Here is a 71,894-nt window from a genome sequence, read left to right on the forward strand (position 1 = left end):
AAATTATCAAAGAATTTTTAAAAACATTTTAGAGATATTTGGGTTTTAAGTATTTTAATTTCTGACTATTGCGAACAAGCCATGGCTGTTCCAAACTAGACTGGTGGTCACACATGATGATGCTAGCATGGAGATTCATTTTTAAAATTTGTTTGAACAGATTTCCTCAGTCAGCTGTTCTTGTATAGGTCAGAGATTTGAGGCCAGGACTCAGCACCTGAGGAACTATGTGAGTGGTTCCATCAATGTCACACATGAATGCCTGGGGTCTTTCTAAAGTTTTATCAGCTAGAGAGCTCAATTTTACATGCTTTGTGGTGCCTTTGTCATTCACCTCAACTTCGTGAGAAATATTCTCTCTCTCTCCCTCTCTGCCTGATTTGAACGTGTATAAATCACTGCCATTACCTGTCACCCTGGGTCGGCTTTTCCGGGTACCCCTGGACAGTTTTCAGTGAAACAGTTCTCCTCATCAGGGGTGAGTAGAGGCTATATAAACCTTGGGGAGTGGGTAGGGTTTGGGGGCCTAAGTGTACATCATTGGCTGGGGCCAAGGTGCTGGCAATGCTTCATTTGCATGAAAAGGAATTCCAGGTGCTTGCTGGACATGACCTTATCAGGAGAGAGGAAGTTTAACCTGAAACCTGGCCACCTGGCTACATGCCCTCCTCAAGAGTGGCGGAGGCTTATGTGCGCAGGCCCAGAACACAGAGTAAGCAGTCACACTTCTGCAGGTCTCAGGATGAGATTTTCAGGCTTTGGGCACGTCTGGACCTCCTCTTGCTCCGGACTGGCTTCCCTGGCTGCATGGCTTACTGGTCCCACCATTGCCCTCTTGGATCTTCTTACTCCTTCCACATGGCTATAACTCTAAAGTCATTTTAATGTTACCTCATTGGCTTTGGTATTTTCAGTTATTCTGTATTTATTGTTGATTTTCTGGCTTCAAACTTTTCTTTTTCTTATCCCAAGGATAAAAGTGCCTGTCTACAGAGAACAGAGCTGGACCAAGATGCAAGAATCTACTGACTTCCTGAAGTCTCCAATGCAAGAACTCCAAATGCTCGCCTGTGCCCCTGCCCACTCTCCCATGCAGCCAGGCCTCCAGATGAAGGTTCCACAGTACCTCTACGCTCCCAAGATTACCCATAGCCCCCAGGTTTGCCATGCCTCCCAAAGCCCCCAGTCTTTCCAGGATCCCCTCAGCCCTCCAACACTCAGAGGTGGCAGGAGCAGGAGCAAAACCTGGGTAGTAAGGGGCAGCACCAGCTTAAAGAAGAAGAAGGAGGAGGAGGAGGAGGAGGAGGAGGAGGAGGAGGAGGAGGAGGAGGAGAAAAGAAAAGAAGAAAGAAAGAAAAAAAGAAAAAGAAAGGCAACATTTGAAGATCAAGTACCTGGCCTATGGTTTCTCCTGACACTAGCAGTTAGGGTTAACAAGAACAAGCACCAAGCCCAGGACCGCTTCAAGAACCACCATGCTAAATACAGTATCTCCAACATCTAGAGCTGCCTGCAGCAACATCAGACCAGCTCTGCGCTCAAGGACTCTAAGCCCTGTTTTCCAAAAGTATATTGCTGACAGTGTTTGGCTTTGTCTAGAGTGGCTGCTTGCTGATGGAATCTTAGCTTTTCGCTGAATTTTCAGTGTGAGACCCTAATTCACTGGCAAAACAAATGTACCCTCAGAGTGATGTACAGCATGTCCTTCAATACATGTACTGTAAAAAGATCCAGGCTAAATGGTGACCAGAAATCCTAGCACTTAGGGCATGGAGACAGGAAGACCAGGAGGTCAAGACTGCCTTCTATATTGCAATGAAGGCCAGCTTGTACAACATGAGAGTCTGTCTCAAAATGCCAAAAAAAAAATTAATTTTAAAATAGAGAGATGCTATAGAAAGATCAGTCACATGGAATTAGGACTCTTCTAGTGACGTCCACATCATTGGAATTGTTATTTTGGCCCAGATAACTATGAGGCTGTGAGTTGCTTCAGGTGGGACAACCCATAGCTTTAACACTTGCCAGAGGTGGAGGCTACGTGCCAGCTGAACCATCTAGCACCTACACACTGATCAGACACTAAGGTTCACAATTCAGTGGCAAGGCTGAGGTAGTTGACTGAGGAGACACATCTCACGCATTTTATGAATACTCTCTCCCCACTATTTGATAGTCCCAGATTGACTTGAGATCATCAAAAATAATATGTGACTTAAGTTTCATGTTTAAAGAAATAGTGTGCGTAGCATCTCCCCTACAAGGGGCTGTGGGACATTGAAAGACTATTGCTTCAGACCTGAGGTGACAGCTACTCCTAACAAGACCCCAGTACCTTGTTGCCTAGCAGCTGGAAGCTGGGGAGGCATGTATAAAATAGTAAAAGCAAATTATGTAAGTCAGGGTTCTGGGATGGCAAAATGGGTTAGGAGCACCTGATATGTCAGCATTAGGACCTGGGTTTGAATCCCCAACACACACTTTATATGACTGCATGTACTTGTAATCCTGGCATTACCAGGTGGAGACAGGTAGATCCTGGGAGCCCTCTGACCAGCCAGTCTAGCCTAGCCCAAATGGCAAGCTTTCAACTCAGTGACAGACCCTGGATCAGGCAACAAGGCAGGAAGTAGTAGGATGAGAGCTAGCCCCCTCCTCTGGCCTCCTCACATATGTGCACAGGCACACAGGCACACTGGCACACTCACGTGCATGTGCCACATACACAGCACATAAAAAAGCATGAGTCACTGAATATCCGTGTAGTTTCATAAGCCAGACTCGTTGGCTGGGTGTAATGGCGCACGTTTTTAATCCCAGCACTCAGGAAGCAGAGGCAAGTGGCTCTCTGTGCGTTAGAGGCCAGACTGGTCTATTTTGTGACTTCCAGGACCACCAAAGCTACATAACAGACAGACTCAGTCTTAAAAGAAAAAAACGGCATTGTTTTTGGGTGGCTTGTGTACTTGTTTAGAAAATCTTCATAAAAATAACTTTGTAGGTTTATGGAGGGGAAATGCAACAAGAACAAACTAAGAAAAGGTAGAGCAGATATCAATTATTTTCCAAGATTTATCCTTGGAATTTCTTGTTTCATAGTATCCCTATAATAACCCATAGCAGGAACCACTTACTATTTAATTTTTCCTTTCCTTTTTTAAAATTTAAATCATAGTATCCCTATAATATATAATAATATAATATCCTTCTAATCCCTATTTAAGTTTTGTCTTTTTTTTTATTTAAATCATAGTATCCCTATAATAACCCATAGCAGAAACCACTTACTATTTAATTTTTGTCTTTTTTTTTAATTTAAATCATAGTATCCCTATAATAACCCATAGCAGAAACCACTTACTATTTAATTTTTGTCTTTCTTTTTTGCTAAAAGGAAAATAATATTTAAAAAAAAATACTTAAAAATAGGACAAAGCTGTTAGCACCAACTTTTTCACGTCACCACACTGAAGCATGGACAGTGTTCCTAAGGGCAATCCGTCCACACACTGAGTAGGAAGAAGTAACCCAGTCCTCCATATGTTTTCTATGTATCTTCAAGTGACAAATATATTGTATAATCTTAAGTGCCTGTAAAACTCGCCACATGTGATACTTGAGTGTTAGTGTCCATAAGTTCACAATTACATGGGAACACGGCTGTAGTTGTTCCTTCCTTAATTGTTTGCACCTTTGAGTTTCACAAGCTGCTCAGTTTTTTGCCTCTTAACAGGCAAGGTTTGCCAACCCCTTCCCCAAGTGATAAATCTTGCTCTATTGTCTCTTCCTGGTGACAGTCCAGCGGCTAAGATTCTGGCCAATGCTTTGCAGATTATCGGTGGTACAGGGTAGTGAGAAGCTCAGTGGCTAAGGGAGCGAGTGGGCCACAAGAGCTTGATGACCTAACCTCAACTCCTGGATCCCCATGAAAGTAGGAGAGAAATGACTTCACCTAGTTGCTCTCCAACCCCCTCCCTCACACGTGTGTGTATAAATAATAACCTAAATACTAGGCCCTCTTTTCACTTTTGAGATTGCTCAGGGTGGCCTTGAACTCACTATGTAGCCAAGCCTGGCCCTGAAGTTACCATACTTCTGCTTCCAGTCATGAGTGACTGGGATTACAAATCTGCACCGTTAGGCATTATATGAAGAATTTAAAAATGCCTCTTGCCTGGGTGTTGGACTAGGTCGTGTCTCCTTTAAAAGCCTCCCTCCAACCGCCAAACTGTAGGCGAATAAACTAGTTTGTAAATCAGAACTCTGCCTTACACACACACACACACACACACACACACACACACACACACACACACACACACACACGCACGCGCGCGCCCCGAATCTCAGCTAGCAACCTTCAGCCTCCCTTCACTCTCCCAAAAGTCCAGCCTGATTTTACAGCCCAGGCCACCGGGGCAGCCAATACAGAGCAGAGCTGCGCCACCACGGGAAGTTTTTGTTTAAGAGTTAAAAGACAAAGTGCCAAAGCAGGTCCTACGTGGCTTCATGTCTACATTGATCATGGACACGCCATCACAAGGGATGATAACAGAACCCACACGCCCCCTCCCCACCCCCTATCCCCCACCCCCAAAGAATCTGAAAAGTGTGCAAAAAGGTCGGGAGGCGGGAACCTGATTTGAGGAGGAGGGTGCCAGGAGAGGAGCCAATCCCGTGCTCCCGGGGAGGAAGAGGAGGAGCCAGAGCCCGCAGGCCCCCTGCACCGCTCACTCCCGCGCTGCTTTGCCTCCGCAGTCTTCTCCGGGTCCCGCGCTGCCACCCTCCGTAGCCTTCCGTGGTGCAAACATGGCCTCGGGAGCCGCCTGCCCGGCGGTGAAGGTGAGATCACCCTACAAGCTGCAGATGAGCCCCCAACCCCGCGCCGGGTTCCCTCTCGCCCCTCCGCAGGGGCGGCGCCTAGGGGCTGGATCCCCAGCCAGAGCGCCCCCCAACCCCCTGCCCACCGCACGGCCGAGAGGGACAGGGGCGCTGCACTAGCCGCCAGCACACCCCCATGTCCTCAGTCTTTGGACTCCTCTGCACCCCGGGCACGAATGGTGGTAACCAGTGCTCTGATGGGGTAGAGGAGCGGAGCGATGGGCGGGCTGCCACCCTTTCTTAATACCACTCCCTTCTGGAGATGCTCCTGGCGGGAGCTGACGCGTGGCCCAGCTCCTGCGGCTGCTGAGCCTGTCCCTCTTGCCTTACGGGATTCGCGCTTCCGCTCCCTTGACTCGGCCCACGTGGGAGAGCTGTGTGCACTTGCTCTTTTGCAAGCCTCTGGCTTCCACCCTCCACCCTCCCCCATCCCTCCCAACACCACCAAACTTAGATTTCCTTTTGCTTTGTTTTACCCCGGTAGCGCAGAGCTGTGGGGGCTCTGAGACTTTTAAATACTGAAACCGAGTGCAGACCGCTCGCTCGCATCGGTTAGGGCCTCTCCCAGCCTGGAGGCCTCTGTCTTTAAACTGTTTTTGTAACCTTGAAAGTTGGAGCTATTTTCTTGAGCCTCGGGTCCCCAGAGATCTCGACACAAGGGATTCTTGTGCGCTGGGAACCGCTGCCCAGAGGAAAGCATGAGTTCTGAGAGTTGGAGTGAGCCGCCCTCCCCCCACCCCCCGCCCGCCTTTTATACTCATCCTGATTGAGGGTAGAGAGTGAAGTTACAGAGCACAGGGAAACTGGTAGAAAAGGCTGAGTCCTTTCTAGGCTGTTTATTCTAAGCCAAGAGCGCAGTTAACTTGAATCGCTTTAAGACTTTCTAGCCCGTGCTACTGAAAGCAAGCTGTTTTCTTCAGGCATCCTTTTGGATCCCCTTGGAAGAGACCAATCTCTGCAGTTGGCCTGCAGCCTGCCTTGGGCTACTTGGGCCTTGAAGGCTTCATGAACCACTCAGGAGGAGGGGAGGAGGATGCTGCCCCCGACTAGCGGCCAACTCTCCCCCACCCCTTACATTTGAAAAGGATTATTTACATTTATAGAAAGCCCCGGTTCCAGTCAGCAGGAACCCAGGAACCGGGCAGAAAGAGTCTTAATGTGCAAGGATTTTACCACAGTGTTGGCTGGAATGGCTAGAATTATGATGTGTGTACTGGGTATACTTGAATTTTTAGGAGTAGAGATAATTCCAAATTATGTCCATCGGTATCATTAGGCCAGAGTGTCACACCTTTCCCTTAACAGCATATTAGGTGGGGCCAGATTAATAAATCGTCCTTAACTGCAAAAGGGGGTGTCTTGGCATGTACAACCCAAAAGCTCTCACTGAAGTAGAAGCCTATGACTTGAAGATAGATCTATTTTTCATCCCTGACCCACAATAGGAGTGAAACCAAAATGGCTGGTACTCTTTGCTCAGCCCGGTCAGGAGACTACACACAGGGGCCAGCATATCTCAACAGAAAGAATTGGCCGTAATCTGGTTAGCATTGTGCCTGACACACAGTTTCCCTGTAAAATGAATGTGGTGTGCTTAAGAGCAGAAAGAGCTATGTAAATATTGAATGATATGTACTTTTTTTTTTTAATCTTGGCAAGCTTTTGAAATAAAACTTGAGATACAAGTGGTGCTAGAAATGTCCGCTGGTTTCTCTCCTTGAGACTGGAGCAGGTGAGAGAGCATCGCTAATGAGAATTCATGATGCCAGCACTGCATGTAGTCCACAAACTGCTAAGGCAGCATTCTGAGTAGAAAATATGCAGGGTTCATCTCCAGACCAGAATAACCTATTAAACAGTCCATCTTAGGGCGACAGAGTGAAGTGGCTTGGTCTCTGCAGTGCTTGCTGCCCAAGTGTGAGACCACGGATTTGGACCCTCAGCACCCATGGGGCCAGGGGAGCAAGCGGGGAGCTGGTTGCAGAGGCCAGCATCTATTAGTCCTGGCCAGTTTGGTGAGCTCCTGATTTGATGAGAGTACCTTTGTCCTTTTTCATGAAAAGACAGGCTAAGGTTAACTGAGGAAGACTACTGAAGTCTACCTCTGGCCTTCACACACACACACACACACACACACACACACACACACACACGTAAACACTGCACAAACCATATCTTATCTGTATATCATATGGTAATAGAGTTGGTTTGTTCATTTGAGACCATAAGACCCTGTATATTCTTTCTTACAGATAACAAAGCTGGGGTCCTAAAGGGCAGCTAAAGTGTTGGGCCTAGATAGTTGTGTTCCCAGCAAGTGGGTGTGAGATATTTCTCAGACCTGAAACATGGTCTCCGTGTTGCTTTACTGTGTGAGTGAAGAGGTCACCCTGCCTTTGGAAGAGCACTCAAGCTGCATGCATGCACAGGCCACCTCTGTGAAAACCACTGGGCATTCTGCAAGTATGGGTGTAGGAGGCACATTTGTGTCTGGCAGGTGCCCTGTGGCCTGGCTCACTGCACCATTTCTTCTGTTAACTGAGAAGCGACAGTTTGGTTAAGTACCTCAATGGAAATATTCCCACATTGGTATTGAGGGCCCCAAAACTGGCCTTCTTTCTGTTCCAGTGCTACCTACCTTCTGTCAGCAGAGTGTGACCTTCCTCTGATGGAAGGCCAGTGCTAGTCACACCTACTTTGAGATGTTGTTGGATTTAAGTACAGTAACATGTTACACAGACCCAGTGCAGCTCTTGTTCCATTACTGCCAACCCTGGTACCTTACTTCATAAGATGGAAATATTCCCGGGGGTTCAGGTTTAAATGTGACACACCCCTGGTTTAAGAGAGACAATAGACCATTCAGCTGAAAAGCCTTCGGCTTGGTATAGGCAGTATAATAGTCTGTATCTCAATGAAATCTAGCTGTCTCCTGGCGGAGTCCTACCCAAAAATACTCAGGGAAACCTGCCAGGCTCTGAGAATACATATTTGAGTGAAACAATGTCCCTTTTTTAAAAAGTTTATCTTGTCCTGGGGCTGGAGGTCTATGAAGCGTGGCCTAGTGAGAGTCGTAGAAGTGGACAGAATAGGCTGTTAGGTGGCTGTTTTTAAGCTCTGCTGCCCATGTGGCTGTAAGGCATCGGGGCTTGAGAGCGGCGTGGCTGCCACATAAGAGACCATCTATGAACCAAAGCGCAGGCTCTCTCAGATACCCAATTGGCCTTGGTCTTGGTCTTTCTAAGGGCCTGTAAATTGTGAGAAATACATTTGTAAATCTGATGTTACTGTAGCCACTTGAGCACAGGAAGACAAGCTGATGGCAGAAATGGTGATGAGCAGCCTTAAGATTACAGCAGGCTGCTAGGACTCATTTGCACATGACAGCCTTGAAACAGAAACCTCTGTGCCTGTGTTGATGAGAGTTAGCTGGGTGTAGGCCTCCAGGGTATAAGCCACTGATAAACAGTTCAATTTGCATACACCCAGCACCCTGGAGGCAGAAGCAGGCACAGGCAGATGTCCAAGTTTGAAGCCAGCCTGGTCTGATTTCCCAGTTCTGGGTCATCTGTGGCTGCACAGAAAGTCCCTATCTCAGTAAGTAAGTAAGTAGGTAAATAAATAAATAAATAAAATGAAAATGAAAAAATAAAAAGACAAGCCAACAAAAAAAAAAAATTGAATTTGATTCTAAATGCTTTGGAAGCCATTTAAGGATCCTGAATAGAGAGGTAGTGCCTGATTTATATTTTTAAGTGTTTGCTTGGCTGCCCTGTATGGAATTGTCTGTACTGGATGGAGGAGAACATCGGGCCAGAAGCCATGGTGCTTGTGCCAGTCTGGGATGGCAGCCATAGAAGTAGTGAGGATGTGCAGGCGGATTAGAGGAAAAAGGTGCTTTCTGTGTCTGCTTCCAACCCCAAAGGTGCTGAGGAATCCTCTCCAGACAGAAGCAGGGAGGTAAATACAGGATTCTTTCTGCTAGCACATTTCTGATTGGAAGCATCATGTGGGATGAGGAGCCTTTCTATGACAGTAGTGGAACAGCTGCAGAGTTGGTCCAGGTTCCAGTGGCGGGGGGGGGGGGGGGGGGGGGGCGGGGAGGAGATGATGGAGACAGAGGCCATGGATTAATAACAGCTAGCGTGGCTCAGGGGACTTCAGGAAAACATTGTCCTGCTTTAGCTATGGGCCAAGCAAATCTTTGGCATCCAGAGAGGAAGAGGGTATTTGGGGAGTTGCTTCCTTGATCTGTAATGCCTCTGGCCAGTCTCTGCTTGGGACATAAGGGAATGATGTTAACCATGTTTTAAGTGATAGAGGGAATATGGACCTTTGGTAAGTCCATGACTTCAAACGCTGGTGTTAAGGGAGACAGCAAGTCAGGGTGTCCTGGTTTAGAAGATCGCTTTTAAAACTCTGGTGCACGCCTTTAATCCCAGCACTTGGGAGGTAGAAGCAGGCAGATCTCTGAGTTGGAAGGCAGCCTGGTCTACAAAGTGAGTGCAGGACAACCAGGGCTCTGTTACACAGGGAAACCCTGTCTCAATATAAAAACAACAAAAAGCTCTCCAATGGGCCATCTTGAGCATGGTTGGCACTGTTCTTCCATAGGTTTGTTCTGAGCTTTGCAGCGCACAGAATATATCCGTACGCTGTCCCCCAACAAAGTCCTCCTCCTCCCCACTATGACTGCAGGACCTGTTGTATACTCTCAGACGCCTCCTGGGAAGCTGTTTCATATTTCATTAAAGCCCCCTGGGCCATTGCCTGAGAGAGACTGCCTGGTGAGAAGTGGGTAGCCATCTTCTGCCTGCTGTGTATCTACCTGCAGAGAAAAGCAGGGAAATAATGGGCCAGAGTTGCCTTGAGGAAGTTACCTTTTGTTCTGTGTGTATTTTGCTAGAGGTGATAAGGTATGGAACAGACATTGATAACATGCAGCAGTTCATTTGATTCTCTCCAAGCTAATTTAGAATCTGGCCCACAGAGAAAAAAGGTGAGAAAACAGATTAACATACATATTTGTATGTGATGGTCCCTAGATCTTTAACTGTGATTATAAGTGTATTCTAATCAGTACCACGATGGTTTTCAGAGCATGCAATAGATCTGCCTCATCTGGTACCTTATTAGGTATGCTAAGTCCTGGGCTTCAGCCCACTTCTGCTGGGCCAAAAATTTGTGGTGTATGGCGCAGCAATCTGGGTGCTAACTAGCAAGGATTTTAGATGTCCACTGCCTTATACAACACTGGCATTTGGGAGCTTTGACAAGTATGGACATGATTTGTTCTCACTGTTTGTACCCAGTGGCTGCAAAAACAATTAACTGATTGTTTTAATTAAGCTGGTTGTCTTCAAACTTCAATGTATTCTCTCAGTTCCAGGAGCTATAAGTCCAAAGTGAGCCTTAGATCAAGAAGTCAGTAGGGCTGGTTCCTCTTTTTTTTTTTTAATTAATTAATTAATTTAATCACTTCATAGCCTGATCACAGCCACCTCCCTCCTCCCCTCTCTCACACCCACTTACCCCTCCCCCATCTCCTCAGAGAAAGTGAGTGCCCCCACCATGGGTACCAACCCATTCTGGTCTATCAAGTCACAGCAGGACTAAGCCCATCCTCTCGCTGAAGCCAGACAAGGCAGCCCAACTACGGGAAAGAGATCCAAAGGCAGGCAACAGAGATAGCCCTCGCTCCAAATGTTAGGGGACCCTCATGAAGAGCAATCTGCACATCTGTTACGTATGTGTAGAGGGCCTAGGTCCACCCCATGCATGCTCTTTGGTTGGAGGTTCAGTCTCTGTGAGCCCCTATGGGCCCAGGTTAGTTGACTCTGTACGTCTTCCTGTGGAGTCCTTGAGCCCTGTGGTGTCCTTGACCACTCCATCTCACTCAGTACTTCCTCCCACTCTTCCACAAGACTCCCTAAGTTCTGCCTATTGTTTGCTTGCGGTTCTCTGCATCTGTTTCCATCATCTGTAGAAGAGGCCTCTCAGAAGACAGTTATGTTAGGCTCCTGTCTGCAAGCATGATCATTAAATAGTGCTGCTCTCTCCCATGGGGTGGGTTTCAAGTCGGGCCAGTCATTGGTTGGCCATCCCCTCGAGCTCTCAGCCATCTTTGCCCCTACACTTCTTATAGGCAAGTAAATTTTGGGCCCAAAGTTTTATGGGTGAGTTGGTGTCCCTCTCCCTCCATTGCAAGTCCCACATAGTTACACTAGGTAGGCTCCTCGCTGCTATGAGTTTGGGCTCGGGTCCCCCATGTTCCTCTCCCCACCCCTCTTCCACCCAGTTCCCTTCCTCTATTGACATCAGATGTCTGTTTTATTTAGTCAAACATCCTCCCTTGAGCCCTCCTTGGTACTGGTTCTTTGTGTCTGTGGATTGTAGGACAGCTACTTTCTACATTATGGCTAAAATCCACTTTGAGTGAGTGTCTTTCTGGGTCTGGGTTACCTCACTCAGGGTGATATTTTCCAGTCCTACCCAGTTGCCTGCAAATCGATGTCATTCTTTTTAATAGCTGAGTAGTATTCCATTGTGTAAATGTACCACATTTTCCTTATCCATTCTTCAGTTGAGGGACATTTAGGCTGTTTCCAGATTCTGGCTATTATGAATAAGGCTGCTATGGACATGGTTGAGCAAGTGTCCTTGTGTAGTGGAGCATCTTTGGGGTATGTGTCCAGAAATGGCATAGCTGAGTCTTGAGGTAGATCTATTCCTAATTCTCTGAGAAAGCACTAGATTGATTTCCAAAGCGGTTGTACAAGTTTGCACTCGGGCTGGTTCCTCTTGCAGGATCTCAGGTAGGAAGAATTATTTGGCTTTACTCTGTAGCCTCTAGAGACACCAGTACCTGTTTCCCAGCCCTATAGTCACGTCATCCATCATCACATGGCCTTGGTTTTTATTTGTTTTTTCTTTTCTTTTCTTTTCTTTTTTTTTTTTTTTTTTTTTTTTTTTTGATTTTTTCAAGACATGGCCTTTCTGTGTTAGCCTTGGCTGTCCTGGACTCGCTTTGTAGACCAGGCTGGCCTTAAACTCACAGCGATCTGCCTGCCTCTGCCTCCCGAGTGCTGGGATTAAAGGTGTACGCCACCACGCCCAGTGCCCTTTTCCTCTTAACTTCCTGTTATCTGAATCCAGATAGTCCAGGGTAGTCTCTCACCTTTATTTACATGCAATAACATTTATAGGTTCTGGGGGCTGAGGCATAAGCATCTCTTTGGGGGAGCCTCTTATAGTTTGTATTCTAAATACCCTCTAAGACCTCATATGTTAAAGGCTAACAACCCGTCATGCTGTTGGGAGTCTGGAATGCACAGGAGGTTGGCTTAGTCGACAGGAGTGCATGCTGCTGACGTACATTGGAGCTGCTGCCCTTCCCACTTACCTCCTCACCATGGAGATGTGAGCAGCTTTCCTCAGCTCTGCACCTGGGTGACTTGGCCTTGCCTAGGCTCCGCCATGATGTGACCGTAGACTAAAGCTCAGAGCCGAAGTAGGCCTTTTCTCCTCGTGGTTGGGTTTTGTGTCTCAGGGATAGAAAACCAGCAGACTAGCAAGGGTGTCATCTACAGCCTGCCATAACCGGTTAGCTCACATTTTAGAAATTTGTGTTTTTAGCAGAGCTGTGTGCTAGACCCAGCCAGCAAGCTTTGAATGGAGTGTACGGCTTGACCATTTATCAGATCCTCCACAGTTTGGCATTGAGGGGATGCTGATTTCTGTCAGCTGAATAGGAAGGAATGTGGGCCACCTCCTGCCCTTATTCACAAGCAATGGAGACTTGGAGTGAACATGGTGGGGTTTGAGGAAAATGCACCTCAGAAACCAAGAGTCGATTTCAGCCATGAGCTGTACTGGCTTCAGGGTGTCTTAGAGGTTTGTGACCTCAGCCATGGCTGTTCTGCTCTTTCAGACCTTCCAGCCTTCTCTGACTTCTTTATGCCTGCGTCAGGGTGCTAGGGTGGTCTTCACAGAGCCCTGCGGGCTGGATACCACTTCACAGAGTGGGAGGGAGGCTGCTTGGCCCAGATAACCAGCCAAGAGGATTGGTTACTTCTGTGGGAACCATCCATGGATTTTGGATTTTGGATGGCCATATTTCCATAATTTTGACAACAACAAAAAAAACAAAACCCACAAAGTCCTCAAAGAGTCTAAGATATTTGAGCTAAGATGAGTTGTGTCCCAGGAACATGGATACAAGTTGCCCCAGTGTATAAAGGGTTTCATAAGGCTGCTTTTGTTATAGAATAGAGTGAAGTCATAAATCGGGCCATTTTCAGGGACGTTGGTGGGAACTGAGCTCAGACAGTTTACAGCAGATCAAAAGGTTTCTTGGATTCCATCTGATGGCGTCCTTAGCTTCCAGCTGCTTAGTGGTATGCTAAACTAGTAGATTCCAGGTTCCACATGCTGGTAGCTAGGATGGCAAGGTAAGACATGGGTGCACAAGAGAACCAAAGGGACAGCCTTAAATTTGGCTCTGGAGGCAGAGGCAGGTGGATCACTGTGAGTTCAAGGCCAGCCTGGTCTACAAAGCAAGTTCAAGACAGCCAAGGCTACACAGAGAAACCCTGTCTTGAAAAAACTGGGAGTGGCCTCTGCTTTCTGGCAACTTCAGTTCCTTGCCTTCTGTTGGTCTTCCTTCTGGGTGTGCCTATTGCAATTTCTTGTAAGCACACCAGGAATTGTTTTAGGTTTGACCTTGTCTTCCAATACAGTCACTTAAGAGTACTGAGCATCTGTGTATAAGTTTGGGCCAGGACACAGTTCCACTCTTAGGCATTCCCCGTGGAGGAAGCTGGCTTAGCCGTTATGTTGGCTTGTGACTTAATCCCTTTGGTTCATGTTGCAGGCTTTGGCCAGACCTCCCAGGCTCAAGCATTTGGCCTCTTTGTCCCCAAAAATCTGGACTTCCTGCTTTCAGTGGGATCCTACAAGACCACACACATAGCACCTCAGTATCTGTTGGTGGTAACCGGAGCTGAAGAGCTGGAGTACCAGATGAGGAACTCTGCCAGGTCCTCATCTTGAGCTTGACATACTCAGAAGCCACCCATCCTCCTGGCACGAGTTCACCTCAGCTGTCCTGTCCTTGTGTGTTGAGGGTGCATCTGGAAGGCAAGACATCCGGAGCTCAGGGGGATGGTTCCTGAGACCAAGTGGAGTAGGTGACGCCCTGGTTTTGATGTACCAGGGGAAGTGTGTTGGTGGGGAGGCTAGTAAGCACCCTTTCAACCTTCAGACAGTTGGGTAGGTAGCATCTCCTGTTTCAGGGAAAGTAGCCGCACGTGTGGCATAGCAGGTACCTTTAGCCGTCCTGGATGCGGGCATTCTTTTTGAGGTGACTGGTAGAAAATTGGGGAGAATTATGAGCAATTAAACGTATCCCTGTTTTAAAGCCTTGTTTCGCGTAGAGAAGATGTACAGATGTTCCTGGAGGTACAGAGCTGACCCGTCAGTTCTATCTCAGCCCTTGAGCCCATGTCTTTGGCATTCTAGACTCACCAGCACTTGGCATCTGGCAAGGTGCTGCTGCCTCCTGAGTGTGGATAACGGGTGTGTCAACAGTCTCCTGAGGTCACCAGTTCTTAACCTGTGGGCTGCCACTCCTTTGCAGAGGCGGAGGGAGGTTGCATATCAGATTAGTTCCTTTATGACTCCTGGACACTAGCAAAACTAGTTACGAAGTAACAACGAAATAATTTTATGGTTGGTGGTCACCAAGACATGAGGAACTATATTAAAGGGTCGCAGCATTAGGAAGGTTGAGAACCACCCACCTTAGATGCTCACCTAGCTCCCCAGAGGCTCTGTAGTGTGCCTTGTCACCTTGGGCAAAAGCTTGTCCTGACCCAAGGGTCAGTTTCTTTATATCATAGAGACGATTTTTTTTTTTTTTTTTTTTCTAGTTGACTGAGCTGGAAGACCCAGAGCATGTTGGGAGTTAGCATGCGGAACCTAAGCCGGAAAACAGCGGTGCTTCTCTTTCTTTGTTTGTAAAGTGGAAACACTGTTTTAGGACCAATCTAAGAGGGTGCCTGTGAAACTCAGATAGGGTGAGGCCCTTGTGATGCCTCTGCCTGGGAGCTTCATCCAGCTGCACTTTGCCTGTGCAACCAGCAGGTGGTGACATTGGCCACATATTGGTACTGCAGGCAGCTGCCCTCAAGGTTCCGCTCTGGTCGCTTGTAAGGTGTGGGTTTTCATTAATAAGGTGATCCAGCCGGTGACTGGGAGAGACTGCTGTGGCCTTCCTGGGCAGCTTGCTTTCGTCTCAAGCCCTGTCCACTCCCTTCTGAGGGCTGAGTCACCAGCTACCTAATGCAGGGCCATCATGGAGCTGGGAGGGTTTGGAGTGAAGCTCAGCGGAGTGAGGGAGTATGGGTATCGGGAGCTAGCCTGTTCCGGTTGCTGCCTTCCTACTGTACTAGCCTGTCTGCCTGTTCGGAGAGTGACTGATTCCAAAACACTTGGAGATCTGTTTTGTATTCAAGCCTGAAGGTTCAGTGTTTACTCAAAATCTGAGGTGCTGGGGCCCAGGGAACGTATTGACATGATTGAGCAAAGAGGGCATAGATTAAAAAAAAAAAAAAATTGGATTTTTTTTTTTTTTTTTTTTTTTTTTTTTTTTTTTTTTGTTCTTGGCTATTGTTGTGTAGCTCGGGCTGGCCACAAACTCCATAATCAGAAGACAACCTTGAACTTCTGATCCTCCTGCCTCCAAGCCCAGGAGCTAAATTTCTCAAGATGGCGGTCGCTTCAAGTGCTGTTCTTTCTATTGCCCAGTTTGAGGACGTGGGCCGGACAGCCTGTTAGCCCAGATTTGTGAAAGATAAAACGGAGAAGACACACCAGCAGAAGTGCTAGGATTTTTTTTGTGAAACAGAATGACTTTACATATTTGTTGAACTTAAGTGTATTGAATAAATAACTGTTGATTTGAAAACGCCAATACGATGGTAGGCAGTTAACAAATTTTTTTTGTTGATATGAAACACAAAGTCTGCTGTAATTTCAATAGTGTACCACAAGGTGGCACCAACATCAACCATTTCAGCCACCCGGACATGTATTTCCGCCATTTACAGCAAAATCTCACAAATATATTTACGCCTTTTCATCCTAAAAAGTGCTGGGGTCATTTTCTATGAGGTTTCTCCTAAAGCCCCATGTTGTAGCTTTGAATTGACCTATTGAGTTCTGTTTTGTTTAGGGAATCAACACAGGAAGAATTTCATAATGATGATGCCACTTGTGTTTTAATGTTGGGACTTTAATGTTTGTTTTTGTAATTGCTCTTGATGGCTTCTTAGACTTTGAGTTTGATCAACTCATTTTTATTTTAAAGATTTAGATTTATTTGCTGTGCATTGGTGTTTTGTCTGCATATGTGTCTGTATACCATATGTGTACATTGCCCTCAGGCCAAAAGCATGTGTCAGGTCCTCTGGAAACAGGGTTACAGATAGTTGTGAGCCACCATGTGGGTGCAGGGCGTGCTCTTAACTTTTGAGCCATCTCTCCAACTTCAGATCAACTCTTTTTTTTTTTTAATTTGTTTTTATGTTATGTTCATTGGTGTTTGGCCTGCATGTATGTCTGTGTGAAGGCGGCAGATCTTGGAGTTACAGACAGTTGTAAGCTACCATGGAGGTGCTGGGAACTGAACTCAGGTTCTCTGGAAGAACAGTCAGTGCTCTTAACCGCTGAGCCATCTCTTCAGCCCCGAGATCAACTCTTAAGGAATCAGGTTTCTTTCTCCACTTTTCCCAAGAGCACGGGTTTCTAGAAAGTGAAATAAAAGGCTTGAACTTAAAAATTAAAACTACTAGCCGGGTGTGGTGCCGCACACCCGTAATCCCAGCACTCAGGAGGCAGAGGCAGGCAGGTCTCTATGAGTTCGAGGCCAGCCTGGTCTACAAAGTGAGTCCAGGACAGCCAAGGCTACACAGAGAAACCCTGTCTCGAAAAAACAAAACAACAACAACAAAAATTAAGACTACATCATATGGCTTATTTTTATAAGTAGTATTTGAGTTATGCAGCATATGAAATACTGTCTTCTGTATATGTATGCATATGAATACCATTTTTATTTAGTAAATATGTAAATTAATGTGGGTTTGTTTGTTTGTCACTTCTCTTTTACCTGCATTCGCTTCCAGTTCTGTGATTATAGTGGCATAAAAAGAAACATTCCTTTTCTATATCGTGGTGTAATAAGAAGAAACCATTATTAAGTAAACAGACCTAAGCTTTCATATCAAGCTTTCTTTACACCATAGTAAATGTGGTAGAGAAACAACCTTGGTCAGAAAGATCTTTCTCCAACTTTTGGGCTCAATATCTAACTGAAAAGTAGCTTTACTTGTGTGATTCAGTTGGGAGTACATGTGATGCAATTGAAAACGGTGGCCTATGTTTTGGCTGTTTCAAGAATATAGAAGACCCATCAGCTTTTGTTGCTTTGTTTGTTTTTGGTTTGTTTTGATTCTTTATTTTTCATGAAAGACCTTTAAAGGCTTACTGTTGCTCTTCAGCACTTTGGGGGATCGCCTCCCTTTGGGGGATCGCCTCCCTTTGGGGTTTCATAGGAATGATGTAAATATGGATAAATATACTTGCTTAACAGGAAGCAGGACGAAGATGTGAAAATCTTCTTTCTTCTCTTCTCTCCCTTAGATTGGAATAATCGGTGGGACAGGCCTTGATGATCCAGAAATTCTGGAAGGAAGGACTGAGAAATACGTGGACACTCCGTTTGGCAAGGTTAATGTCGGCTGGCAGCGTTGGCTTCGGCATTGCTTATTACTGGTTGCTTTTTTTTTTTTTTCTGTCTTTCTTTCTTTCTTTCTTTATTTTGAGACAGGGTCTCTCTGGGTAGCCTTGGCTGTCTTGGACTCTCTTTGTAGACCAGGCTGGCCTCGAACTCACAGCCATCCGCCTGCCTCTGCCTCCCGAGTGCTGGGATTAAAGGCGTGCACCACCACGCCCAGCTGTTTTTCTTTTTTTTAAATCACGAGCAACGTTGATTTTGTGTCCTGCCGTTGGGTTTCGTCAGCTGAGGTGTCCATAAAGGCCACAGGAGACTACTTTTTCGACATGGCTTTTGAACACACAAGTAGTGGCTTCTCAGTTTCCATTGCTAGAAGTCGTGATGCTCATTTTCAATTCAAATCTGTTTCTAATTTCGAGCCCAGGTCACACAGCACGGTAACTAAGCAAACAGGGTGCCGAGTGATTGGATGACTAGTCAGTATGCACTGCCATTTTCCGGCCCAGCTGAGCCCCGGGATCAGGACACAATTGTTGGGGTTGTAGGGGAGGCTGCTCCTTGTCCCACCTGGGCCGGGTGAGTTGGGTATCTCCATTCCTAATTCCCCAATCCTTCTTCCCAACACTGGCGTTCCTCTGACCGGCGAGAAGAGCCCGCACCCTGGCCACGACCTCCTTCTCAGCACAGTTCTTCCCTGACATGGGCATCTTGGTGCTCAGGTTTTTCCCTGTGTCCTTCAAGTCATCCCCCGGCCGTTGAAGGCCCAGTCACCACAAGCAGGCAGTTCCACCACTGAGCTCTTGGTGCCTTCACAGAGGTTGCCTAAGTGCTCAGCATTTGATTTTCATGCCGTTTCTTGAACCTTCCCAATGTCATTGGTACATGTAAAGTGGGTTAATCGGCTGTCGGTTTCCTGGAGCACTTGCCACCTCGCCCCTGCCGCCTCCAGAGCCTGCTGAGTCCAAGCTAGCAGGAAGCTCAGTGCTGTTTATGGGTCAGTTGAAACCTAAGATCCTCTCCCTAAGCTGTATCTTTAAGCTCTAGATTCCCCCCGATCTGTTGTGGTTTAACGCTTCAAAACTTTTAAGAACTGTTGATGCATGTTTTTAAAATCACTAAGCTATGACTTTTTTTTTTTTTTTTTAATTGCATGCAGCCATCTGATGCCTTGATTTTGGGGAAGATTAAAAACGTTGATTGTGTACTTCTTGCAAGGTAAAATATTTTAAGTTGGGTTTTTGTTTTTTTTTTGTTTTGCTTTTAAATGTTACTGTTTCACTTCAGGAGAACTTAAATTTAATTTAAAGTCCAGGAACAGGTAATGATGTGGGTATGAGTCATAGGTCTGTAAAATCAGTACACATCAGTCACCAGTTACTGTATTTTTTGGACTATAAGATGCACCTGACCATAAGACGCACCCAGTTTTTAGAGCAGTAAAACAAGAAAAATAGTAAAAACAGCAGCAATCAGACTGTAGGTGCACCCTAACTCTCCCCCCCCTCATACTTTTGCTGGGCTGGGGTGGGGGTGGAGTGTGTTTATGGTCCAAAAAATACTGTAACACTGTGGCTCTGAGATAAGCTCAGATTACAAGTATTTGGGAAACCAAAGATCTCATTGCACACTTTAGTTTGTAAAATAGGTCAGTTTGACTGACATGGAAGCTTCCGTTTCTATCCTAATGAAAAAAATTTTTTTCTAACTGTGGAAAGGAGGGTTCGGGTCACTGAACTAATCTGGGTTGTTAGTGCTTATGCACTCGTTCCCCAAACAGGGCTGTTGGTGTGCCCTGCCACACGGAAAGCAGCAGCATCAGAAATTCCCCTGACCACGTGTGTCGCACAGGAGCGACTTCTAGAACTCTAGTGGTGGGAAGCCAGTCTCAGGCCAGCCCACACTGGAGACCTGTGGACTACTGAGGACACAAAAAGGGGACTTTCCAAAGCTTCGTCCACAGTGAAGTGGATGGTTCTTGGGAGCCAACAAAACTAAAATGCAGTTTTTCATGGTCCCTTTATGTGGATTTCAGACCAGTCTCATTCCTTGGTCTGTAGTTAGCACTCAGGGAAGAAACGGTTGTTTAAATTACACTGATGTTTATTTCTTCTGGAAACCTTTTGAGAGCTTTGGAGGCCAGCCTCAGGAAAATGTATGCATCTGTGGGAAATGGAGGCTCCTACTCTCTTAGAGGCCATCTGCAAACTCAGAGTGCAGTGTGTTAGCTATCAAGAGAAGGTTCTTTCTAAATACAAACAGGGTGATGGTGGGGTATCACTTAACAACTCTATAGAGCAGGTAGCCATCTCATTATGTTTTACTGTTGGGGGAAATTCCTGGCTCTGGGTGGGGCTGGGTGACTGGGGAGGCCATAGGGGAAGTAAATGAAAGAACTTTGAACCAAAACAGTTACCTTCCAAAGCCCAAAGTTCTAACTTAAGTGCTTGACTATATATTTCCACTCTTTTCCAAATGGAATAAATATTAATAATATGCATATAGGTGGGTATTCAAATATAAGATAGATTTTAAGTGTCCTTTCCAAAACTGAGTAAATGTGTAAGTTACAAACCTTTCAAACGTTGAACAAAGTCAGGCTGTGTGTCACTTGCTTCCAGCATTATTTCTGGCTTATCTCAGGTAAGAAATTGAACTGTGGACCAAGCTACCCTGGTAAAACATCACCAGGCAGGTTCTCAAGAGGCCTAGATGGCATAGGCATCTTAATAAGATATTGTTCATAAGAATGTAGGAATTTCATGTAACCAATGTCAATTTTAGAATTAATTCTAAGAACTGGGCCGTTGACAGCTGTTGACTGGAGTTCCCCAAATGGGTTGGGGTTCAGGCCTGTGCTTTTGTGTTTCAGTTGCTCAGATAATTCTAACCAAATGCGTTTGATTGTCCAAGAGAGTGAACTACTTTGATGGATGCTACTGAGGGAGACAGACAAGGGGAGATTGTGGTTGTCAGTGTGAGCACCAAAGAGACATAGGCGGAGTGAACATTAGTGGAGCAGTCGGGTGGGGCGTGGACACAGTGCCTAGAGGACCTACTTCTTGGTCTCGGTGCTGAGATCTAAAGAGGGCCGAGGGTCTGGACAAGAATAAATGTGGAGGCAAACAAGGCGGGTGAGCCTGAGTCAGGAAGGCTAAATAAGTTCTGGCAGCTAAAACTCTGAGGTGGAGGAGTTGGTTCCTCTGGGGGTTGGGAATCTCACAGCCACCCCCCCCACACACACACACACATTTTTTTTAATGTTTAGTAATAAATCTTTTTTGTTTGATTGGTTTTGGTTTTTCTTTTTTGTATGTTTGGTCTAGTTTTTTGAGACAGGATTTCTCTGTGTCCTAGACCTGGCCTCAAACTCAAAGATCCACCCACTTCTGCCTCCTGAGTGCTGAGATTAAAAGTGTGTGCCACCATTGCCAGTAGTAATAATTCTTTATGTTGCTTGTCATGGGTGTGATATGCATAGCATCTTAACGGAATGGCATTTAACCTGTAAACCCTTAGAAAAAAAACAATGCCTACTTGATTTGTGGCTATAAAAAAAAGAATGCCAGGTGTATTTGGAAAACTAATGCACTAACTGAAGGAAATTGGAAATTGAAATGGATAGTCTTAACAGGAAAAATGCTTTATGTTACACTGTAGCTTAGGACCCATCTTCAATTGAGACACAGTTATATATAAACCATGCTTTATATTTCATAGTATATCTGTATAAAATGCTTTTAAATAAACATAATTCTCTTATCTACAGAAAGAATCTAAAAGACATTTAAGTAAAATAATGCTTCCCTTTTCTATAATTATCATTAAAACTTTTTTTGTCTGGTTTATAGAAGAGGCTGGGATATGACTGGCCTGAGCTGAGGTCCTGACCTGTGCCTTTCAGTGACCCAAGCTGATTCCAGAAGAGTCATTGGCCTGTCAAGACTTTCACTGTGTAGTTGGAAGGCAAAGCACTTGGGAGGAGGAGGCAGGCGGATCACTGTGAGTTCGAGGCCAGCCTGACCTACAAAGCGAGTCCAGGACAGCCAAGGCTAACACAGAGAGACCCTGTCTCTGAAGGAAAAAAAAAAAAAAAAAAAAAACTTAAACAATTTTAAAAAAAGAAAGTGTACCTCACTTTGGTGTGTGAACTAGTGTAACCTCATTATAGTTAACAGTCAGTGCAAAATCAGGTAGTTGAGTGGTAAGTGTGTTCTCCTCTGGCACGGAGTCTTAGAGGTACTCCATTTGGTGTCCATGGCTGGTTCCCCATTTCTCACTTTGGTCACCCTCTAGGAAATACTGATGCCATTTTTAATATAAAACTGTGGGCCTCCTCCACCTGTGGCTTAAGTCGCCAGACTTGTAGAAAGCTGTGCTTTCTCCTTCTAGCTGGTCACTACTTCTTGGGGAGAGCCGTCGCTCTCCGTAGCCTTGTCAAGTTTCAGGGGACCAAATTTTTGCCATTAAAAACTTGATATCCTATGAGCATATACAGGGGGAGGAGGTCCCCCTCAGTCACAGTCATAGGGAAGGGGAGTAGGGGGAAAATGGGAGGAATGGGAGGATACAGGGGATGGGATAACCATTTAAATGTAATATGAATAAATTAATAAAATATATTTAAAAAGGAAAAAAACTGACATTATAGTGAACAACACATTAAAAAATTAATCAAACCAAACCCAGCAACAACAAAGAACTCTGTCTCCAAGCACAGTTACAGCCTGTGGTACGGGTCAGAGTTATATCTATAGTTCAGGGCTGGGCTGAGGTGGTGCATACTTTTAATCCCAGCACTCAGGATGCAGGGCCAGGCAGGTCTCTTGAGTTTAAGGCCAGCCTTGTCTACAAAGTAAGTTCCAGGACAACCAGGGATATACAGAGAAACCCTGTCTCAAAAAAAAAAAAAAAAGAACTTGGACTCAGTGAAGCCTATAACATTAGTCATGAAAGAGCTGATCTGTCATCTAAAACCAGCAGGAATTCATAGGTTGAACAATTTCAGAGTTTACTCAATTAGGCAGAAGGAGGAAATCCACCAGGAACTTGGTCTTGCTCTGTTTCTTTGTGACTGTTTATAAGTTGCCCTGCTCTGGCTGATGCCCCACTTCAATCTCCTCCCTTAGACACGGCAGACAGCACACCATCATGCCTTCAAAAGTCAACTACCAGGCGAACATCTGGGCTTTAAAGGAAGAGGGCTGTACACACGTCATCGTGACCACGGCTTGTGGGTCCTTGCGAGAGGAGATCCAGCCTGGTGACATGGTCATCATCGATCAGTTCATTGACAGGTGAGTGCTAAGTGGCCTTGTAGCTCACCATTTCAAACAGGGGAGAGCAAGAGCAAGGTCGCTTTAATCTTTTTGTTGTAGGGGTTTTATTTTTTAACTGAACTAACAAATAGTAGTTAATATATCAAGGGATACAGTTGATAAACATGGGCATTGCACAATAATTTATGTATAAGTTCACATATCACTTCATATAGCCCTCAAATCACTTTGAGTGCAAACACTGGGTGTTTTGGGTTTTGTTTTTTTGTTTTTGTTTTTGTTTTTCCACTATGTAATAAATAATACCACATTACCGTACTTATAGGAAATTTCAAAAACTTACTCTTTCTGCTCAGCTAAAATGTAATGTCCTTTGACCAGTTGTCTTCCAAGCTCTGGCAAACGCCATTTTATCCTCAGCTTCCTGGTCCGTGTTTTAGACCACACGTGAGTCCTTTCATTGTCTTTCAGTGTCTTGCATGCTTCACCTCACACAATTCCCCCAGGTTCGTTCATTCTGCTGTAAATGGCCATTATTTTTTTTTTTACGACTGACTGATGTCTGTTGTCACTATGTTACATTTTCTATCTCTGTGAATAGGCATCAGAGTTGGTTGTGTGGCTTGGCTGGGTGTGCAGGGGTCTCTGTAGTATGCTGGCGTAGATACTTCTGGTGTATGCTGAAGGGTGGCGTAGGTCCTGCTGTCTTCCCTTTCTCTGAGGAACTCTAGGCTGATTCTCATGGTGGCTGGCCTAATTTACCTCCCCACCAACAGCTGATAAGGGCTTGCTGTCTTCTTTCCGCATCTCTACCTGCCTTTGTAGCCTGCTTTTTTGACTAGCTATTCTGAGCAGGCTAAGATGAAATCTCACTATGCATTTGATTGACGTGTCCCTAATGGCTAAAAATGTTGACCATTTGTCATGTGTTTATTAGTTGTTTCTACTTCAGAAGTATCTATGCAGTTCATTTCCCCATTTATCAATTGGTTTGTTTATTGTTTGTTTGTTTGTTTGTTTTTAATTTGGTTCTTTGTATATTTTGGGTTTTAGTCCCTTGCTTGAGGAAAAGCTGGCAAGGATTTTCTCCCAATTTCTGAATACTTTCTGGAAGCGTACTCTGTTGTGCGTGTACTTCTTAGCTGGTGCAGGCCTCTCTGCCCGCTGCTCTTATTTCCTAGAGTTCTCCAGGAAGTGCTTGCCTTGCCCTGGCCCTTATCGCAATGTGTTTTTCCTCTGTTTTCTGCCAGCACTCTCAGGGCTGCAGGTCTGATGCTGAGGTCTTTCTTTGATCCGTTTTGAGTTGGCTTTGAGTGTGTGCAGGATTCGGGTGGGAGGTGGGGGTGGGATCTAGTTTCAGTCGTCTGCATGCCTACGTGCATTTACTAGGAGTTGGCGTTCTTCCGTCATATTTTTGGTACCTTCACCAGGAGTCAGATGGCTGTGTTTCCTCTGATGTTTGTCATTCCTTCTCTGTACTGTTCTCATTTTCCTAAGACAGTGGTATTCAGTTAGGTTATTTACTTGAGATCTTTCCTGACTACAAACCCCTTCTTAGAACTCTGCGGTATCCCACGGGTTCAAGTTAAGTCGTATAGGACGTTGTCAATTCCTTCCGTGGTTACTTGTATTGACCCACTACCTGGCTGCTGAAAAATACCTTGTTCCATCTCTGTGTGTGTAAACATTTCTGGGTTTTATCTTGTTGGTTCTAATATTCGTTCCGTTATAAGCTGATAAGATACAAAGAATTAGTCCACTTTCTTGGTATTGGGCGAACAGTTGCTCTGTGGCTTAAAATGTGGTTTCTTGGGAAGGCGCTTCCGTGAGTCCAGAAGAATTGCGTGTTCCTCAGTCATGGATTAAGATGTCCTGTTGTCCCTATAAAGTCTGTTTGATCTGTATCGTCCTTTACTGGTTATTATTTTTAGGAGCCTGGACTGTGTCTCTTGATGAAACTCTTTACACCCACTGTCTGGCACCCGTGCACCTGTCCTTCATGTCCGACACCCAACACTTGATGCATGTGCGTTCCTGCTCGTGATGTTTTCTTCACAGGTTATTTCTTTTGTCAGTTTATAGTGAGCTTCCGGCAAACATCGTTTTACTCTGCTTCTGAGTGTGTGTTTTAGACTGCACGTGTGAGGTCCTGCCGCTGGCTTTCTGCATCTAGCTTAATTCACTTCACAAAATTCCTCCACGCTTGCTCACCTGTCGCAAATGACTGTTGTCTTTTTCACATAAGTGCTTGTTGTCTGCTGGGAAAGGCATGTTCGCTTGTTAGTGAGAGCTTTCCCTGAGCAGTGCTCGGTTTCTAGTTTGATTCATTGGAGAGAAAACAAATCATTTGAATGAGATAAAAACAAAGATACAGCAAGCCTTTAAACCCAGCACTTCGGAGGCTGAGGCTGGCTAGTCTCTGAGTTCAAGGCCAACTTGGTCTACAGAGTGAGTTCCAGGACAGCCAGGGCTACACACAGAAACCCTGTCACACACACATACACAAAAGCCTCTTACACACACACACACACACACACACACACACACGTATAATAGAATATACTAAGAAAGTAAAATTTAATGTAAGGAAAGGGGGCGAAGGTGGTAGGGCACACCATTAATACAAGTCGTGGGGAGGCTAGCCTGCCTGTCTGCTAGAGAGCTGAGGCCAGCCCATGTGCTACATAGTGAGACTCTGTCTCAAAAAAAGCAGCAAGTGCTTGCGGGGGTGGGGGGGTGGGCAGCACACAGCAGAGTAAATCGAATGAAATAGTCATGTACTTCTTGCTGAGGGCATGTGGAGGGTTTTCTTCCCAGGTTTTGGGTTGAAGGAGGAATGAGTACTCCTTAGATCCAGTCAGGCAAATCAAATTGTGTGTTGTGGGGCGGGTGGTATGGAGGCTGAGCCTGGTCTGCCTTGCCTACCAGCATTGAGCTAAGAGGTGACTGAGAGGATGCAGGGCTCTGTTCATGCCCCTTCCTTCCTTCCTTCCTTCCTTCCTTCCTTCCTTCCTTCCTTCCTTCCTCCTCTTCCCAGCCTCACTGGGCTAGTGGTCTTGTTCTACATACCCACCACGTTATTTTCATTTTCTTCATGATCATTAACAGTCCCTTTGACAAGAAAAGGAATGGGACATTTGACTTGGTCGAAGGGAATCTTGTTTGGCATTTGTTTTAAAGGGTCCTTATAGGGCATCCACGATTTCTAACTTGAGGTTTGTCTCCTGTGCTGCATACCCTCATGTGTGGGTGGATACGCTTACTTCACTGTCATCCTGCCACCTGTGGGGGACTGAAGCAGCCTGCTGTGTAAGTGAGGGTGGGCAGATGTCACACGGGCGTCAGAGAACCTTCACTCCTCCTCAACTCTGGCGGCAGTGTGGATAAAAATGGCCCAGCCGCTCTGGAGGCTCCAATTGGGCTTTCCGATGGTGTTTCTTCTTTGAAGTTTGTGTGTGCTTTCAGCCCAGCATCTTCTGGTCTTCAGTGTCGCTTTGCCATGTACGGTTCAAGCAGCAGTTATATGAACCCCCAGTTACTTGCTGAGGGGGATCTACAGTTACTTCCTCACCAGATGTTAACAGTTCTTCTCACAAGTGTCTTTGAAGGTGCGGTGTCCTCTGAGCCCCACAGGATCTAGGATGAGACTTCTCATGAGGTCAGACACTGGTGATAGAGACCTCCTCCCTGCCTGTGGCTTGGCAAGGGCCTTTTGTAAACAAGCTGGATTCTAAGAAGAGGCTTAGACAAATTTAGAAGCATGGTTGTGCGGGTTGCTTAGCCTTTGTCCTGTTGTTGCTTATCAGCTTTGTAGCTAATAGTTCGCAAGGGTTGGTTTTAGAGTCTTGCATAGGGGTGCCTGCTTCTGAGGGACTCTGCTGGCTTCTGCCCAGTGTTGGGGCACTCAGTTGTTTCTTCCTATGTTACCTGTGGCCTGTGCTCCCTCTGTTTTCTAAGCTAACCACTGTTAGATACTGTCTTTATTAGGGTTCCTGCTGCTGCTGTGATGAAGACATCGTGACCAAAAAGCAAGTTGGGGAGGAAAGGGTTTATTTGGCTTACACTTCTAGGTGATAATTCATCACTGGAGGAAGCCAGGACAGGAACTCAAGCTGGCTGCAACAAGGAGGCAGGAGCTGATACCGAAACCAAGGGGAGTGCTGCTTACTGGCTCGCTTCCCATGGCTCACTCAGCCTGCTTTCTTAAAGAACCCCAGACCACCAGCCCAGGGATAGCACCACCCACCATGGGCTGAGCCCTTCCCCATTGATCACTAATTGAGAAAATGTCCCTTCCTCTTGATGACTCTAACGTGTGTCAAGTTGACACACAGAATCAGCCAGCACAGATACTATTACAGATCCTGTTGTCTGTGTGAAAGAAAAGTAATACAGCTGTGCCATTCAAGAGTTTGGGAGGCCTGGGGACAGGGATTTCCAGAATTTTCCACATGTGTCCTTTCTCGCCTGTGCCATCAGTCTCTGTTATATTACTGAATTCATTGACGGCACAGGGAAGAAAGGGCATATGTAGGAATTGTTGATACAGGTCCTTATTTTAAGGTTAAAACGAAATTCACAGAGGCAGAGCCACTTCTGTGACTCAGAATGCGAGGTGAAACAAGAATGCCAATGAAAAGGAAGGAAAATGAGCTTTTTTCCTCTTTTTTTTTAATACTAGCCTTCATCAGGAAAGTTGCACAGTTTAGGGTTTGGTTTTGTTTTACAATGGAAAAATAATGCAAAAGAAAAACCTTCAAGATCAAAGAAAATAAGGCGTCCCTTGCAATGCTGCATAGTTTCTTTGAAGCCTGGCTAGCCGGTTGCTGATTAGGTAACTGCTTAAAGAAAGCAAAGAGCTGACACTCAGTAAGCAGTGAAGACGCCTAGTTTTTTGCTGGCTCTGCCCTCAAATGCCTTTGTCTTTCAGGGTCCTTATCGGCTAATGTAAGAGTTTTGGGGGTGTCAGGTTCTGGTGTGCTCCTTCTCAAGCTTGCTGTTGGCTTTTTTCTTTTCTTTTCTTTTCTTTTCTTTTCTTTTTTTTTTCAGTTTATCCTCTTGCAGGAAGAATAGGAGAGGCCTGACTATGCTATTGGCTTTGCATTCTGACTCATCAGGAAAGTCCCGCAGTAAACACATGGGCGAATAGATTATGCCTGTTTATTTCACCATCTCAGAGACACAGCCCTGCCTTGGGCTTCCCCTGTGATATCATCGTTTAAGGCCGTGATGATGGGGGGTATGCTTTGGTGTCCGGGCCATATCGGCCTCTTTTCATCTTGAGAGTGTTGAGGGCGGGGTTGTGGTGGGTATGTGTTCTACAAATTCCCAAGTGGAGTGTGATAGCTTGCACCCGTGACCTCAACCCTCAGGAGGCCACAGCAGAAACATTATAAGTTAGAGGACAGATTACATAGTGACACTAGCTCCATCTGAAACAAAAATGGCAGGAATAGTGCTTTGTGATAAAGAGTTTCCCAGGGGCCCTTGCATTGCGCTGCCCGGCTCCTCTCAGAGGCAGGGGCACACAAGACAGGAGCATACTGTTTCTACAGCACCTTGTGTGTCTTCCTCACTCTGTGCTGAGAACATCTTCTTCAGTTTTATAAGGAATCGGGTAGGAACTGTTTGGCGTCCACTCACTGCCCGCCTCTGCACGCCCTTTCATCCGTAACCTGTGTCCGAGTTCTGCTTTTGTATTTATCTAGCAGTGCTTAAAGTGAGGTCGGCAACTCCCAAGAAGTAGGTTGTTCTTACATTCTGCTCTTGATTCTAGATTAGCTGTAGCTCTTCGCAGTATTGCCACGTGTCCCGTTGTAAAAACTGAGCTACGGAGCTGGGTGCCACGGTCTGTTAATTACGGGCATGCAGTGACTGTTCTCCTGGTCATGCTTGACGAGACCTTGGTACAGAGATAACGTTACATGCCAGCAAGTGGGCCCTGGGGGAACTCAAACTCAGGTGACTCTCAAGCCTGTCACCTCAGCTCTGCCCAGCCCCGTGAGATAGATCGGGTTTTATAATTGTCTTCTGGCCGTGTGCTCGCTGATCGTTGCCGGGACCATCTGTCTCTCTTTTGTCACTGAGTCTTGTCTGCGCATGCTCAGGCCCACCTTCTCTCCTGCACGCTTTCTGGATAGTACTCCGGTTTTCCATTTGACCGCCCCGTAGTTGCTTTCCACACACCCTCCTGCACGGTGTACGGACATAAATCAAGAAACCACCCCAGGTGTTTACTCCTTGTGGAGTTTATCACAGGTCAGCAACTCCCATGGGGGTGTTTCTGGGGCTTTGAGAGGCAGAAGCTACTCTCACAGACTGACTCAGTCCTTCCTGTAATTTGGTGTGACTTGTTCCAACGTACGGGCCTATGCTTCGTGGACTCTCGCCACTTTTCTAGAAATGGCTTCTTTAGAAGTTTATATTTAGGAAGCCCTGGACCTTTGCTTGTTTCTCTCTTTTCCACATTTGGTCTTCTGAACAGGAAATCAAGTTACCTGCGAATAATTCCATAGTGAATGAAAATGTCACCTCCTGCCCTTAGGACATTCTGATTTCTTAAATGTAACTGTTGCTGTTAGACGTGGACCTTTTAAAAGGACAATCTGACCCCTTAGTGGAATTTAAGATGCCAAAGCCTGTCCAGCCAGCTTTCTCCCACTTTTACAGTTTGTAAATCTCAAGCATCAGCTCACTGAGTGATACTTCTTTCTGCACCTAGGGCAGTGATTATGCAACCTGATGAAACTATTTACATTGACCTGGAGCAAGTCTGGGACATTAGGAAACAATAATATTATTTAATAAATGCTGTTGTCCACTTTTACAGATGCACAGCTGTGGTCTGAAGTCTTCCATGACCCTCAGATTTTGTGTTGAAATCCTTATAGTTAAGGGAGTGATGTCAGATTTGTTTCTGCTGTGCTACTCCTATCAGAGTTAAGATTTTCGTGATTGTTATTTTCGTGTTTGGGTTTTTTTTTTTTAAATATAATAAAACATTTTTTTTTAATGTTGCTTGAAAATATTAGAAATGAGCTGGGTATATAGGTTGCCCATCTGGAATCTCAGCACTCAGGAGCTGGAAGTCGTAGTGCCACTTGAGAGTTGGAGACAGTATGGGCTCCGTGGCAAGATCCTACTGGTCTCGCTGCAGATCTAGTCCACAGAGGGTCTTCAAGAGCTCTTCTCCATAGGGAGCCGAGAACCCAAGCCAATTCCATGACAGCTACAGCATAGAATGCCACGCTGGAGGCTCAGTGTGTTGGTCAAGGCAAAGGATGCTGCATAAGAAATGGGCCAGGAAGCTGGGTAGCCAGGAACTGGAGCCTGGATAGCCCAGAGGCCCAGAGTAGAGCCAAACATGACAAATAAGAAATACAAATCATCAGTAAACATACGGTATTCATTCCTCCCGAGTGATTGAACGAATTCAAAGTTTAAAATGTAACATGAGCTTTGCTCAGACTTGCAAACCCTGAAAATATATAGGCTGAAAAAAAGCATGTTTTTTAAGGTTTTTTAAAACGGATTGATTTATTTTATTTTCTGTGTATGAATGTTTTGCCTATGTGCATGTGTGTGTGTCTGGTGCCCTCAGTGCTCGGTTTGGTTGTTTCTTTTCTCTCTCTCTCGCTTTTTGTTTTTTGTTTTGTTTTGTTGTTGTTGCTGGTGCTGCTGCTACTTGTTGTTATTGGTGCTGTTGTTACAGTTGTTAATCAGTTAGGAGTACTCCTGAGATTGGAGCAGTGGGGTGGCCCCCTTGAGCTGGGAGAATCCCTTTTCCCAGAAACCATCCTTGTGAAAGCTAACTGACTCATGTGCTGCACTTGTGCTGGGGCTTGCTAGGGCAGAGGCTGCCTTCGGAAAGCACCTCAGGAGGGTGTTATCATAATTAGGAATTAATGTAGGGAGGGCTACTCCGTTGTGGGCAGCACCCGTTCCCTAGGCAGGGGTCCTGACTAATATGAGAGGGGAAAGCCACTTGTAGACACGTGTTCTCTCTCTGCCATGTTATGTGGATGTGATATGCCCAGCTTTCTCAAGCTTCTGTCACTGGCCTCCCCACAAGGATGGACTGTAGCCTGGAACTAGAAGCTAAGCCCTTTCTCTCCTAAGTAGCTTTTTGTAGGGGCACTTTTTCACAGCGACAGACACAAAGCTAGAAAAGCATCTGCCCCTGCTTGGCACCCTCAAGCAGTTTGAGAGGCTTCCTCAGTCGGAGCCCCTTCAAACCGCCAAATTTACATCTTGGCAGAAGAGAGGGCAGAAGCAGATGTTCCGTGTGCAGCAGTGGCCAGTGCTAGACCCTTGGGTTATATTATCTCATTCCACCCTCACATAGCCCATGTTGGATAAGTGACTTTGTCTTCCTTCCCCCACTTTTAAATATAGGAAGATCTGAGGTGTAGAGGTCAGAGTGACTTTCCCAGAAGCAAACAGCCAGTGTGTAGTGAAGCCAGCTTGATAGTAGTTTCCTGAAACTCATGTTTAATTGGACGCAACATTAATCTCTTTACTTTGGGAGAAGGAGCTGACCTTTGGCAGTAGTTCTTTACTGCCATAGAAGCTGTAACTAAGGTTGCTCAGGTATCTCACTATATAGGAACGAGTGTATCTGCTCCCTGAGGCTGCTAAAACAAATTACAAGCAAGCGTAGGGGCTTATTGCAGGTTTATCGTCTTGTTATTATTTAGTTAGTAGTTTAACATAGGTTTCACCGGGCCTTTTAAAAACTAGCTGTTGGCAAGGCCATATTATTCTCTGGGGGTCGCTTAAGATGGAGTCCATTTCCTGACCCTTTGTCCTCTGCGTTCCTTGGCTTATGGCCCGCATCCATCCAGAGCCAGCATTAATGGCATCTACACATCTGCTGCTACCCTCTTGCACACAGTAAGGACTCTCGTAATGATGATGTTGTTCCTTCATAATTAATTAATCCAGAACTATCTTTCTACTTTGATACTCATCTGCTGCAGTTGTTTCCCTCTGCCATAAACGGTAATGCAATCATAGGTTCTCGGGCAAACCTGTGGACATCTTGTGGGATGGGCGTTACCTAAATGTAACGTGGAGGTGGGATTGCATCTGAGTGTATTGATGGGCAGCCACGGAAGCTTTCGACGCTGCTTCCATTTTCAAGCAAGGGTGCAGGTGGGTATTTAGTCTTATTTCAGCTGCTACGGCAAAATACTGTAGATTGCTTGGCTGCTAAACAATAGAAATTTCTCATTTAGAAGCCTGAGAAGATCAAGAAAAGATACCATGGATGTGGTGTCTGAGAAGAGCTGGCTTTCTTAGCATCATCTTGCTGTGTACTTGGATAGTTAAAAGGGACCAGCTTAGTTCCCTGGATCCTCTTTACCAGTCATCAGATGCTGTGCGGATGCTACTCATGACCTGGTCTTAGCCTCCTGATACTATGACCTTAAGGGCTATGATTTCAACATAGAAATCCTGAAGGTTGTACGAGCCTTATATGTCACTGTAAGGGTCTTGCTTTAAACGTATATAGAGTTTGGAGTGTTAAGGAGTTTGTACAAGACACATTTGGGTTAAGAAAAAAAAATCAAACTAAAGGATAAACTATGCCTCCTGTCCCTATCGCTCAGGCAACAATTGAACTACACAGTTCAACTATAATTGTGAATCCAGACAAGCTGGTTTGGTTAGAAATGGAAAAGTGACCTTTCAGGCTTTGTCAGCACGCTCTCCTCGGAGACTGTGTCTGCAAGATTGTTCCAGGCTTTGGGCTGACTTCTAGAAGATGCAGCTGGTTTCTCTGACAGATTCCCAGTGGAGGGCAGGTGCTCCACAGGAGACACACATTTTGGTCTAGGATTTCCTCTGGGGTTGCCTTGCACGTTTCTCAGCTGTGGTTGTTAGCCCCCTGGCTCTCCTGGAATTCATTTTGCAGGGACAGTTCCTCTGTTTATGCAGTGACACTTAAGTTAGTGCTGCAGATGCCACCAGTCTGTATCTTCATTGATTTTAATGTTACTTTCTCTCTCTTCCCTGGGGTCAGGCTCTCTGGGTCCTCGGCCTGCAGCTGACCTTCAGGTGTCTCTACTGAGTTATCGGGGTACCTTGATTGACTTATTCCTCCTGTTGCTTTTATAAATGAAGGGATGAGCACTGTGGGTTATTTTTGTATGTTTGCTGTTTTGTTTTGTTTTTTAGTCTCATTATGTTGATCAGTGTGGCCTTGAACTCAAAGATACCCACCTGCCTCTGTCTCCTGTGTACTGGAGGCATATAGCACCAGGCTCAGCAAATACTATGTTTTATTAGAAAATGGGAGAATGAAAAATATGCAGAATATAACTATGTAACTTGTAATCAGATACCTTCATTTAAAAAGAAAAATGTGAGCAGAGTGGTAGTGGCACACACCCTTAGTCCCAACACTAGGGAGGCAGAGGCAGGCAGATCTCTGAGTTCAAGGATAGCTAGGGCCACAAAAAGAAACCCTCTCTCAAAAACAAAATCAAGAAATAAAAGAAAAACATACGCTGTTGTATTTTAAGGAGTGAATAAAGACCAGTCACCAAGTATCAAGTAACATAGCAAGATGTGTGGAGTCAGAGAAGCAGTGGACATGTTGACGCTATAGGTATTCCTGCCTGGACTCCTGTTGCCATAGCTACTGGAAGCCTGGACTCCTGTTGCCATAGCTACTGGAAGCCTGGACTCCTGTTGCCACAGCTACTGGAAGCCTGGACTCCTGTTGCCACAGCTACTGGAAGCCTGGACTCCTGTTGCCACAGCTACTGGAAGCCTGGACTCCTGTTGCCACAGTTACTGGAAGTTTTAGTGTTCTTGCTTTGTAATCCCAGTTGCAAGTGGGCACATTGCTACAACCTAACTTATCCTACTAAAGCCAGGCAGAGGTGATAGCATGGCATGGTTTTGTTGGTCAGTCTTCCAGAGAAAACCCTGTTCATGTGGGCTAGAGCTCTCCTGTGACCCATTCGTTAACCTCAGCTGGGTTTGCTCAGTGGGACTTCTTCAGGCATGTGAAAGAGAGTTGTAGAGGTGAGGCTTGCTTTCTTCCACAGCAGTAGGGCTTCATCTCCAACAGAGGTGACTTTGATGCCAGCTAGAGTCACTAGGTATGACACAGCCCAAGAAATAGTTAATTTGGGACAATAACTATGCCAACTGTGTAAATACAACAAGCAAAAAGATTTTCCCATTCTGCCCCACTCCACTTCCAGAAAAAGACACCAGATCTCCTGCCTTTGGTTTTCCTATGTGCCACTTCTTCGTCATCTGCCCCTCTGCAGGGAAAGGCATGGGCAGGAGGAGTTTAGGAAAAAAATCAATGCACACATATGAAAAAAAAGTTTGTATTTTTTTCTGAAAGCTTCCAGGAGGAAGTTGAGTGAACTGGCAGTGAGCTCATTTTAACCTGTCTTTTATGGATTTAAAAAAGAAAGAAAAGATTTTAGCCAAAAACTTGAAATAAAAAACTTGAGAACTGGTCACAACAGGTAGAGAAGCAAGCTGAACCAGAGACAGATTCCCTATGGTCCAGGACAGTCTCAGGTTTGTTCTGCAGTAGATCAGTAGCCTGGAAAAATGTGACTAGGGTTAAGGTAGCAATTATTTTTACTTTAAGTACATGACAGGCAAATGTGAGTATGGACCTTGTTTGGCATTGAAACAAAGTGATTTGTTTAGAAAGGTTTTGTTTTGTTTCTGTTTTTCGAGACAGGGTTTCTCTGTCATGGGCTCGCTTTGTAGACCAGGCTGGCTTTGAACTCACAGCGATCTGCCTCTGCCTCCCTGAGTGCTGGGATTACAGGTGGTGCCACTGCACCTGACTTAAAAAGTATTTCTTAGGATTTTAGGGAGATCTGGGTATCATCTCAGTCAGTGCTTACAGTTGACAATTATGAAACAGCTAACAACTAAAATGAGTCTAATACAGTTTCAGGAAATAGTGGGAAGTCTGGGCAACGGTACACTGAGCTCACTCTGCAGTCTTCTGTATACGTTATGATGAGATGTTTCGGGTTGACTTAGATTGGTCTTTCTCTGCCCTCCCCAAGGTCCTGATAAGGGGTACTTAACAATCTCAATGGGTTAGGAGCGTGTTGCAATCAGCCCAGAGCTAGAAGAGTCCAATTCAAACCTGAAGATGCTCTGTGACAATTACCTTCAGTTTTCTACAGCTACTGGATGTGGTGTGACTTAGACACAGCAGGTTTGCTCGCCCTAGAGGACAGAGATAGTGCGTTCTCAGAAGTAAAACCTACTTTCTCTTTCCAGGACATCCCTAAGGCCTCAGACCTTCTATGATGGAAGTCATTGCAGCGCCAGAGGAGTATGCCATATCCCAATGGCTGAACCATTTTGCCCCAAAACGAGAGAGGTTTGTAGTCTCTCTGACAGGTAAACCAGATGAGAGTCTAAGGGCTCGGGGTGGCATCTGCAGGTAGACCAGTTAGCCGAGTCACGATCCCTCTCCATCCTTCAGCTTTAGTTTGGAAAGTAATGAGTTAATATTAGCAATATTTCATTGCCAACGATACCTCCATTCTTAGTTATTTTATGCAGAAACATTTTCCCCTCTGAGCCCTCTCTCCAGCCCCAGAATTGTTTCTGATGAAATTAATGTTTCTAAAAAAAACCCTGAGCATGGCCTTGCAGTAAGGAATGCCCAGATAAGTTGATTTCTTTGGGCGGGGGTGGGGGGGTGTGGGGGTGGAGTCAGGAGAGCCGTTGCTCATTTCACCATATGCCCTTGGAGGGGCAGCAAGCTAAAGGGAAAGGGGAAAAGAAAGTCTGCCAAAGCTTTCCAAACAGTCAGAGAGTCCGTGTAAGAGAACAGTGCCCAGACAGCTGCACCTTGGAGAACAGCGCTTGGCCAGCACTTGCCTCTCTGTGTGGCAAGTGATTCCTTAGCCGAGCCAGTGTAAAAGGTCAAGAGCTAAGGCACAAGTCCAGACTGAAGAAGCCCTGGCTTAGCCTTCCTAAGGCCTTAAAAAGCGAATGAGATTCAAGATCATGAATCAAAGTCTACTTGGTGTGTTTTCTCTAAAACGCTATGAGCTATGTCTGCAGTGGACTTGACTGTGAGTACTGGGCTACCTGGCACCTTCCCAAGGATCTAGGCTCCCTAAGGGCATTATAGCAAAAAGTCTACTGTTGAGGTAATTAGTTTGCTAAAGTAGAAGGAAAACTCCTAGACTGCAGGTGGGTTTGTGTGATCTGTGTTCTCCTTTTTCCAGGTCCTCATAGAAACAGCTAAGAAGCTTGGACTTCGATGCCATTCAAAGGGGACAATAGTCACAATTGAGGGGCCCCGGTTCAGCTCCCGGGCGGAGAGCTTTATATTCCGTACTTGGGGTGCGGACGTCATCAATATGACCACGGTTCCAGAGGTGGTACTTGCTAAGGAGGCAGGGATTTGTTATGCCAGTGTTGCCATGGCAACGGATTACGATTGTTGGAAGGAGCACGAGGAAGCGGTAAGTGGGAGCTGCTTCTGATCACGTGTGGCGTGGCCCTTCTGGGTGTCGTAGGTTTTCTTTGAATCAGTTTCATTAGGCCTTGTTCGCTATTCTCTGTAGTTCCTATTGGAATATAAGCTCTTCCCCTGAGGGTGGGGCAGTACTGAGAATCAGTAGTGAAGTACAGTGTGAGTGCGTTGATGGACTGAGAATCATTGGCACCTGGGCCTTGCTTTGTAGATAACTATGTAATCTGAGTGCAGTTTCCGTCTGCTGCTGTTGCTTCTTATGTTTATTTGCACGGAGAAGGAAACGCTAGTAAGAAAGCCCTGAGTCGCTGTCCTGTTCATCATGCTGTGGCTGGATGCTGTGCTTAGCCCAAAAACATGCCGGCAAATACAAGTCCTTAAGGAGCCGAAGTTCGGTTTGGGGAAGATGGAGTCAGTCTTAGTTTTCTGTTGCTGTGAAGAGACAGCCTGACCAAAACAACTCTTATAAAAGAAAGCACTTACCTGGAGCCCTGTTTACAGTTTCAGAGGTTTAGTCCGTTGTCATCAAGGCAGGAGCATGGCAGCACACAGGCAGCCACGGTGCTGCTGGGAACTCTCTATCCTGATCCCCAGTCAGCAGGGAGAGAGAGCCACTAGGCCTGACTTGGGGCTTCTAAAACCCCCAAAGCCCACCCCCACTGACACGCTTCCTCCGATACAGCCATGCCTCCTAATCCTTCTCAAAGGCCAGTCCCTGGTGACCACGATTCAAACGTGTGAGCCTATGGAGGTCCTTCCTAGTCAGACCACCACAGAGGCTAAGCGAATCAGTACAAAAAAAAAAAGCAAGTAGTGCTAAGTTTTGTGAGTATCGGCCCAGTTGTCTGAACCAAATATTTAAAAGTGTGTGAGTGTGCCCGGGAAATGTAACGAGGAAGGTGGCCAAAGTGAGAGGCACACGGAGGAGGGGGAAGGCAGAATGGGGCGTGGCAGGGCCGTGGTGCACCATGGGAAGGATTGCAGACAGGACAGTGGGGGGTGCTGACAAGGAACACAGTAAAGTCCAGCTGGGACTTGAAGAGCCTGGAACATGGATGCCGGGCCGCCCGGGACAACATTTTCATTAGAGAAAACTTGAACTTCCCAAAGCGGTCTCAAGTTCCACAGCCCAGCCACACCCACATGTGGCTCTTCCCACTCCTCCCTCCCTCCCTGCCCTCTTTTGGGGGGCCCCTAAAAGCCATCTTTAATTCAAAAGCAGAAACAATTTGTACTAAAAAGTGATATGTCTTGTTGAATCTCTAGACTATTGGCATTTCTCTTCTGATCACATAATTTTTTAGCGGTCTGATCATATATCAAGATCTCTTATAAACCCATGCTGTGTGTTAATGATAGGCCTCTTTTTTTAAATTTTTTATTAATTTATTCTTGTTACATCTCAATGGTTATTCCATCCCTTGTATCCTCCCATTCTTCCCTCCCTCCCATTTTCCCCTTATTCCCCTCCCCTATGACTGTTCCTGAGGGGGAAAGACAGAGACTTAAAGGTACAGACTTGGACAAGATGGCTGAACATTGGTCATAGGACCAATGATAGGCCTCTTAATTCTCCTTTATTTATGTATCCTTTCCTCAGCACTGAGAGTCGAGCCCAGGGCCTGGCATATGCTTTATCGCTGAGCCACATTCTCAGTCTCCTTTTGTACTCTGAGTCACGGTTTCAATGACTCTCACGCTGTGGTTTGAGCTCCAGTTCCTCTGCCTCAGCCTCCGAAGGAGCCAAGATGACAGGCTCAGTTGCAGGCCCTGCCGAGTCGCCATTATTTTAAGTTCCTTCCTCCTTTAAAAAAAAAAAATCCTTTCCTTCTACCCAAGGAACAAGGCATCTTCCTGTCACCTGTCGCATTTTAAAATGGAGAAGGGAAGAAAAAAAACATGAAAAAGTTTTTAGAAAGAAATGTGGAGGTCACTGAGGACATTCGTTTGGAGGGCTTGACTCTTGCAGAGGGGCCGCTGGCTCAGAGAGCTCCTGACTCGCCACCCAGTTATACATAACACAGTCGCGTCGTCATGTTGGGCAGCACACAGGAATCCCGAGTCTTTGGTTTGGTGACTGCTTTACTCTCTCACTGCACCTTGTGCTAGAGCGTCACTTTGCATTCGTGGGAGAGCTTTGAGGCTGACTGATCTGGCTGGGCAGCTTTGTGAGCTACTTCCAACTTCATGATCCAGAGAGGCTGCTTTCAATTAATGGGAAACATTAGCTGCCATCACTTCCTGGCAGCAGATTGCTTCCTGTCGGAAATGTTCTACTCAGGCTCTACAGGAGGAGTGTGGGGGCTGGTATGCCATATCAGGGCTGGAAAGCAGAGGGCTGGGCTCTCTGTCCACGGGAAGACATAACGACAAGCTATGTTAAATGCCACAAGAAAGACACGCATAGACATGACATCCACACAAATAGCACTTCCTGTCCGTGTGCTTTACAGACATACAGCACGATGGGACAAGGCTCTGTAGTGGCCTAAAGTCGCCTCAGTTTCCTTGTGACACCCAACAAGTTATTTTAATTTAATTTATTTTCCCTGAAATGAGGCCAGGATATAAAGCAGAGGAAGGAGTGACTTTGCTTTGTGTGTGTGTGAGTGTGTGTGTGTATGTGTGTGTGTGTCACTCTAACCAAAACATCTGGCAGAACAGCTTATGGGAAGGCCACCCTAGCAGCTCCTGTGTCACACCCAGGAAGGAAAGAGAGCTAGACTGAGGAAGGATGGGGCGTAACATTCCAAGGCTGTCACCCCAGTTACTTGCAACAACCTGTCAGGCCCAACCTCCTAGCACTGGTTCTCAACCTGCGGGTCAAACGACCCTTTCCCAGGGGTTGCCCAACGCCATTGGAAAACACAGATTACATTATGATATATGGCAGTAGCAAAATTACAGTTATGCAGTAGCAATGAAGATAATTTTAATGTTGGGGGGGGTCACCATAACATGAGGACTGCATTAAAGGGTCACAGCACTAGGAAGGTTGAGAACCGCTGTCCTCCGCTGGCTGAAGGACAGATTTCAAACACGAGCCTGTGATAGACGCTGCAGATCCAAGCCATGAAAGAGAGGTCAGAACTGTTCGTGTTGTTTAGGAGAAGGAATCAGAGAATGGTCAGATAGATATGATTGTAACCTTCAAAGGCTCACCCCCACTAACTTGCTTTTGTCAGCCACAGCCTGCCTCTTAAAGACTCCACAGTCTCCCAAAATACCACTGCCCAGTGGGGAAGAAGTGTTCAGAACATGAGCCTGTGGGAGAAACAAGCCAGATCACAAGTGGTTAGGAGAGTGCTGACTCACGGGTGTTATCACCGGTAACGCCATGGAGGGTTGCACAAAGGAGCTAACCTTGGAGGTTTGAGCTCGTCCTTGTAGTGAGGGTTGAGTGGTTGCTGTGAGTCACAGGGTCAATAGGAAGAGCATTATGAATGGAACCCAACAGAGAAAGTTCAGAGTCACAAGGAAAATATATGAAAATGAGTAAAAATAAATAATAGGGTGAGTCTCTCGCTGGCATAAGGCCCTGCATTTAATGACTCTGCTAGATTTCACCTTTGCCTGTGTGCCACACTGTGGCAGAACTTCTGGTGCCAGGGCGCTCAGGCTTTATCGCTGCGTCTTGGTGCTGGCTGAGGACATGCAAGGATGTACTCATCGTGTCTTTGGATCTTAACTGTCTTCTGATTGGGGTAAAGCAGAGCAAGGGCTGTAGATAATAACACACTTGCTTATGACCCAACCACACTCTTCAGTCATCATGCCAGTTTATGCCCAGTCATGTCTCCCATAATTTTAATCCAGAAACAGTGCAGGAAGTATTTAAGTAATTAGATTATAATTATGTTATAATCACTTAATATACTCAAGCAAAGTTCTGGTTCCTAGTTAAAGTGTCATAAGTGGCATGAATGTCATAAGTGACGTGCTCAAGTGCATCTCACACACACACCAGTTTCTGCAGACCCAGTTTAGGGCCCATTTTATGCTAGGTAAGCATTCTACTGCTAAGCTGCATCCCCAGTCCTAGAGGTGGGTTGTAAGTGGGTTTTGTAAAGAAGCTAAAATGCCAAGCATGGTTGGCACACACTTAAACAGCAGCTCTTGGGGGCCAGGAGCATGTGCTGGTAAGGGCCTGTCTTTAAAAAAAAAAAAAAAGGAAAAAAAGTGGGGAACAGGGAAAAGGAGGGAAGGAACCAATTAGGTTCTTGGATGTAGTTAGTTTATAGAGTTAACCACAGTTCATTTACTAGGAGTCATAAAATAATGACACTTTGATTCTTTTTGTTTTTCTTTAAAAGTGCTTTCAGAATACTTAGCTCCTGTTTAGTTATCCAATATAGCATGTCTTAGGCTGGAATTCACTTTTCTATGGGCCAGGAAGGTGGTGGTGGTGGTGGTGGTTGCTGCTGCTGCTGCTGGTTGACATCTGTAATATTTTCTCAAGCTTCCCAGAAATAACACTGACCAGCCTTTCCCCTAAGATGCAGAGCAGTATTTGGGCTCAGGGGATTAAACTTGAAATAGACAGACTAAGTTACAATACAGGTTTGTTTTAGTCTACTCAGGCAGCTATAAGAAAATCTCATTAAAAGTAGCATCTAGACAAAAAAAAAAAATTACGATCCTGAATTGAAAAATCTAAGACCAAGACTGACTGGCCATTATGTCTGATGAGAGCCCGTTTCCATTTCGTAGTCACAGTCTCACTAAATCTCACATGACACATAATGTGTGTATTAGTTGCTTTTAAATTGCTATGATAAGAACCATGAGCAAGGCATCTTGTAGAAGTAAAAGTTCACTAAAGTTATAGTTCAGAGGGTGAGGCCCTGTCTGTCCTTCGTGGCAGGGAGCATGGGAGCAGACAGGCAGGCATGGCGCTGGAGCAGCAACTGACAGCTTACATCTTAATCCACAGAGTGAGGTAGAGAGCTACAGGAAATGGTGTGGGCTTTCGTAACCTCAGTACCAGTAACCCTCCTCCTCTTCCTCCTCCTTCTCCTCTTCCTCCTCCTCCTTCTCCTCTTCTTCCTCCTCCTCTGCCTCCTCCTCCTCCTCTTCCTCATCCTCCTCCTCCTCCTTCAGCAGGACTGACCACACCTCCTCATCCTTCCCAAACAGTTCCACCAACTGGGGACCAGACATTCAAATAGATGATGAGCCTATTGGGCTTTTCTCATTCAAACCACAACAGCAAGAGAGCTCAGTGTAAAACTAACCCCCATTTCTAAGAGTGCTGCAAGCCTGACCAGATAACTCCTGATGGACCCCCCCCCCCACTTCATGACACCCTCATAGAGAGGACCAAATTCCTTAAGGTGAATTTGGCAGGGACACAAACAATTTACCCAATAGCAAAACAGGGACTCAAGTAAGTGTTCTGTGAAACATAGTTTATTCTAGTAAAACTCTGTGCTCTTCTTTCTCCAGGTGTCAGTGGATGGTGTTTTAAAGACCATGAAAGAAAATGCCAATAAAGCCAAAAGTTTACTCCTGACTACCATACCTCAAATAGGGTCAATGGAATGGTCGGAAACACTCCGTAACCTAAAGGTAAGTGTCCTGACATCTGCCATGCGGTCAGACACTTCTGTGGCCTTTAACCGTATTTTCTGTTTATTTTCACTTTCAGTTTGGAAGTCAGCATTTCTTTTTTTTTTCAACAAGCCTTTGTGCCCTTACTGCTGTTCCCTGTTCCCTCTATGTGCAGCCAATGACGTCAGAGCCTGAGATGGCAGTTTTGTAACCTTGTGTCCCTGGTTCTTTGCATTGTCCTGACGTTGTCTGGTTCCGAAGGCTGCTGCGTTTCCTGTGTGTATGGTTTCCTGTGTGTGCAGCGCAGCTATTTTTCTCTTTGGTAGATACGTGCACAGTGTAGACAGGCCTTTCCAGCGAATACTCATGATATATCCATGACAAAACGGAGGGAAATGTCTGCTTCAGGCCAATGTTATGTGAAATTCAGAAAAATTTTAATGATAAGCAGGTGACTAGTTGCAGCTTGGTAGATTCTTAACCCTAGTATTTGTTCTAAGGATATAATTTAAACTGACTGGGAAGCTTGGAGGCTACCATTTTTAGGACATTGTGTGACTTGATTAACTAGAGTGGTAAGGAGCCTCATAGTGTTCCACTTCAGCTTTTCCTTGTAGCTCCGCGTCCTTATGCGTACTCCTAGGTCTTTTGACAGTCACTGAGGGAGGATGGAGCAGGCTGGTAGAGGCTTCCCCTAACTGACTGAGTGCGTAGGACAGGAGTTTGTGTAGCGAAGGCATTGTACAGTGGTAAATGATTAATGGTGTTGCCTATCTTGCATGGAATGCCTCAGCAAGCCAACATGAAGCCTCCCTGAAATTGGAAAGTAGCACCCATGAGCTGTTGTATACACCACAGTGACAATAGGGTCTCAGACTTTGGGGCTGGGAAAGCCAGGAATGTTGTAATCCATAGTGTCTTCCCTAAGAGGAGATAACCGCACTGGTTTCAACACTTGATACCTAGGAGATAAATGTTTATTTAATGAATGCATATGTTTCTTCCCGTCAAGTGTTCTGTCACGGCTAAGGTGCAGGAAGACTTTGTGAGTATTCTAATTCTGGGAGGAGTGGTGAAGGGCACGAGATAAAAATAAATCTACCAATTACAAAATGGTGCTTTGAACTAAAAGGACAGATGCACTCACACAAGTCACTCAGAAGTTGGTTGGTTGGAACCATGACTCACTGTGGCCTCTTCCCAGTCAGTGTTGTAAACTTTTGGGTCTCCCCAATAACCTTATACTCACTGGGGTTTCACACTCAAAGTCAGTTCCTTAAAAAAGAAATTCTGGGACATGCTTAGATGATACAAATCAGTCATCTTTTTGAGCCTAGTGTTGTAGGGTCTTGTAAATATTCACTTTAACATGGGTTATTAAGTGCAGCACCCATCAGGTCTCAAATGAAGAATTGCCTGTTAAACGAAATTGAGTGCTGTTAAGGAACACCATGCTAATAATTCTCACTGTATTTTTCAATCATCAAAGCACTGAAATGTGTCCCATTCGTTCACTCGCTAGCCCATTCCAGAAACATCAAACTGCCCACTAAATGTCAAGCTCCAGGTTGGAACAGTACCCAGCTGCAGGGTGCAGTAGTGCACACCTTTAATGCCAGCATCTGGGAGGCAGAGGCAGACAGATCTCGTCAGTTCGAGGCCAGCCTGGTCTACAGAGTGAATTTCAGGTCAGCCAGGGTGACATAGTGAAAACTTGTATTTTAAAAGAAAAAAAAAAAAGGAATGATGCCCAGAGACAACCTGTGGTGAAGATCCCACTGTGTGGCTGATGGAGACGCATGAAAGCTGCAATGACTATACACTGATACAAGGATAAGGGGAGGAAGTCACGGGGCTGATAAGTAAGCTGGGAGAGGGTGTGTACAGTGTGCCCTTTTGACAGTGAAAGTGGTCCTTTTATGAGAATGTGTGAGTCTCAGAACTCAGATGCTCACTTGTCATGGAAGGGAAGGAAAATACAAGAATTTAAAGTGGTCCTAAAGTCCCATGTCTGGCTAGTAGTTTTTCTTACCTACATCTTAAATTCTCCTATTTATGTGTGTGTGCGTGTGTAAGCGTGCCGCGGTGAATGTGGGAAAGTTAGAGGGCAGCTTGTAGGATTGGTTCTCCTTACGCCTATGAGTCCCAGTAATTGAGCTCAGGCTGTCAGGCTTGGTAGCAAGTACCTTTCCCCCATGAGCCATCTCAGCTGCTCTAATTAGTATTTTTACTTTTTTTTTTTTTGGCTAACATAGGGATTATCTGAAGAATTTTGATAAGTATATGTCCCAGAAGTCCTTACTATATAACCCACAAACTCTCAAGGCTCTTTTGGTGTGTGTGTGTGTGTGTGTGTGTGTGTGTGTGTGTGTGTGTGTGTGTGTGTGTGTTTACTTTTTAAGGCTGTCGTTGCTGCTTTTGAAGACGTGTTGGGGTGGATAGCATGTTCTCTGCTGCCTGTAGCTGTGGTCATCTGCTTACGTTCTTCCTTTCAGAACATGGCCCAGTTTTCCGTTTTACCACCAAGGCATTAAAACAGCATGGCTGCCGTAAGAAGACCTTCTACTTCCAGTCTTTGGGGGATTTTGCTTAAACAAAAACGAGAAAGATGCAGCCTTCATGCCTTTGCCTGGAGAGAACATGTGGTAAGAAACAGCGCACTGTTAGAGACTCCGCAAGATCCCGACTCCTCCGTGACGCAGGAGGAGAGCCAACAGCCTGCAGAAATGGAAGGGAACAAAGCCCAAGATCCCATCAGTCTCATTTCTCCCTATTAATGAAGAGCGGTGAGAACATCCACTTCCCTACGCTGCTAACGAATGAATGTGAGCTTGAAACTGGACTGTATGATGGCAAATTGGCTCCATCTTCCTGGAGGGCAGTTTGGTACAATGCATCTGTGGCTTACAAGTACTCAATGCACTTTGGTAATCTAGGAATTTCTCTTTAAGAAATTGTGGGAGATTCATTCAAAGAATCATCTGTAAAGAAGGATATTACCTGTCATAGCAAAATATCTGGATATCAAATAAGTTAGTCATACCATGTTTCTGTTATAGTTAGGCTATGGAGCAACCAAGTATAGGTCATGTTTTGTTTTGTTGTTGTTGTTGTTGTTGTTGTTGTTTTAAGTGAGTATACTCAAATAATAAAGTTGTAAAAATTAAACTGGACTTAGAGAACTTCGAAACTCTCCTGGTGGCGAAACAAAGATGGCAATATAAATGTACTGTGAATGTGATTCAAGATATATATGCCAAATAACCCCCCCAAATAAATAATAAATAAATAAAGTGCTTTGTGAGGGACTTACATCTTAGCTTAAGAAAGATCTTGGGTCACCATAGAGCTACAATAACTTGGGATTGTAACTGAGAAGGCGAGTATTGGATGTTAAAGTGTCTAAAAGTCAGACTACTTCAAGGGTTAAGCTGGTGTGACTCTTAATTACTATTTGTTTTTTCTCCCTTTTAAGAGTTGCCCCATTATAATGGCTGACAATGTTTTATTTTTAAAAAAAAAGAAAGAAAGAAACCAGAAGCCTAACTTTTTGTTAATTCAGTAGGATGCTTTTTTGTTGTCTGTCATGGGGAAATTGTAGTGTTTTCCTCAGATTGCTGCAATTACAGGTGCCCTGCAGCTCTTGTAAAGAGTCTGAATGTGACTGTGTCTTTGAAATTGGCTTCAAGAAACTAAGCTGCTGGTTGTAAGCAATAAGAGAACCAGTTGCTGTAGCATTGATGTTGACTCCTGGGTAAGCGCCATTTTAACATCTGGTCCATGTTGCCCTGCTTCCAGCTCCGGCTGTGAGCATCATGGAGGCTCCCTGAGTCCTGACCAGGGCTCTTGGTGGTTTTTATTTCACTGCAGCAAACACAGTTCTTTCCCTCACTCTTAGTAGCTGTCCGGGAATGTAAAGTGGGGAGTGGACAGTTGTCTTGTTGCCTTTAGAAAATGCGGTTCTCTCCAGCAACATGGAGCAGTGGCTTTCTTCAGTGGCCTTTTCTAATGTCATCATGTGCAGGCTTTTTTTTTTCCTTCTTCGTAATGATAAAATATGCATATAATAACTTATAAGATCTACCACCTTAGCTATTTTAATTGGCATTAAAATACATTTGTATTGATCTTTCTTAGTGTGTATTTACTCAAAAGCAGTGGGTTTTCTGTCAGTTCCATATCGTGGTGGTTGTCATTCATCCCACGTTATATTTTCTTGTGTTCCCGTCCTTTTCCTTCTCCCAAATAATGATCCTGATGCTTCACTGTCATTTAATCCACATCCTGTATACGAGAGAAATGTGTTTGCCGTTGGGTCTGGCTTAACATGATGCTGTCCAGTTCCATCCATTTTCCTACAGATGGCATAATTCCACTCTTTTTTTTTTTTTCCTGACTAAATAAAATCCCATTATGTATCAATACCACATTCTTTATCCATTCATTTGTTAGTACACATGTTGGCTGATTCTGAAATGTGCCTGTTCTGAGTACTGTTGAAATAAACATGCATTTGCGGACTTCTCAAGTGGCCAGTTCATGCTTCTGCTTTTGGGTCGGGTCTTGGCTGTTGCTGTGAGTAGAGAGGCTCCCCTGTGAGAACCACTGTCTACACCATTTCTGTCTATGTGTTCTTGAGACATATTCTGGACCCCAGATCTAGTCAAGGACATCATTCGCTCCACTGTACTTTTTTTTTTTTAAGATTTATTTATTTATTATTATTATACAGTGTTCTGCCTCCATGTACACCTGCACACTAGAAGATGATATCAGATCACGTTATAGGTGGTTGTGAGCCACCAGGTGGTTGCTGGGAATTGAACTCAGGACCTTTGGAAGAGCAGGCGGTGCTCCTAGCCTCCTCTGAGCCATCTCTCCAGACCCTGTACTTAAAAAAACAAAAACAAAAATAAAACCTTTTTATTGGTTCTTTGTGAATTTCACATCATGCACCCCAACCCCACTCATCTTCGCTTTCCCTCATACCTACCCTCCACCCTTGCAGATCCCCTACCCCTCAACAAAGGGAAAAAATCTCATTGTGGAAGCTGTGGCGTGTCACAGTGTATCCCACAGTACACCCTTTTGTCCTCATCTTTGGTTTTGCAAGTGTTCATTGCAGTGAGTGTGGTTCGAGGCCTCTGGCTTCTGCTACACTATCAGTTCTGGAACCTCACTAGACTCCTCTTGAATATCCTGTTGTTACCCTGTGTCGTGGAGATCCTGTAGGAGAGAACCCTTCATGTACTTCAGCAATTCATAAATAGGGTTGATGTTGGGATGGGCCTGAGAGGCATCTGAGTTGATAAGCCTGCCAGTGCTCCCGCACTCACACCACCAGGGTAAGCTCTCCTAGCGTTGCGGCCAGCTCTCCCACTCTCATGCCCGTGGGGCTGGGATGGGTCGCCTGTCCTTACACCCTTGGGGCCTACTTACCCACAGCCCCCTGCAACCTGGGCCAGCTCTACGCTACTGCCAGGCAAGGTGCAGTGTTGGCATAATGCTATTCTACACCGTGTAAATATCATCCTTACGTTATTCAGATGCTGATTTCTCTGCCCCAGTATCTGGTTGCAGTCCAGACATTCCATTGTAATGCTTTCTCCCAGAATCTCCTGTCTCAAGTTTGTGTAAGCATCGCTCCCCATTTATTCTCTGATTAGTCAATAAAAGCTAAAGAGCTAATGACTGAACAGAGGGAAGCAAAGGGGCTGGACTTCCAATTCCAGTGAGGGAAGGAGAAGAGAGGATTCAGACACGAGGAGAGATCATGAGAAAACAACTGGAGCAGAAAAAAAAAACATAAAATGCAAGTATTACAGGGATTTTGGCTAGAAGGTAGTCAGATTAGCTTAGAGGATTAAAATAGATTAATACTGCTTAGTTGTGTCATCAATCTTGTTGAATAAAACTATAGTCTCCATCTTGATTATTCGAAAGCTAGCCAGGTTAGAAAAAACTGCCACTTTTAATTTCCTACAACAGTGCAGGGTCCATTCTCTGAGTGTTGCAGCTGGTAAGGGACAGGGCCAATCCCACTGTCATGACCTCAAGGCCTGCCTAGGTGGCTAGGGACAAGGGAGGGAAAGAGGGTGGCTCTCCCTTATCCATTGCCCCACTGCACAGCAGACAAGAGGCAATGCTTACTCTCCCAACACTCAAGTCCTCAGAGCTGCCTCAGCCACAGTCCCCATATCCAGGGCTGTCTCTACTATGCTGCTTAGTTGAGGGGCAGGGCCAGCTCTCCCACTCTGACGACCCTTGGGGTCAGCTCTTCTGCCTGCCCTAGGTGGCAAGGGGCAAGAGTAGGGGCCCATCTCTCCCTTGCCCGTGTCACCACACAGTAGACAAGTTGCAGGGCCAGCTCTCTCACACTCATGTCCTTGAGCTGGCTTGCCTCCCCACCACCACCACCTCCACCCCCAATCCACCACCAAGGTCAGCTCTAAGACCATGGATGTCAGACCCCTGCTGCTGCAGAGCCAAGGATACAGACATGGCCCCAAGTGGCAGCACAAGCCAGGATCTAGGTGGCATCACTGGCTACTCACATTAGGTGGTTCCTCACTACCCTCAATTCTCTAGTCTGGCCTCTCTTCATTGTGCCCACATTCTTGTTTCTCTTTCTCTTCCATTTCTTCACCACTTACTCATTCCTCTTAGTGGCAGCAAAGGCCTCTGACAGCAAAGGACTCCAGACAGGTTTTCTTGGGCATGGTCTACCCCCATCCCAGGCGTACATAGCACTGGACTGGTGGTCATCTCAGGCTAGCTCCCTGCCAAGCCCTATGGCACCAGACGACAGTCATCTAAGGCTTGCTTCTTGCCCAGGCTACCATGTGGCCCCATGTGAAGATCATCTGTTCTGGACTCATTCCCACTTTAGGGTTGGGGCCTTTATAGTCTTCAGCTAGCTCCCCACCCTGGGAGCCTGTCAGGGCATGCTGGTTGCCAGAATGGTGTTCATCTTGGGCTAGCTCTCTGTCTGGGGTGGGGGTGGAGGCGGGGGTAGGGTGTGGAGTGTCTGGGGCCAGCCTGGTGGTAGACTCAGGCTGGGGAATATTACACTGCTAGTCATTCAGAAGGTCACAGTTGGGTGTAGACATGGCCTTTCTCCTCCCTGCCATCTACTGGCACACATGTAACAGCAGCCACACATGCAATGCCTCTAGGGGCAGAGCCATTGTACTTTTGTTTCAACTATTTCTCACTTGTTATTAGGTCATTTCAGCACACAAATATGCTTCATTTCTCTCTTCCAATGTGTGTATGCATGGTGCTGTGAGTCAAGCCCAGGGCTGTGTGCATGCCAGACTAGACTAGCACTGTACCATGGAGCTAATACTTCTTAGCTTCCATTAATTTTTTTTTTTTTCTGTCTGATTTCTTTATCTCACTTTGGAATGAAATTCTGTCTTGGTTTGGTGTGGTTTGGTTTTGCCTTAGTGTGTATAAAAATCCCTTTGTTGCTGTGACAAAAATACCTTGACAAAAGCAACTTAAGAAGTGTGAGGTTTTTCCAGCACTCAGGGAGGCAGAGGCAGGCAGATCACTGTGAGTTCAAGGCCAGCCTGATCTGCTAAGCAAGTCTAGGACAGCCAAGGCTACACAGAGAAACCCAGCTTCAAACAAACAAACAGAAAGTATGGGTTTATTTTGCTTCAAGGTTCAAGAACAGCCCAGAACTTGAGGCAGTTGTTCGCACTGCATCTACAATGAAGATGTCAAGGAAGGCTGGTGCTCAGCTCACTTTATTATTTGACACAGTCCAGGATCCCAGCACGGGCAGCAGTGCCATCCACACTGGGTTGACTCATATTGGGTCTTCCCACTTTAGTGAGCCTAATATAATCTTTAATGGATGTGCCCAGAGTTCATCTCCTGGGTGACTCCAGATCTCATACGGAGTTGACGACGGACATTAAACACCACATCCTTTATTCTCTAGCTCAGTTGAGCTCAGATTTTGACACCATCCCTTTGTCTAATCTACTCACTGACATCTCTGTATCTCTAAACACCTTGTTCGATTGTCACAATTGTTATAATTGCCTATTTCATTATCCATTTGGTTGTATTCACTTCAGGATCCCCAGATTCTTGACACAGTGACTAACACAAAAGAAGTACTGTTTGTATTTCTTAAGTAAGTGTGCAAATCTATGAAATGTCAGCCTATTCATATTTCGTCCATCTCTATCCAGCTGGAATTACATTTCATAGACCTGCTAGGCAAGCCTAGAGTAAAAAGTACTGTGTATTTTCAGACCCCCTAGAGTCTGTGTTACCCAAGGACCATTTGTCATAATGTACAACATAAAGCTATGTACATGTTCTGCCTCTTAACTAGATAATAAAAAACTGCAAAAATAGGAATTCTGAAGAAAATCGCTTATGTTTTAGGAATTCAATAAAAAACACCAATGAGTTATTTAATGTATTGCCTGATTTTTGAGTTTTGTGCCTAATAATATTGTTCCCACAATAAATGAATGAAGCAGTCCCTTCCTCTTTAAACTATGTTTTAAAAACTATCTGTTCTTAATCCTTTGATTATATTTTAAAATCATTTTTTAAACCTACTTCCTGGAGACCTTACTTGCCTTGTGTCCTCATAGTTGATCATGAGGATGTCATCTGTGTGTATACACACACACACACACACACACACTTGCATATATACACTTTACATCAGTGTGTGTGCAAGTATGCACATGCCACTGCAAGTGTGTGAAGGGCAGAGAACAAGTATATGAGTCAGCTCTCTCCTACCATGTGGATGCTGGGGATCAGACATGGCAGCGAGAGCTCTTTATCCGCAGAATCATCTCACTAGCCCTTTTTCTGTCCCTTTGGTACAGGGAATGTCTTCATCTTCAAACTCTCACCAAATGTAATTTACAAAACATACTCCTGTCTTTTTTTTTTTTTTTTTAATCTATGAGACAGATCTTGGGTAATTATTTAAGAAAAATTCTTGATTTTTTTTTGTTGGGGGGGGGGTTGTTTGGTATCCTTTGGTCATCAAGCTAAAGAAAAAGGCAGACTGAATCAAACTGCTATCAAAAGCTGTACTGTGCAGTATACAATGAACATCAAGGACCTTTTTTTTTTAAATCACTCTTGCACATTTGAAGACTAGGAGTCATTGCTATAGATCAGAGCTTTTCAGTGGGTTGTAAGTCTGATGGCCAGAGTCCTAACAATAACCTCATAGGTAGTATGGGATCTGCCTGCCTCTAAATCACAAGTTCATGACAAAAGATTATGGTGGATACTTCAGTGGGTGCTCTACCCCAGAGTCCATCTGTAAACTATTTCAATGGGAAGGCATAGAGCCCTGCTAGACCTCTCACCAATTCATGATTGACTGTTGATGGGCCAGTCTTGTGTAGGGCCATTGCAGGCAGCAGCAGCTACTGTCCCATGACTGCCATGACTGTGCCATGCCTAGAAAACAGCATTTCACAGACTTTCTCCCTGTCTCCCCGCCCTTACATTTTTCTGACCCCCCCTCTTCTACAATGATACCTGAGCCTTAGAGATAGTGATGTGTGATATAAGTGTTCTGTTTAGAACTAAGCACTCAACTGTCAATTATTTTCAGTACCTTGAGCCTGGCTTCAGTGGACAGTTCCAAGCTCATGGTCATACAGATGATCCTGTGTAAATTCAGTTCCTCTCAAAGCAAAAAGAAGACCACTGTGTTTGAAAAGAAATTACAGGGATGGAGCTAAAGGTGGTGAGAGGCAAAGTGGAGAAGGATGGGGGGGGGAGGGGATTGGAGAGATTGGGGATTAGGGATTACAGAATATTTGTGTATGAAATTGCCAACGAATTCAATAAAGGTTATATACTTTTTAAAGATAACTGTGCCCTAGTATGGCAGAAACCAAACATCCATGTGTCCCAATAAGAAAATAAATTGGTTCCTTAATCAATTGAGTGAGTTGGTAGCTTAGTGTTGCTAGAGCCCTGTTACTATTTTTTCAATTTGTATCTTGTCACCTTAGGCAAACTAAAAGGCGGTAAGGGTATACTTGTGCTCATAAAGTACCCAGGATAGAGTGAACTGGAGCTTCTGCTTATTAGATTTTGAGTTGACCAAAGAAATCATCATAAAATTATTCAATTGTCTTGACGACTACTCACTTTCTGCTATTTGCGGTGTCATAATTGGAGAAACTGGGTTCTGTGGCATTTTGGCCACTCTAGACATCACTCCCAACAGTGTGCAAGTGCCTTGGTCTTAAGATCAGCTGTTACAGTTTGAATATAAGTCCTCCCAAACTTCACATGTAGAAAACTAATTCCTTGTACAATAGTATTGAGGATGGGGATTATTAGGTGATGAAGGTCCTTAAACACCCCAAAGGACCTTATATGTTCCTTCAACCATGTTAGGACACAGTGGGAAAAAAACAAAACAAGCAAGCAAACAAACAAAAAACTGTTCATTTTATGAATCAGAAGTAGCCTTAAATATGGACTTCCATCTCCAGAACAATGAGCAATACATTTTTGTTTCTGTTTTACCATGTAAGGTATTTTTGTTATAACAGCCCAAACGGTTGAATTCTATAGTCACACTGCCAGTCAACAGTCTAAGCTGAACAGCCATGGAAACGGAACCGCAGTTATATTTTCATATTTCACCGAATTCCACAAGGAACTGAAAAGGGGACTAAGTGGTTTCTGAACACCAGCCCCTCGAAATTAAAAAACAAAAAGAAAAACAAGACAAAACAAAAATTTGATTTAATTCTATCTGTAGAAATTTAAGAGAAAAATGTGTCAGTGTTTCCAAACTGGCGTCAGGTTTCGGAATGGTTCTGTCTGTGGGTCCTCCCATCAGAAGGTCACGATGTATTTCGGAATGGTTCTGTCTGTGGGTCCTCCCATCAGAAGGTCACGGTGTATTTCGGAATGGTTCTGTCTGTGGGTCCTCCCATCAGAAGGTCATGGTGTATTTCAGAATGGTTCTGTCTGTGGGTCCTCCCATCAGAAGGTCATGGTGTATTTCGGAATGGTTCTGTCTGTGGGTCCTCCCATCAGAAGGTCATGATGTATTTCGGAATGGTTCTGTCTTTGGGTCCTCCCATCAGAAGGTCACGATGTATTTGCTGTTGTTCTCTTTGTAACTCACACCATATGAACATCAGGGTTCCAGACGCTGAAGCAGTAACAGAAAAGTCAATTTCAGAGAGTTATAAAAATGTAAAGAGGGCTGCAGAGATGGCTCAGCGGTTAAGAGCACTGCCTGCTCTCCCAAAGGACCCGGGTTCAATTCCCAGCCACCACATGGCAGCTCACCCCTGTCTGTAACTTCAAGATCTGGCATTCTCACACCAATACACATAAATTAAAATTAAATAAAAAATATTTTTTTAAAAAATGTAAAGAATCCCATGTCAAATCGCAACTGTGCCGGTCAGCGTGGCCTAAACCTGGACATCTGGGAAGAGAAGGCTCGACAGAGAATCAGGCCTGTAGGCAAGTGTGCAGGGCATGCTCTTGATTGCTGACTGATGTGGGAAGGCCCAGCCCACAGTGCATGCTACCATCCATCCCCGGTGAATTGTCCAAGGTGGAGAAGCAAGCCAGCATGTAGCACTGTCCTCGCCTTCTGTTTCAGGTCCTGCCTTGACTTCTCTCGCTGACGGTATTGTAACACGAAACAAATCCTTTCCTCCCCACGTCTTTGTGGTCATGGTGTTTTGTCACAGCAATGGAAGAGTGACTGAGACACCAACCCATTACCCAGTTAGTAGCATTTATTTATTTGCTTGGAGGGGGGCGGAGCATGTGCCATGGAGCACATGTGAAAGCCAGGACAACTTTCGGAAATGGATTTTCCCTTTGTACCACGTGGGTACCAAGGACTGAACTCAGGCTGCCAGGCTGAGGCATCTTGCCAGCTGTCATCACCCTATTTCAAAAAGTATCACTTCATACTCTGTGTCTTCTATATTCCCATCTACTACCCACTTCCCATATTAATTTAAGGAATGTTATATGTTGCATCTCTGAGGATTTCAGTGCTACTTTTTAAAAGATTTATTTATTTATTATTTATAGAGTATTCTGCCTGCATGTGTGCCTGCATGCCAGAAGAAGGCACCAGATCTCATTATAGATGGTTGTGAGCCACCATGTAGATGCTGGGAATTGAACTCAGGACCTTTAGAAGAACAGACAGTGTTCTCAACTATCTGTTAAGTAAATTTAAATGCCTTAGGCTCAGCAATTCATAACTATTCAAAACCCCAATTTTCTTATAAATGCTACTTTTGCACATTATTTTAAACCTGATCCACTGAAGAGCACATTTCTGTAATAACAGCAATGAGAAAGCTGAAGCAGGACTTGAGTTCAAAGCCAGCTTGAACTACATGGAGAGACGCTGTCTCAAAATAACAACAGAAAGACCCAAGTAAGGACTGGGCATGTAGGTCCATGATAATATTGCTTGTGTAGCATTCCCAACCCCCTGAATTCAATACCCAGCACCCTCTAAATCTAATTAAATCTCAATTGGCTGACATTACTTCATGATTCTTTCAATCTAGACTCTCTCTTCCTTTATATCCTTGAAGTTTATTTCTTGAAAAAAAAAAAACACGTTTTCATAAAGTCTGCATTTTTACTACATCCTTAAAATATATTTTAAATCTTCCTTTGTTATCTTTTAATGTTTAATAAATGCATTATCACCCTGATATAGGGTAACTCCATTTAAACTTTTGGGTTGGGTTTGTCTTTGTTGTTGTTGTTGTTAGTCATTTTTTTATTTTTTTGAGACAGGATCTCTTTATATATCCCTGGTTGGTCTGGAACTTGGTGTATAGACCAAGCTGGCCTCAAACTCAGAGATCAGCCTACTGCTGTCTCTCTAGTGATGGGAGTAAAGACCTGCTCCACCACAGCCATTTTATATATATATATATACATATATATACATATATATATATATGGAAGCATCTACAGTAGTAAGTTTCCATGTGATTTTTTCAAAAGATCTTTATGTTAATTATCTCTCCTAATATGACTGAAGTTGTTGGCCAGTAAGGTACCAAAAAGGGTATTTTAGGCACACCCCCAAACATTGCAGATTATTTCCTATGCTCTTGTTTACCTCCAGAACTGGATGCTAAAATTCTCTTGTTAAAGATACTACACAGGTGGCACTCAGAGGAAGGATAGCAGGCTACCAAGATGAGACGTGATCATATAGAGGAGGAGGAGGAGGAGGAGGTCCTCCTCAGTCACAGACATCGGGGAGGAGAATAGGGAGAAAGTGGGAGGGAGGGAGGAATGGGAGGATAGAAGGGATGGGATAACAATTGAGATGTAATATGATTAAATATATATATATATACATATATATACACACACACGCCTTTAATCCCAGCACTCAAAAGGCAGAGGCAAGTGGATCGATGTGATCTGGAGGCCAGCCTGGTCTACAAAGTGAGTCCAGGACAGCCAAAGCTACACTGAGAAAGCCTCTCTTGGAAAACCAAAAAAGGAAAAAAGAAAGTGGAAAAATCAATCCGGTACTGATTGACTTAGAAGCTTCTTCTGTAATGACTAGCTTTCCAAATTCAAGAAGGGCTATGCACACTACCAGAGGAGAAAAGTATCATCACCTTATCCAGCCATTAACAATGCCAGCTGTGATAGTGTCTGGCCTGGCAAGACACGCCCACTGATGCAATAGTGGCACCAACATCATAGGAGTAAGTAACCACCCACATTGTTACTGGGTTTAATTCCTGGTACCATTATCTGGGCCATGACTGTGTGGATAGTCAATTTCTAGGCCCCAGATGAGAACTCATTATTCTGTTTAGTGGACATATTAACTAATCTTATTACTATGCTCATAGCTTAGTGTATCTCTCAGCCCTCATCAGAGAAGCTCCTTACAGTAGGTGGCAGTTAACAAGGCTCAACACAGGCCAAGGTGTAGAGAATAAGAGACTGGAGAGTCAAGGTGTGCACACCGGAACACCAAGAACTGATGTCCATTGAGGCTCTTATTAAGGTGTACACAACCACTGCATTTGGTCCAGGACTATGTGAGCTTCAGACCAAAAACTACCTTCCTGGGACAACTAAGGAAGAAATGAACTGTTTTCTAGTACTGCAGACTTCAGCTTTGCAGACAGACAGATATAGTTCTAAACTCAGGATGGATGCTTGAGATAAAAGAGAGGAAGCCAGGCCGTGGGAATACGGTGCAGCAGCTGAAGGACGTTAGATGATGGGAATCGGGATTCCTTGAAACGTGTGTGTGTGTGTGTGTGTGTGTGTGTGTGTGTGTGTGTGTGTGTGTATGTGTGATGTAAGGTAGCATATACATATATATAACCCATATATATATATATTAAGGTGGCCATAGTAGCCTGTGATTCTAGCCTGGAAAGGCAGGGAAAAGGGGTGGTCCCTGAAAGCTGGCTAGTAAAACTAACCATCTCAGAGAGGTCTTGGTTTTACTGAACGACCCTGACTTAATTAATCAGGTGACTGTGCCATTGAGAATGATTTTGTACTTCATGCCTGGCCTCTGCATACCAAAACATGTATATACACAAAATGTATGGAAAAAGCAAAATATGATAGCTAACTACATTTATACCAGGAGTTTACCTTTTAGATATTAGGACTTTGGACCTAGAAGGAGTAGCTAGTTCTATGTGCTGCCATTCGCTTACCCTCTGGCTTTATGGTCAGGTGAAAGCCCCTGGTCTTGGTCCATCTTTACCATAACTCTGAGCTGCCCTCCTGGTCTTTTGTGTTGTTGTTGTTGTTTTCTAAGAAGTGAAAAGCAGTTTAAGAGTTGCCAGTTAAAAGTTTATTTGGAAGTTTTAAGTTTATCCTTCAAGAATCTGCCTCACATTCCAGTTCCCTAACCTCTTGCGTATCTCAAAATTATGGTTTGTACCTGAAGTGTCCCTTACAGGGCAGTGTTTTGATCTCCTGCTCCAGTCTGCGGTGTTGTTTGAAGGCCGTGGAGCCAGGCTGGTGGAAGTCACCCTTGGAATACCTACCCTTGCTTTAAGGCTGCGCTGTATTTCGTGGTCCAATACACACTCATTGCCCCAGATGGAGGTCCTTTACCCTGCCCACACCTTCACTCCTAAACCAACACGAACCTTTCCTCTCTTAGTTATTTCTATCAGGCATTTAGCCAGAGCAATTCAAAATTAATACAAGTTATCTACAGGAAATATGCTTTAGGTTAAAAATACAAGTAGATTTAAAGTGTGTGTATATAAAGATATATTGTACAATTATATAGCATACAAATATCACTTCCCAGAAAACTGGAGTGGCTGCACTGTCTGGGGTAGGGAACACTGAAAAATGTAACTAGAAACAATAACATTTTGCTTTATTTTTTATTTTATGTGCATGACTATTTTGCCTGAATGTATGTATGTTAACAATGTACATATCCATAGAAGAGGATGTAGGGTGCCCTGGAAATGGAATTAAGGATAGTTGTAAATCTCTCCTGGGCACTGGGAACCAAATCTGGGTCTTCTAAAAGAGCAGCAAGTGCTCTTTATTACTGAGCCATCTCTCTAGTCCCTAGAAACATCTTATAACAATAAAAGTTTCAAACTAAGAGGAATAGCTAACAACTGTAAATATTTATGTACCCAACAAGAAAACATAAAAATACCTGGTAAAAACTGATAGAAGGGATAGGAGAATTAAGTAAAGCATACTAGTTGGAAATTGCAATATCCCAGTTTCAATAATGAATACAATGAACAATTAGAATATAAGTAATGAAGTAAAAATAATTTAGAAGTATAAACCAACAATATATAATTGGTTTAATAGAGCATTATATGGATTAAGGTCAGAATGCACATTCTCAAAGACACAAAGACCAGAGACTATATAATAAAGTTTACTAAATTTAAAATATGAAGGAAAGAAATAACAAAAGCATTAAGGGGATAAAAGTGGTATTAAGAACATATGGGCAAATTAGAAATCGTTAACAGAGGGAAAAGTTTTAACTTATTTAACCTAATTTAACTTAACAAATTAACACACTCTTAAACAACCATTGAGTCAAAGAGGAAATCAAGTGGAAAATATGTGGTTGAATGAGGAATGTCCCTATAGGTATTTGAACTCTTGGTCCCCATTTGGTGGTGCTGTTTTGGGAGAGTGACAGCATGCTTTCCCTCCAAGGTCAAGTAAAAGATAATGATATCTGCTTGCATCATTTCTGTCCAACACAACACTGAATAGTAATTACAAGAGCAATTGGGCAAGAAAACGCACAAAAGAGTAGAAAGAACGTAGGAGCCAGAGGATGAGGAGGAGTGCTGTGAAATGCTGTGTTCCAGACATGATGTGGCTGTTGCGTGCATGAACTCACTACCTGGACTTATCTACACAAGACCAAGTGAGTTAAAAGTTGCAGCTTGAAGGAGAGGCTACTGAGACCTCAACCCTATCTGAGGAGATACTGGCAGCTGAATGCTATTGGGGTACGAGATTCACTTTTCTTTCATGGATAGCTACTGGTAGGTTGTCCAGTGGATGACCCTGTACCCATGTATGTGTGGGCAGCACTAATTGGACTCAGGATTATGAAAAAAAAGGAAAGAGACCATGAGCAAGAGAGTATAATATATGATTATATAAATGTGTAAATTTTTTTTTCTTTTTTTGAGACAAGGTTTCTCTATGTAGCCTTGTCTGTCCTGGAAGTTACTCTGTAGACTTGGATGGCCCTGAACTCAGAGATCTGCCTGCCTCTGTATCCCAAGAGCTAAGATTAAAGGTATGTGCCACCACCACCCAGCTTATCTATGATATTTTCAAACATATATATGTATATATGTGTGTGTATGTATATATGTAAACATATACATTATATGTTTGTGTATATATGTTTACTTCTGAACATAAAAAAACATAATCAGCAGAGTGTAAAAGCAACCTCTGAATGACAGAAACATTTGCAAACCATATATTTAACAAGGGGTTATATTGTACTAGCTTTCCTTTCTGTTTCCATGATAAAACAATGACTAAATGCAACGGGAAGGGAAGGGTTTACTTGGCTTCTACTTTCACATCACAGTCCTCATTGAGGGAAGTCAGGGTAGGAATTCAAACAGGAACTGAAGCAGAGACCATGGCAAAACAAGACTTGCTGCCTTGTTCCCTCATGAGGGCCCTCTTAGTAGAGTTGTGTCTGTAACCACCTTCACAGTCACACCCAGAAGTGTGATTAACTAATATCCTAGAAAATTAGTTAACTCAACCAAGATTAATTATCACACCATGTTTTCAAAAAAAGATGTATTTTTATTTATGTCTGTGCCAGTGTATGCCACATGTGGGTAGGTGTCCGTAAAGGTCAGAAAAGGGTGCCAGATCCCTTGGAGGTAGAGTTATGGGAGGCTGTGGGCCACCTGATGTGGGTGCTGAGAATCAGTCTTAACTACTGAGGCAGATCTCCAGCCCCATTTTCCATTTTATGACCATTATTGGTTTCTATTTTTATTTTTTCCCCTCTGTCTACATTCTCCCCTCCCCCTGCACTCCTGCCTTGGAGCTGAAAACTAAACCCAGGGGCTTGTGGGCACTAGGCAAGCACTCTACCACTGAGCTAAATCGCCACTTGCTATGACTTTGGACTAATCAACTGGATTGATTCCTGATGGATTAATAATATGGTGGCATTATCTGAGAGAAGAAGAAAAAAAAATACTCTGTGAGCTCAGTTATATGAGGTAGCTGAAGTATCATGTCCAGATTTTCAGACACAGAAACAGAATGGTGGTTGCCAAAGCTTCGAGGAGACAGAAATGGGGCTTTGCTAGTCAGTGAGCACGGGGTCTTCACGCCTCAAAACGAAGACATTTTGGAGAAAGGGCTCCAGCACAGTGTGTTGGCTACACTTCTCACTGATGTGGCCAGATATTGACAAGAAACAGCTAAGGGAGGGTTCACTTCAGTTCATGGCTTAAGAAGACGGTTTATGGAGATAGGGAAAACCTGTCAGTGGGAGGATGAGGCTGCTTCCTCACAGCTGGGGGATCAGGAAGCAGAAAGAGCAGACGGTTGATCATCAGATGGCCTTTCCTCTTCCTCTTCTTATCCAACTAAGAAACCCTGCCCATAGGATGGGGCAGGCCACCTTCAGGATGTGTCTTCCCCTCTCAGTCAATATCTATGGAAATATCATCACAGACACACCAAAAGTTTTGTCTCACTAATTTTCTAGTTATCCTCTAATGCAATTGAGATGGTAACCTAAATTAACCATCTCAAGGTGACCTTTGTCCTGTTTCCTCCTCAACACAGCCCTTTCAAGCAATAGCACACAGCAATGTACAGTAAGTGTGTAACAGGGCCCAAGACCTTAGTTGGCCTAGAGACCTTAGCACAGCTGACTCCATGATGGAAGCACCATTCAGGCCATAAAGCTCAGCACATAGACAGCACCACCTGCCAAAACTAAAACAAAGGCCTAATCCATCAAAGCTCACAGTTTGAGGAAAGTCTCTCAATGTTCTAACCTTGCTTTGGGAGTTGTGTAGTACTGCTTCTAGCTAGCTTTTCTGGTTAACTGAAGTATGTCAGCCCAGGACATGATTTTTGTATGTTAAAACTTATGGCAGAAACCGAACAGCCATTGCAGTCACCTAGCAGTCTTTGCTAATGAATGCCCCAGAAATGAACAATAATTAGCACTGATTAACTGAACATGGTTAAGGTGGTATATGTGGTGACTAGAGATGTGGTTCAGTGAGAGAACACTTTGCCTAGCCTGTCCAAGACCTTAGGCCCAAGCCTCAGTGTGAAAACTGCACTCTGGGTTCTGTCACAATTTAAGTTGTTTTTCTATGCAGTAACAGGAAATGTCCATTCTTTCAAAAAGCATATGTTACATGCTACGCTTAACAAGTTTTAAAGTAAATATTGCTGAGGCTTTATCCTCTGACTACTATATACAAAGTAAAGTTAAAAAAAAAAAAAAAAAAAAAAAAAAAACCTTGGTAAATCTTATTATTTGGACAGGAACAGGATCCACCAGGAGAAATGCACCTGGACTGGAGGCTTAGCCACTGGGGAAGTGTGCTGAGGCATAGTTCAGAATTGGCCTTGATCCCGCTAGTGCTAAAAGGATCTGCCATTCCCCCTGTTATAGCTGATGTTCTTTCAAAGTCTTTTTTTTTTTTTTTTTTTTAATGTTACTGGACAGTCAGATCCCACCAGGCAGTTTCTGCCAGGCAGACACCAGATCATATGTAGTACCTTTATTAGCTATGATAAATTACCCTGATTAAAGCAACCTAGGGGAAACACAGGGGCTTTTTGCTTTACACTTCCTGGGGGACAGAGTTCATCATGGCAGCCACTGTGGAAGGCAGGCCTCGCGTAAGAGCAGGAAGCTGACTGGTGACATCTCATCCACACTCAAGAAGCAGAGAGTGAACAAGACATGGGGACAGACGACAAAGCCCCAAGACTCAAGCCCAGTGACTCACTTCTTCCTGTTCGGCTTCACAACTAAAGATTCTGCAATCTTCCCAAAGAGCACCGTGAGCTGTGCGGGTCAGCTTGAATGAGGTGGGGGGATGACCAATCCCTGCTATACCGACCAATACTCACTCGTAAGGTTAGAAGTTTAACAATTTTGGGTAAGGCCTGACTGCACCTGAACTTATCTGCTCTCAAAAGCTAATCAGGATCAGACCTAGATAGTACCTAGCTATGAGAAATTTTCCAGATATGTAAAGTGGTTATTATATAGAGTGGTCAAAATGCATAACAATGTCCTGATAATTACTACACACGACTCACTTCTGAGTTTGCTATATAAATCAACGAAGTGAACCAAGATTGCAAATTGTTACTTGTACAAATACAGATTTTTGGAACCAACTACATTTCATCCAAACATACATACATCAGTAACCTTGCATTTATCTCCTAGTTTTAGTAAGAACATTTAAAACATAGATACATTCAGGTTTCCTGGATCAATTTAACTTGATCATTAATAAAATTCCAAATGCTTGCTTTACAGAAGAACATAGAATAAAAATCCTTACCTAATTCATCATCCATAAACAGCAAATAATTATTGCTAAGAAAAAAAACATAATGCATCCTACTTACTTTATAAAAATTAGCCAGTACATGATTCAAATTCTCAATAAAAATATTTTTAAACTTTATGTATATGGGTATTTTTGTCTACATGTATGACTGCACACAACATATATGCCTGATGCCCACGAAGGCCAGAAGAGGGCATCAGAAACCCTGGAAATGGGGTCCTGGAGACTATAGCGCTGAAAACTGTAGTCAGCCACCATGTGGGTGCTGGGAATCTAACCAGACTGCCTAAAAGCAAAGCGGGTGCTCTTACCTGCTAAACCATGTCTCAGGCCCCAAAACATAAAAATTTAAGTGATAAAAGTACATATGGTAGAAGAGTGGATAAAGAAACTGTGGTACATATACACTATGGAATACTACTCAGCTATTAAAAACAAGGAATTCCCGAAATTTGTGGATAAATGGATTGAGCTAGAAATGATCATAATGAGTGAGTTAACCCAGAAGCAGAAAGAATCAAATGGTATATACTCACTTATATCTGCATACTAGCTCAAGGGGCATGTCCCACGAAAGCCTTCACTTACCAGGAAACTGGGACAGAGGGGAAGGCATCCTATTGGGACTCTAAATGAGAGACGCATGGGAGAACAGCAAAATAAAAGGATCCAGAGGGTCCTAGAAATCTACAAGTAGAACAATATGATAGGCAGATTTGGGCCCAGGGGTCCCGCTCAAACTAAGGCACCAGCCAAGGACAATACAGGAGGTAAACTTTAAACCCCTTCCCAGATCTAGCCAATGGTCAGAATATTCTCCACAGTTGAGTGGAGAGTGTGATACGACTTTCTCACATACTCTGGTGCCTCACATTTGACCATGTCCCCTGGAGGGGGAGACCTGGTGGCACTCAGAGGAAGGACAGCAAGTAGCCAAGAAGAGACTTGATACCCTATGAGAATATATAGGGGGACGTAATCCCCCTCAGGAACAGTCATAGGGGAGGGGAATAATGGGAAAATGGGGGGGGGGAGGAATGGGAGGATACAAGGGATGGGATAAACATTGAGATGTAACAAGAATAAATTAATTAAAAAAAAAAAAAAAGAAAGAAAAAAAAATAAATTCTTGGCAATATTATCTTAAAAAAAAAAAAAAAGTACATATGAAAAGTAATTAAAATAATAAACTGCAAACATTACTTTTAAAGCCATGATGAAACTTAATTCAGTGGAACACACAAATGTCCTCAGATGGGATTGTTACTTTCTTCCCGGTACAATGACTAAAAGTAAGGAAGGTATCTGTTTTTCAGGAGTTGGGTGTTGCCTTATTTAGTAGATTTCTTCCCTATGCCATTTTAAAACATGTGATCGTAGAGTAGCAGGCCCACCTCTGATCTGTCCCAAAACCTGAGTCTTGGAAAACCCTGCATCCGTGACTCAGCATTAATGGCCAACTAATACTTGTCATGCAGCGTACTTTCCTACTAGCTCACTGCGCATGCTCCAAAGACCCTGTGAAAACCCAGCCCGGTGCTGCCCTTCCAGTTCAGAGGCCACCACCATTCTGTGCCTCCCCTCAGTAATTCTCTTGTGTGAGGTTTGTTGCATGATGTGACTTCATGACGTTCCTTAGCTCCCAACTGCCGAGATGCCCTTGTGCTGGGAAAGCCGTTCAATTGCATTTGGAGTACTGTTGACAGAGATCATGGGTAAGGCATGTGCAGGCTTGCCTCTAAATGACGATCCTTGGATGTTACGGTTGTTAATCTGATACATCTAAGTCAGGGAGAGGGTGAATATATCTCAGCTCCAATTTTGCACCCATACCTAGAATTTCCTTCATGCTAACCTGAGACATGAAACTTAAAAACTGATTGGAGATGAGTAACCGGAAACGGGGGGAGATGGGAAACACTGAGCAGAGCCACCAGGAAGAGAAAGTCCTTTCCGGCTACACTCACTGTTCCCCAGGACACTCTGGGCTTCTCTGTGCACCTTCCTCAAAAACAACTCTCCCCTGTTCTCGCCTCAGGAGCCCCGGGCAGTGAATGTGAGTCACTGTCTACCATTAACACAGACCTTCCTTAGTAACCGTTCAACAAGGCGAAAAAACTATCCTGCTTCTGAGAGTTAGCAGATTCAGGAGATTGTTTTGTCGCTCACTAATCGGATGGCATGTTTCTTCAAATCACAGCACTCCCACCAACTTGAAACATTTGCTGCAGGAGGCAAGAGGCGGACCATAAGCCTCCTGTGACCAACAGGCGGCAAACAAAAGAAGAACAAAAACTAGAAAGATTCTTGAGGACATTGGCGCAATTATTACTTCTTTGGTCTGCCATAGGCTTCCTTTCTGGGTTGAATAGATAGTGTGTGTGTGTGTGTGTGTGTGTGTGTGTGTGTGTGTGTGTGTGTGTGTGTGTGTGTGTGTGTGTGTGTGTATGTGTGTGTGTCTGACTGTCTATGTGTTGCATCACCCCAGAAAAAGTATGTTACACAACAGTAATGCTCAGTAAGAAATTTTTAAATAATGTTTTATTAGTTCCTTGATAATTTCATACAATGTATTTTTTTAATTTTTGAAAGTATAATTATAATATTTCACTCTTCCCTTTTTTCCATCCAAACCCTACCCTATACCCTTTCCTGCTCTCCTTCAAACTCATGGATAAATGTATGTGTATGTACGCATTCCTAAATATAACCAGCTCGGTCCATATAATGTATGTATGTTTTCAGGACTGACCACTTGGCACTGGAAAGCCAATTGGTGTCCTCTTCCTGGTGGAGACTGCCTCTCCCACTCCCTGCTTCGTCCAGTTTCTCATAACTCTTTGTGTAAGTTGGGGCCTCACGAGCTTTTCCTTGTCCTCTTTGGCATGTCTGCTGTGCGTTCTTGTTCAGCTCGCTTTGGGATTGTCATATTGGTAAGATCTTATGGTTGTAGTTCCTGGCATTATTAGGAGACACAATCTCACAGCAAATTCACCGATCCTCTGACTCTTACTGTCTTTCCACCCACCCTTCTGAAATGTTCCCTGTGCCTTAGGTTTGAGAGTGTTTTGTAGATGCATTCATTGTGACAGCGTCACAACTCTGCATTTTGTTGGTTCTGGCTTTCTGTAGTGTTCTCCATCTCTTTCCTTGTTGAGGGGCTAAAAACTACATTTATCTGTGGGTATAAGAACAAATGTTTACATGTTATGGTTAGGTATTATGCTGGTTTAGTAAATTTGTAATTGTAGATTGTCCTCCAATAACCATGAGTCTTTATGAGCACTCAGTAGCTAGCTAGTTTCCAGTACCAGGCATGGTCTACCTGCTGTTGAGCAGGTCTTAAGCTCAATTAGAGAGTTTGGTTACTGTCAAGCTATCTGTGTATGCCACTACTGCACTCTTAGGGTTATGGTGCCATGAGGGTCACTCATGTGGCTCAAGGGCATCATGTTTAGATAGGACTACTGGTTGCTTTCCTCCTTCAGAAGCATAGTACATTCTTGTATCATTCTCAAGAAGCAGAGTTCCAGTTCAGAAAGGCTCTTGGCACTGTCTCTGATATACATGGTGTCTTCAGCAACAGAGAATTACCATCTACCTCTGGGAGGCAACCAAGGGCCAATAGGCTATATTTTGTGGGGAATCTCTTGCAAAGCTCTGGCCAACAACTCATTTTGTGTTGGCCAACTACTCCTAAGCATGGTTTCTGTCTTAGGCTGTGTCCAGTATGTAGATATCACACCATTAAAGAAAACTAGCTTCCCCTATTCTACCATCAATCAAATACCAATAGTGCCTCAGCTATGAGTAGGACTTAATGCACATCATTCCTTCAGAATGATGAAATTTGTTTGGCTTGATCTTGCATGGGTCTTGTGGATGCTGTCACAACCACTGTAAGTTCATATGTATATCAACCCTGTTGTGTTTAGGAAACACTATTTTCTTGAGATCATCCACTACCTCTGGTTCTTCCTATCTTTTCTGTCCCTTCTTCTATACAGATCTCTGAGCTTTGAGGGGAGGAACATCTCATTTAGATCTGCATATTCTGAAGTCTTTTCTTCTCTGCACGGTGCCCAGTTGTAGGTCTGTGTTAATCATCAACTACAGCAAGGAGTAGTGTCTCTGATGAGGGTTGAGTTGTATACTGACCATTTTTACCCTGTACCCTAAGGTGGTGTCTATCATTGATGGTTTTTGGAGGTAGCAAAAAGATGAATCTTGTGTTTTTGTTTATTTAATTTCATATATGTGTACTGCCTTTGCATTTTCTCTCCCCTCCCCTTCCTCCTTGCAATTCTTCCTGGGTCACCTCCCTCAAATGCATGTCCTCTTTGGTTATAAGTGATATATATATACATATATATATATATATATATATATATATATATATATAATATTTGTGTGTGTCCATATATATGTATATGCACAACCTGCTGAGTCAATTAAGTGTTGCTCATATGTATATGTTTTAGGGCTGACCACTTGGTATTAAATAATCACTTAGGAGGCTTATCCCTGGGGGGGAAATGATTTTTTTCAACTGTCATTAAAACTTTGTGGCCATTCATCTAGGAATGGGGTCTTATAAAATTTCCTCCTTCTTTGTTGTCAATTGATGTGGCCATTGTTCAGGTATTGTTTAAGAAGCCATACTGTAGAGACTTTGGGGATACAATTTCCCTGTCATATATAGACAACACTACCCTGTGACAGACATCTTCCCTGCTTCTCTGTCTGTTTATAGTCTTTCCACCTCCTCTTTCACAATGTCCCCTGAGCCTTAGATGTAGGGGTTCTACCACAGAATTATCAACTGGAGATGGGCAACCTTGGTTAGTTGCTGTCCGCATTTGGACCTGTTGCAGCTTCCTATAATGGCTTCCGTCTGCTGCAAAAGAAGCTTCTTTGATGAGGAGTGAGAGCTACACTTATCTGTGGATATAGGGATAAGTATTTAGAATGTACTTAGAAATTGTACCGGTTTAGAGAAGTGGCTGCAGGGTTCTCTTCTAGGAGCCATGGGTTGTGGTCTAGGTTTACGGTACCTGACGTCATTCCCTCTTCCTGAGTGGGCCTTTCATTTTGATCCTCAATTTCATCCTCACATCCTGGCGTTCTATGTTCTCCTTGATTTATTCTCCTGGTAAGACTTTGACTTTAGTTTTCTATTCACATTATTGGGCTCTATAGTTCTATCTTTATTTCCCCTTGAGCCCTCTTCAGTATTTCTGTCTCTTTACTGAATTCCATTTTTAAATGATGGATTGTCTTTATCATTTCCATCAACCCTGTGTTTGTGTTTTCTTGGATACTATTCAAGTGTTTATTCTCTTTAAATTCATTATGCTTTTTCACTGCATCTTCTTTAGACTTGTTGGATTATTTGATAAAGTCTATGTGTGTTCCTTTAAACCCTGACTATAGGGTTTTATCTAGGTGATTCTTTTTTGTTTGTTTTTCAAGACAGGGTTTCTCTGTGTAGCCTTGGCTGTCCTGGACTCACTTTGTAGACCAGGCTGGCCTCGAACTCATAGAGACCTGCCTGCCTCTGCCTCCCTGAGTGCTGGGATTACAGGTGTATGGCACCGTGCCTGGCTATCTAGGTAATTCTTCTTGGCAAGCATTCCTGTAGGACAGGTAAATTTGAAGGGAAAGCTATTGCCTTCATCTTTCATATGTTTTCATTTTTGTGATGACATCTGGGTGTGTGACCTATTTTTAAATAGTTTTTGTCTGATATGGACAAAACAGGTTGGGGCGGAACACAGGATATGCTGGCAGAGTTGAGCCCAGTGTTGAATAGAGCTTAGGTGGGATGAAATCAAGTGGACAAAGAGGAGTGGGCTGGCATGAAGGATATTCATCCTGGCCCAAGTCCTGAGTTTTGGAGATAGATCTGAGGCTCGGGGAGAGCACATGGGTAGGAGGATCCATTGGACTCAACCAACTAGACCCTGGCACGAGGTATTCAGGAGCTGAATGGACAGAGAAGTTGAATCTGGTGCCTAAGGAGCTTATAGGTTGTGGATGGCTGGGACAGGTCTGGGTCTGAGCCTGGAGATGCTGGGCCACTTCAGCAGGGCTGTCTAAGCTAGGGTGGGCCACTGGATATGAAACACAGACTATATCCGAGGGGTCTATTGTGTGGGAAGAGAGGAGGATGAATCAGAGTCACCCAGCTAGAACCTGGCACAAGATGTACAGGGTCTGGCTGCACAAAGAGGTTGGCTATGATGTGTGAAGGGCTTGTAAGGAGGGTGCAAAAAGTTTGCTACTGCATAAATGAGATTTTGATAAAGTGGAGAAGTCCTAAAGGCTCCAGAAATAAGGAAGCACAGGTACAGGAAAGCCAACGTGAGAAGCTTCTGTTTTAAGGAATCAGAATGGGCTTCCTAACAGCTCAATGACATAGAAAAGACTTCAGTACAAAGCACTGAGTGATCAGAACTGGATTCTCCACATAGAAGTAGATTTTTCTAAGAGATAGGATGACAGCTGCCAAGATGTAGCAAAGGTTGAAAAAGGAGAAAATATATGTTGCTATACATGATGTTCATGAGGAATATTATTTGGTCAAAATGTCTGTCCTTTGAGTGGGTTTGGTATTTATTTTGGTTACATGGTCCCATTTCCTACCTACGAGTCATGAAAATAATTTAGTAGCTGGTTATAAACTGGCAGTGTTCGTTCTGTTAATAGAAAATATCTGAAACAAAGTGATACAGAGGATTTCATCTAAAATCTAGATGACACCTGACTTTGTGGATGAAGTACAACTTAAACTGGTGGTATAATCCCTGAGACTTGGCATGCCATTTGGCTGGTAGGGCGTTTGCCAAACAGACATGAAGCCCTCGGCTCTATCTCCAGCCCTACATATAACAACTGTCCTGTCACACACCTCTAACATGAGCATCCTGGAGCGGGAAGCAGGAAGGTCAGGGTCTGAGGTCATCTTTCCCAGTACAGGGAGTTCCAGGTCAGTCTGGCATGTACCAAATCTGATCTGCACAAGAAAAAAAAATTATGGGACTGGAAAGATTGCTCAGTGGTTAAAGAGTGCTTCCTGTTCTTCTGGAAGTCCTGAATTTAGTACCCAGCAGCAACATCAGGTGGCTCACAACTGCCTGTAACTCCAGGGCCAGGTGATCTGATGCTCTCTCCTTGCTTCCTGCATGCACTTGAAAGTCTCCTTACACATTTACTCCAGACTGCCTAGGCTCACCACCAGTTTCATTGTGGGGAAAAAAAAAACTGGCTAGAGGCTATGTAGGGAAAATTTCTATTATTTCTTAGACTTGCATGTAAATCAATAATTAATGTTAATTATTACAGTAAACTTGAAATATTTTAACAGGGCTTTTTACTGTCTTCCAAAAAATGTAATTTAATTACCCTATCTCCTTCTCCCTGTGCTGCGGTTCTGGACTTCTGCACAGTTGATGCTGCCGAGGCACAGGAAGCATGGCCCACCTGATTCTGGCTTTTCTGTGCATGTGTCTATGTGACTGTTCTTTCTTTATTCCCTCGTTGTCCTAGTCAGGTTCCAGAGCCAATTTATATGTGGTTCTAAGAAATAATGTTGATTTAATCTGGAAAGGTTAGTCAGCTTTCAACAATGATGGTCTCTTGAAAAAACAATACTAAAACATCACAACCAGGATATTAGTTTGGACACAATCATGAGACCATGGAATATTCCACTTACTGGAAGGTCCCTCGAGCTATTATTTTATAGTCATATGCCTGGTCCTCCCTCCTGTCTGTTAAATCACCAGCAACCACTACTAATCTAGCCTACATTTCTGTAAGTTCATCATTTTAATAATATTGTTTAAATTGAATCATACAGTATATAGCCTTTCATTCAAGACAATGCTCTGGAGATTCACCCAGGATGTTGATTGAGTCCGTGCTTCTGTTCCTTTTCATTGCTGAGTGAAAACAACATGTGGTATGGTTCCATTAGGTCATCTGACTGGCCTCTAGCTACCGATCACTTCCAGTAAAGCTCTGTTAACACTCATGTACAACTTTGCGTGGGATATACCCTCTTTTCTATGGCCTTCAATTGTTGGTTAAAAAAAAAAAAAACTTTCCATTTGTTTTAGTTCAGTGACTACCAAAATGTTTTTGAAGTATCTGTACCATTTCACATTTTCCACTAGTAATAAATATAGCATCATCTTGTTGATGAAAAGTCTATCATGTTTTATTTTTGATGAAATTAAATTTATCAGCTTCTCTTTTATGGATCTTTTTTGGTGCCAGATATAAGAACTCTTTGGTTGGTCCTAGATCTTAAACATTTTTCACAATGTTTTAGTTAAAATGTTGTTCTACACATTCTGAGGAATTATCATACTTTCAATTTTGAAGGAGTGAGTTTATTATGTACATAACTAGCCCAAGAAAAATAAGTAAATTACAAGAGAGAGAGAAAGAACAAAAATGCCAAACATCAAAGCAGACACTCAATATACGCACTAAAAATAGATTGAGGGAACCCGTTAAGGGAAATCAATTGCGATTTTCTTTTTTTAAAAGATTTATTTTTATTATGTATACAGATTTCATTATAGATGGTTGTGAGCCACCATGTGTTTTCTGGGAATTGAACTTATGACCTTTGGAAGAGCAGTCAGGGCTCTTAACCTCTGAGCCATCTCTCCAGCCCCAATTGCGGTTTTCTAATAATGAGAGTTGCAAGAAAATCAGAGTGTTCCCTGGAGTGAAGCTTCCAGGTAAAAGAGCAAATAACAGTAAGATGATGATGACATCAACTTCTCAGCTTGCAAATATTCAGTAGAAACCATATAGGATATGCCAGTAGATAGTTCCACACCCATGAGCAACGCTAGTTGGACTTAGTGGGGTTTTTTTAAGACAAAGTTTGGAGAAGGGGTGTATGGGGCAGCTAGAAAGGGGGTAAGTAGAAGATATATATGTTCATATTTCATTGTAAACATGCATGAAAGTCTTAAGAAAAAACAAATTTAATACAGTAAGATTAAAAACTGCAAAGGAGAGAGAGAGAGAGAGAGAGAGAGAGAGAGAGAGCATGAGAAGGCCCCTTTAAGGAAGTTATCTAGAGCTCTTAACAGAGAAAGTCCCTGGACAAAGCAAGGTTCCCTTGAGTGAGGCTTCCAAGTAAAGGAATAAAGAACATTGGCTAGATCTGAGTAGGGGTTTAAAGTTTACCGCGGGTATTGTCCTTGGCTGGTGCCATAGTTTGAGCGGGACCCCTGGGCCCAAATCTGCCTATCATAATGTTCTACTTGTAGGTTTCTAGGACCCTCTGGATCCTTCTACTTTGCTATTCTCCCATACTTCTCTCATCTAGAGTCCCAATAGGATGTCCTCCCCTCTGTCCCAGTTTCCTGGTAAGTGAAGGTTTCATGGGACATGCCCCTTGGGCTAGTATGCAGATATAAGTGAGTATATACCATCCCTACTCAGATCTAGCCAATGGACAGAACATTCTGCACAGTTGAGTGGAGAGTAGGGTATGACTTTCACACGAACACTGGTGCCTCATATTTGACCATGTCCCCTGGAGGGGGAGACCTGGTGGCACTCAGAGGAAGGATAGCAGGTTACCAAGAGACTTGATACCCTATGAGCATATACAGGGGGAGGAAATCTTCCTCAGGAACAGTCATAGGGGAGGGGAATAAGGGGAAAATGGGAGAGAGGGAAGAATGGGAGGATACAAGGGATGGGATAACCACTGAGATGTAACAAGAATACATTAATAAAAAATTTTTTAAAAGAATAAATAACAA

General features: G+C 44.1%; 1 protein-coding gene and 1 pseudogene across 1 annotated transcript; one reads left to right on the top strand and one right to left on the bottom strand.

Annotated features, from left to right (window-relative positions):
- Positions 1-4,790: 4,790 nt before the first annotated feature.
- On the top strand, positions 4,791-45,263 carry Mtap (methylthioadenosine phosphorylase). Its single transcript, XM_051164067.1, has 8 exons — positions 4,791-4,842; positions 17,584-17,670; positions 18,834-18,892; positions 22,804-22,971; positions 35,227-35,329; positions 36,189-36,428; positions 41,885-42,007; positions 44,485-45,263. Exons 1-8 carry the CDS (start codon positions 4,810-4,812, stop codon positions 44,521-44,523), a joined length of 852 nt encoding a protein of 283 aa, XP_051020024.1. The 5' UTR covers positions 4,791-4,809; the 3' UTR covers positions 44,524-45,263.
- Positions 45,264-49,050: 3,787 nt separating this feature from the next.
- On the bottom strand, positions 49,051-49,171 carry LOC127207887 (uncharacterized; annotated as a pseudogene).
- Positions 49,172-71,894: the final 22,723 nt, after the last annotated feature.

Source organism: Acomys russatus, chromosome 2 (genome assembly GCF_903995435.1).
Source record: "Acomys russatus chromosome 2, mAcoRus1.1, whole genome shotgun sequence".
NCBI classification, from domain to species: Eukaryota; Metazoa; Chordata; class Mammalia; order Rodentia; family Muridae; genus Acomys; species Acomys russatus.

Bases quoted from the DNA above. Each gene is read 5' to 3' on its own strand.
- Mtap (XM_051164067.1), top strand. From the start codon at position 4,810: ATGGCCTCGGGAGCCGCCTGCCCGGCGGTGAAG. The intron at 17,671-18,833 runs GTTAATGTCGGC...AATTGCATGCAG, and splicing joins TGGACACTCCGTTTGGCAAG to CCATCTGATGCCTTGATTTT. The intron at 35,330-36,188 runs GTTTGTAGTCTC...TCCTTTTTCCAG, and splicing joins TTTGCCCCAAAACGAGAGAG to GTCCTCATAGAAACAGCTAA.